Source organism: Adiantum capillus-veneris, chromosome 14 (assembly GCF_014529385.1).
Source record: "Adiantum capillus-veneris isolate H3 chromosome 14, ASM1452938v2, whole genome shotgun sequence".
In the NCBI taxonomy this organism is placed as follows: Eukaryota; Viridiplantae; Streptophyta; class Polypodiopsida; order Polypodiales; family Pteridaceae; genus Adiantum; species Adiantum capillus-veneris.
The window spans coordinates 136,283,639-136,355,727 of NC_140944.1; the positions used below are offsets into that span (position 1 = coordinate 136,283,639).

At 43.0% G+C, this 72,089-nt stretch overlaps 1 protein-coding gene across 2 annotated transcripts; it reads right to left on the reverse strand.

Annotated features, from left to right (window-relative positions):
• Positions 1 to 16,726: 16,726 nt before the first annotated feature.
• Positions 16,727 to 46,053, reverse strand: LOC147443200 (Adenine nucleotide alpha hydrolases-like superfamily protein). 2 transcript variants are annotated; one of them, XM_086529104.1, is made up of 8 exons: positions 45,622 to 46,053; positions 18,567 to 18,939; positions 18,363 to 18,449; positions 17,863 to 17,984; positions 17,690 to 17,783; positions 17,464 to 17,622; positions 17,186 to 17,374; positions 16,727 to 17,066 (listed from the first exon to the last, which is right to left on the reverse strand). In XM_086529104.1, the coding sequence occupies exons 1-7, from the start codon at positions 45,900 to 45,902 to the stop codon at positions 17,300 to 17,302; spliced, it is 1,191 nt and encodes a 396-aa protein (XP_086385230.1). In that variant the 5' UTR covers positions 45,903 to 46,053; the 3' UTR covers positions 16,727 to 17,066; positions 17,186 to 17,299. The 2 variants fall into 2 exon arrangements, with proteins under 2 accessions (XP_086385230.1, XP_086385229.1); XM_086529103.1 differs by having other exon boundaries at positions 17,186 to 17,622; positions 45,622 to 46,050.
• Between the last annotated feature and the right edge of the window lie 26,036 nt (positions 46,054 to 72,089).

The following is a 72,089-nucleotide window of genomic DNA, read 5'->3' on the forward strand; positions in this document are numbered from 1 at the left end:
CATGTATTTGAGGTCTGCATAGGACTATTTGGAGCTACAGCTAAATTTGGAAGCCTTGGTTAGGGGTGCCCATACATTCAAGTCTCCCAATTTGGTCATCACGAGTTCACACGCGCGCGCGCACACACACACACACACACACACGGAAACAGGCTAATGCTATCTCATCTGAGCGCTAGCGCTCATTGAATAGCATGGGGAGCTTGCTGTAACCAGAAAGGCAGTGGATTTCTTCAAGCGTGCTCTCCCAGATGAGGATTCGCTCGCACTGCACTTTGATGCTCTCAAGTCATCAAGGAAATTGCTCGCACTTGGAAGCACTAGAATACCAAGCTCTCCACATGGGCGAGATGAATCTTATGAAGTGGGCGCTTCCTCGGGGGGAAAGAAACTTGTCGTATGCACTTCAAGAGAATGGAGCAGTATTATCATCTGAACAACTCAACAAGGACTAGCGAGCACGGGGCAGGCTAGCCTCGTTAAGGGCCCAAATTTGGGGGTGCGAGGCGGCTTTAATCTCCGCCGTCGGATCACAAAGTAAACTAGGGGTGAACTAGGGGTGGGTGAACTGGGGGTGAACTGAGGGTGAACTAATGGTGAAGTAGGGGTGGGTGAACTGGGGGTGAACTAGGGGCGCCTAAACCAGCGTGTGATCATGTGCCATGCCAACATGGACAGCGACACGCGCTAGTGTGGTGGTAGGGCATTCGTGTGGCAACCGAAACGTCCCACGTTCGACCCACACCCTGCGAGGCAGGTGAACTAGGGGGGTGAACTAGGAGTGAACTTGGGGCACCATTTTTGCCCCGAGTTCACCCCTAGTTCACCCCCAGTTCACTACGTGATCCGACGGCCGAGATTAAAGCCGCCTCGCGCCCCCAAATTTGGGCCCTAGCTCCCCCCTGGCCAGAGCTGTGCCATATAGTGACGAGGGCAGGCTACCTCTCCTAGTGCATTTATTAACATTTTCTTCTCCAGTCTGATCAGTTTCCATCAAATGAGCTTTATTGTGGAGAATGTAGCCTAGTAAATACAGATTTTTGTGTCCTCTGTTGGGTGTGAATTCCAAAGCTGGAGGTTTACTTGCTTGTGAAGGTGTAAAATTCTCTCTGTTTGTGCAGGTAGTCCTAGATGGAATCCACCCAGATCACTACAAAGAAGTGAAAGTGATTCACACTAATATAGTTGTGTCGCACCTTCTCTTATGAAAATGGGTCCTTGCCACGGTGTGGAACCGACAAGTATTGTGGTTAGCAATTCAATTTCGAGAGTTCAACTTGCGAGAGGATGTGTATACGCAAGAGTAGATAGGGTAGAAGTCCCAATCTAGAGACGTTGAGATTGAAATAACCCTGGCGCAGGCTATGTTTTACCGTTTCGAGCAAGAAATGGTGCATTCGAAAGCCTATGCGACAACTTGATTGCAGCAAAAATCTTGTCATCGATGGTGTTGTGTTGTGAGCGCATTGCAAGAGACACTGAATTCCTATGTAAAAAATTACAGGGCGAGTAGCAAGCCAGACGGGGGGTATTTAGAGGCGAAACAACCAGCACGGCTTGAACCCCCGCCACGACCAGTCTGTTCCATGCACGTAATCGTCAAACTACGCACTTTTGGTTGCAAATGGTTCTCTTTTGGTCAGATACTTGTACATTATATTGGGGGCAGACCATCTCACAACTGCTCACAACTGGGGCTCGGCCACTTACTGGCTCCTCTACCCCATATCTTTTATGCCAAAGCGGGATGGATTTTCAAAAAAGGGAAGAGAGGGGCATCGATTTGAACAAGTTTGGGGAGTTGCTTTTGTCGTCGGGCATTGTGATGAATGGGAACACGCATTGGATTACTTTCCACAGTGGCTACGATTTTGGGTATCTCCTCAAGTTGGGGAGAGAGAGAGAGAGAGAGAGAGAGAGAGAGAGAGAGAGAGAGAGAGAGAGAGAGAGAGAGAGATCAAAATGGATGTGGAGGGATAAAGAAAGGGAGAGATGGAGAGATAGAAAAGAAGAGAGAGGAACGAATGGAGAGAGAGAGAGAGAGAGTATTGGAGAGAGGTTAACAGAGAGGGAGAGATTGAGATATCAAAAAGGGGGAGTGATAGACAGAGAAAGAGAAAATAGATAGAGAGGGGGATAGAGATAGAGTGAGATAGAAGAGGAGAAAATAAAGGCATTGATATTGAGAAACATGGAGAGAAAGAACAGAGAGGACATATGGAGAGATATAAAAGAGAAAGATTTAGTATGATGGTGGTATAGGGAATAGAGGAGGAATTGAAATTAGATTAGTGCTAGACCAATAGGGTTTTCTCCAAAAAATACTTGCAACTAGAGTAGCATTGAAAGAGCTTCAACGAATGTATTTGAGTGTGTTGATTTTCTATAAATATAGGCTTGGGTGACAACTTACATATTTTAGACAGACAGTAAGCTTTGAAGAATTCAACGAATGATGGCTTCGTCTTCGTTAAGCAAGGTGAATCTTTTCTTGAATACTATTAGTGGTGAACCTTTCTTGCTTGATTGCCCATCAAGGTTTGCCATGGTGAATTTTAGCAATTATGGGGGTGTTAGTAACAGTGAGGTGTTTGCCATCATTTTCACTACGAATGGTGAGATTCAGACTAAGGTGGAAGATGGTGTGACATTAGGTCATCAATTTCAATTTATGTTGGATATCGTGATTTAATACGGTGTCTTCTTCTCCTTCCCCTATGTTCAAAGAATTGTTTTTTCTGGTGTACATATTACGTTTCCCCAATGTCGGAAAAATAAAAATCATTTCAAAACATATTAAGTGCATAAGTGAAGGGTGAGTTTAGGAATTGAAAAGACAGATGAAGGTAGAAAGTCAAAAGACATTTAAATGAAGATGAAAGTCGAAAGTCCTTTTGTGTCCATATAAATAGGTGTTTCTCTTCTTCTCATTTTACCTTTAGCGTTTTCTTCTAAGTTCTCTTTAGCGTTTTCATTGCTCTCTCTCTCTCTCTCTCTCTCTCTCTCTCTCTCTCTCACACTCAATGTTGTATTCGTCCTTCTCAGCTAATATTGTTGCAAATATATGTGCTTCTTCATTGCCAGTCGTTACATGCTATAGACTAACGCATTGTTTTTCTTGTTGTTGAGGGGAATCTTTGAATTAGGAATACCGTTTAATTTTTTTGAAGCCATTAGGAATACCTTTTAAATATTAGTTTCAAGGTTCAATTGGAATGGAAATAACAAAAAAAAATCCCTCCAAAATCTCTTTCCATACAGGGTGTGGAAAGCTTTATTCATGCAAACACTTGTAAAGTAAAAGGCTTAGAAAAGGCTCCCTTAAAAGCTCCCTCCAAAAGCTCTCTCTTTTCCCATGCCCCTGCCACCTCGGTGGAGATGGCTCCACGAAGATGGTGGGCAAAACACTCTCCATCACCTCCTAAACAGAGAAGACCATCGCACACCTCTCCACACCATAATTAAAAAAGGGATGAAAAAAAACAAGAGGAGAAAAAGGCGAGAAAGAGGTCACCCTCTTCTCCATCTTCCTCATCCTCTTCCTCTTATGAAGAAAGTGACAATGCAGACAAAGAGGAACAAGGCAAGAAAATGGCGAGAAAGAGGACACCCTCTTCTTCATCTTCCTCAAATTCTTCATCTTGTGAAGAAAGTGATTGTGCAACTTTTGAACCATAGGAAATTCTATGCCACGTGGAAGAGGTCGTCCAAAATCAAGAAGTTTAAAGAGGAAGGAAAGAGCATCTCTTTCCTTACCTATGATGGCACCTTTGGTGCTACGGACAAAGTCTTGGCTTTTATCCAACAATTTGATGCGGCGTTTGGAGATGAGGGCTTCACGGAGTCCTCTAAGCTACACCATGTACCTACGCATTTTCAAAATTCTTCCAGGCAATGGTGGTCTAGCCTACGGGCAAACAGTGAAGCTCCACGAACATGGAAAGCTTTAAGAGCTTCCATTATGAAGTAGTTCTTGGCCACCGATGCCAAAGACAAAGTACTCACCGAATGGCAAAGCTTGAAGCTCTCTCCCTATGAATCCATTAACAAATATGTAGACAAGTTTTGGGACTTACATCTCAAAGACACTGCCTTCAAAAAGATGGATTTTCGAGAGAAAAAACAACAATTTTGTGTAGGCTTAATTGAAGAAATGGTGGAGTATGTTAACTCCCAAAGGCCACACACCATATCTGCAGTCATACACCATACCATGGTGGCTCCGCAAATCAATTTCCAAATAGGGGCTAAGAGAAATCATAAGCCCACGGAAAAAAAGGGTTCTAATGAGCCTAAGGGGAAGGACAATGTCCAAAATTCTCCCAAGGGAAATTCCAATAACAACAAAGCTAAGGAGAAGGGAGTTTACAAAGGCAAAAACAAACTCTCTCCTAAAGAGCTTGAGTGTTATTGCAAGGATAACCGTTGTTTCAAATGCGGCGAGCAAGGGCATGCGTACCGTGCTTGCCCCCAAAAGAACACCCACCATGAGCCTCCTAGAGCTACCTTGGTCGAAATCCAAGAGAAGGAAGCTCACCACAAAGGATCTCCTCTATGCCATGCTTGGGAAAAGGTAAGAGAACATGATGCTTTTATTCTCCTTGACCCTGGTTCTACTCACAAGTTCATATCCACATAGTTGGCCACCAAGCTAGGCATCCAAGCCTATGAGATGGGAGATGTCTACCTGCAGATGATGCTTTCAAGGGGCAAGAATCTTCAATCACTCCCTTAATTGGGAAATTGAGGCTCCATGTCCAAAGCTATGTGGACAAAGAGGACTTCTTTATCTCTCCTCTCAAGCACGAGGATGTAATCCTAGGGGCACCATGGTTTGATTGCATGGCTGCCAATATTAAATTCCCTGAAAGGAAAATCTACTTTAGGTTCAGGGAAAAATATATGTACATAGATGCCAAAGAGATGGGTAACACCATACCCATTGTACATACGCAAGCTTTCAATAAGTCAATAACAAGCTCTATATTTTCGTGTACATAATTTTTGCTAAAGATTCTCAAAATGAACCTAATGCTTTAGCAAAAGAAAATATAAACAATCACAAGGAATTAGAGTTATCCAATTTTCTCAAGGGGTTTCAAGATGTCTTTATTGACGACATCCCTTGAGAACTACCTCCTAAATGAGGCAATGATGGCCATGCAATCGAACTTCTTCTGGAAAGTTCACCGCCTAATAAACCTCCTTATAGGTTTCTCAAGCTCAACAAGAGGAGATTATGCAGCAAGTGCATGAGTTAATTGAGAAGGGCATGGTTAGGCCTAGCTCATCTCCATTTCGTTCACCCGTGCTATTAGTTGAAAAGAAAGACGGCACATATGGTATCTGTGTCGACTATAGAGGACAAAACAGGATCACTATCAAAAATAGGTTTCCCATTCCATGGGTAGACCTATTTGATAAGCTGCAAGAGTCGACCTACTTCAATAGGATTGACCTAAAAAGTGGCTGCATCAAGTAAGGATAGTTGATCAAGAAATTGTAAAGACTGCATTTCGCACTACATTTGGTCTTTATGAATACATCGTCATGCCTTTTGATTTTACCAATACACCAGCCACATTCAACTGCTTGATGGAGAAGCTATTCAGGCCTCACTGAACCTTTACTGGAGTGTTCTTTGATGATATCGTCATCTGCTTTAATTCACTAGACGAACACAAGCAACATCTCTAGGTAATATTTCAAGTCTTACGAGGGAATAAACTTTATATTAATCGAAAGAAAAGTGAGCTTTTCTTACAAGAGAATCAATATTTAGGTCACATAATCTCTCAAGATGGCATCTAAATGGATCCATCAAAGCTAGAGATAATATAAGGATAGCCTAATCCAAGGAATCTTCATGAACTAAGAAGCTTTATAGGTATGTGTGCATACTATAGACGCTTCATAGAAAAGCTCTCACAAATAGCGGGACCATTACATGACCTAACAAAGAAAAATGTTAGGTATATATGGTCTGCCAAGGAGAACAATGCTTTCAAAAAGCTTAAAGAAAAGCTTATCTCTCAACATGTGCTTACATTGTCAGATCTCTCCAAGCCATTTGAGGTCCAATGTGACGCTTGTGGTGATTTCCTTGGAGCTGTTTTGCTCCAAGAAGGGCATGCCATAGCCTATGAAAGTCGAAGGCTAGATCGTGTTGAGCAAGCTTTAGGCATATATGAAAAGGAACTCCTCACAATTCTACATGCCTTAGACTCGTGGAAGCACTGTTTATTGAGGACTCCTTTCATTCTGCGGACGAATCACCCAAGCCTTAAGTACTTCATGACGCAGACCAAGCTCTCCGACAAACAAATGAGGTGGGAAAATTTCCTTTTGCAATTTCATTTTCATATTTCTCACATTGCTGGCAAGCATAATCAAGTAGCCGATGCACTCTCAAGACGGCCGAGAGTGAATGCGGTTTCCATAGCAACTCATAATGATCTATCTTCTATGATAGATGAGTATGCTATTGATCCCGATTTTAGAGATGCGATTTCAGCCCTTGGACTAGGGAAGAAAGAGGAACCATTTACTTTACAAGATGGTTATCTTCTCTATGGCAAGAAAGAGGAACTATTTACTTTACAAGATGGTTATCTTCTCTATGGCAATAGACTATGCGTTACCAACTCACTATGTGAGAAAGTAATGTATGAATCTCATGCTCCTCCTTATGCGGGGCAAAGAGGGATTTAGTCTACCCTAAAAGGGATTGAAACATATTTCTATTGGCATGCCATGAAAGCAAACATACAAGAGTTTTTTTTAATGTGTGGTATGGCAAAAGACAAAGTTTGATAGAGGGAAGCGACTTGGATTGCTTCAACCTTTGCCAATCCCTAATTTACAATGGGAGAGCATATCCATGGATTTTTTCTTTGGATTTCCTAAATCTATCCATGGGAATATGGGAATTTGGACGATAGTAGACAAGTTCAATAAACAAGCTCATTTTATACCTTTCAAAAAGACTATCAAAGCCCATCAAATGGCAACCCTCTTCATTTCACAAATCTTCAAGGACCATGGCTTGCCAATGTCCATAGTGTTGGATAGAGATCCTGGAATGACCAATAATTTTTGGAAGGGTCTCTTTGAGAATTTAGGGGCAAGGCTAAACTTCTCTTCGGCCTATCACCCGCAAACGGATGGCGAAAGTGAAATAGCTAACATAACAATTCTTGATCTACTAAAAGCCTACGTAATGGAAGTAGATCAAAGGTCCCAATAGGAGAAGTATTTACCCTTAGTGGAGTATGCTTACAATAATACTATACATACCTCCACGGGAAAAGCACCTTTCAAGGTACTTGAGGGAAGATCTAAACGTCCCCTGCTACTTAAGGTACACGGGAAGATCTTTGTTGAAGGTGAGTATAGCCGAGACCTACAAGAATCTTTCCAAAAGATTAAGGATGCTATCTCTATCTCACAGAAAAGGCAAAAGGCTGCTGCTAATAAGCACAGAAGAGCCCAAGCCTTTAAAGAAAATGATTGGGTCTTACTTAAATTTCCTAAGGCTTGTTTAAGGCATACGACGGGCAAGAATCCTACAGGACACCAAAAGTACTATGATAAGTTAGCAAAAAGGTACTATGGTCCCTTCCAGATTCTTAGACCAATCATTGGATCAACCATTGGCTCATACAAAATGCTTTCCATGTGAGCCTACTAAAGCCTTACAAAGGGAGTCACCTCAAGAACCAACTATTGGAGACCCACCGGAGATCGAGGACCAAGAAGAGGTACTGCAGCTCGAGTCCATTCTCTGACATGAAGACAAGGTATTAAGAGGTGGTCAGATTATCCGGTGGTATCTTATCAAGTTTAAGCATTATCCTTTTGAAGATGCTAGATGGATGGAAGGCATACAATTAAAGGATAACCTAAACCTTGTTAATGCTTACAATGCTTTCCTAGAGTAAGCAAATGTACAAATGCTTAAAATGAACACAGTTTTTGTCTTATAAGACTCTCTTTTTCTTTATTGTGCACAAATGTTAAGTAGTATGCATGCTTAGAATCAAGTTTGTGGGGACGACGTCTCCCAAACACCAAGTAGAGCTTGTCACTATACTATGGAGGATTGATAGGACTAATGTGCAGACATGCTTGCTGGCAGCTTAGGCTCTCAAGCCCCAAATGGACTAGTCATCCATTCTGGAACGATGTCATAGGGTAAGATAGGGATCCTTTACCCGCTAGAAAAAGGACTAATGAATGGGCTTTATGTTCTCTACCCCATAGTCAAAGACGGCTATCATTTCAAGAGAGAGGTAATGTCATAATAACTAATATCTAATTCTCCTAAATGACCTTCTCATGTTAAATTGATCATTTAATATGGGGAAGTGCCAGGGGAGAAAAAGCTAGAATATTGGTTAAGCTGGCAGACTGGCCACAATAGGGATCCAAAGGGGGGCCATCTGCAAAAGAACTATGTGGAACAATGGGCTTCAAAGACCCTGAGGTTCAGCCCATTAAGACTTCCAAAATGCTAAGGTTCCAAAATTCAAAGGTAGGTCCAAATGGTCAAGCTTACTGAAATTGGATGCTTTGTGAGTGTACACAAAAGTCTTCAAGACTCCTACATAGGACGGGGCGAGTCCTGTAAGTACGCGATCAGAGAGAAAAAAAAAAAAACAAACACACACACTCATGCAAGTCTCTTTACACAAAGAGCATAGTGGACACATGTTAGCTCCCTAGCCCAGTTACCCCCAAGGTGTACTCAAATCCTATTGGATGGCCATAGAGGTGGGCCAATGAGAATTAGGCTAGAGTAAATCTAGTTTAATTCATTCAAAAACACTTGATAAAAGAGCCCATAAGAATTAAGCTCTCTAGAATACTATTGGACAGTCTCCCAAGGGGTCCAATAAGCATTCAATAGCCCAATGGCTTTCCTGCTTCCTATTGGCCAGAAGACAAAGGGGTCCAATGAGAGTTTAGTTTCATTATTTAATTACCTAAAGCTCTCACAAAAGGGGAAAGGGGGACACATGTCACAAGGCTATCACCTATGCTTCTTAATTATGATTGGCTAAGATTTGCAAGGTCTAATGGGAAGCCAACAAGAGGATTTAGCAAGAGGGGTTGACCAAGATGATAGGGGGGGCTGATTTGTGAAGGCATTATCATATACAAACACACACACACACACACACACACACACACAGAATCTCATGTGTGAAGCAAGAAGACTCTCTCTCTCTCCTTCACACACAGAATCTCATGTGTGAAGCAAGAAGACTCTCTCTCTCTCCTTCTTAAGCTTTAACGGAAAGCTCATCATCTACTCCAACCTTGGAGAAGGGAGGCCTACACCAACAACTCTTGGCTTTGTGATGCAAATCCAACCAAGAGCCGAGCTTCAATGCATGCTCATCTCCTCTACCATGCTAATTACTAAGCTATGCTAATCTTTTATGAGTGATTATGTGAGGAGATATACTTCCTTCTTGTAAGACTACTCCTTCCTCTCAATCTACTCCCATACCCTGCTAGCTCTCACCATCTTCGAAGGTGTGTGAGGTCTTGGGTCTGAGACCGTGAGGGAATTGATGTTGTGTTCTATAAGTGTTTTCTTAGTGCTTGAAGCTTCCATCTTCATTGCACTAGCTAGTTATTGAAAAAACACAAAGAATTGTATTGTGAAATGTCTCCCTTGATGGGGGAAACCTATAATACAAAGCCTTTTGGAGGGGGGACCGGCTCCATGTAAATCCGGTCCTCAATTTTTGTCAATAGCTTAATAGCTTAATTTCTCTCTCTTTTGAAGTCTTGTTCATGCTTATCTAACTAGGTGTTATGCTTTTTGTTGCTCTCTCCATCCAAGCACTCTTGCTATGCTCATTAAGAATCTATTCTAATGGAAAAATGCTCACTATGTTTATACTATTTTCCACTACACACAAGTTACTAGGCCATTAAATGTTACATTAGACTTTCTAAATGCTTTGGCACATGCAAAAACACCTCATAAACCCTCGCCCATTGGAAGTATTGAATGGATCCAATCCAAGTTGGAAAAGGAGACCTTTGTCATTGCACATAAACCTGTCCAGAAACACCTGTAAACCTCCGAACCTGCTACCTGCAAGCTATAGCTAGCTCAAACTGCATCTGCATAATGCATACATAGCATGAAATTGCACAAGACCATGCCAAAAGCTCTTTGAAATGCTCCACATAGTCGTACATGAGCACTACATGTGCCGCATAAGCTGTACTGCAAAGACTGTACAACCTGTGATCAAAACTGCTAGAAAACTGGGAAACTGTTGAAGTCGAAACGTCATGGAGACTTTGTTGGAGCCAAATCTGTTCTGAAATGAGTGCTAGGGGAGAGCCAATGCTGGTCTCCCTCTAACGGTCTCCTGCTGTATCGAGGTCGGGAAACCGAGGATGTCCGTCACTACCATCTTCCGCCGTCAGGCGGAAGCATCGATGCTATGGCCACCTATGCTCGAAGCCGAGAAAATGCTTGATGTCGCCTTCCACCACTTGACAAAAGTGATCACCAAATGTCGTAGTAGCCGCAAATCGATGTCGAAACCAATGCGCCGAGCCATCAATACGAAGCCATAGAGGAAGACACAAAAACACGGAGAAAAACCACCAAAATCGGTGTCAAAACCGATGTCGGAATGGCTAATTGACGATGCTCAAAGCCGAGGCCGAGCTGATGATGTAGATCGACGCAAATCCCTAAAGTCAGTGTCGAAAACCTGAGATTGATGTCGAGATAATGCGTAACTCCGAGAAAACTGCCAAAAAGTTGGTGTCAAGCTGCCAAAAGCCAAAACCGAAGTCGTAGAAAGTGTGCTCGCCGCGATGCCGGGTCCAAGCCGAGAGCCTACCCGCTCTCTCTCTCTCTCTCTCTCTCTCTCTCTCTCTCTCACTCGCTCGGTATCTCTGTCTCTTACTCTATCACTCTCATCTTGCTCTCATTCTTTTAGCAATGCTTCAATCAAGCTCTCTCCCGGGGTGTGAGTGTTCGAGGAAAAACATGTCGGGGTGTGTGAGAATGGGTTGAGGAGTCGCACTTGGAGGGGGGAGGGGCATCTTATATATAAGACACCTACAACAACTAATCATGAGATTTATCCTTATGAGGTAGTACATACAAAAATGTATTTATATATAAGACGCCTACAACAACTATTCAAGAAATTTCACCTTATGAGAAGCTTTATGGAATCAAGCCACCCAAATGGGTGCTTACATGAATTTTTTTGGATAAGTTATGTTCATGTGGAAGATGAAATAAAGAAGAATATGGAGCCAAAGGTAGTGAAGTGCATTTTTCTTGGCTAGCTAGTTGTCAAGACGGGATACCAATGTTATGATCCTACCACAAGGAATTTTATGTGAGTAGGGATATCAGATTCAGAGAGCAAGAACTATGGTACAAGCCAAAGCTAGTTTATCAGAAACCCAATTCCTATCTAGTTTGTGCTTTGTGCCATTGTGTGTGTGTGTGTGTGTGTGTGTGTGTGTGTGTGTGTGTGTGTGTGTGTGAGAGAGAGAGAGAGAGAGAGAGAGAGAGAGAGAGAGAGAGAGAGAGAGATCGCCGGTGGTCAAGTTTTATGTGGTCTTATCTACACATGGGTGCATCTACACATGGACAGCTACCTCTCATGAGAGAGGGCAACCCATAGAGGCTCCTTTGCATCTACAAAAGGAGGCCTCTTCTACACATGAAGAGTGAAGCAAGTAGAAGTGAGAAGAAGCAATAAGTGCAAGTAGGGAGAGAATCAGATAAGATGACCATTAAGGGTTTCTTAGCCCTTTGTAAACAACTTCAAGTTTGAAGTGTAAACCCATAGAGAGGATAGGTTTCCGTGAACATAGACCCACACTTGGGTGAACCACGTACATCTCTCTCTCTCTCTCTCTCTCTCTCTCTCTCTCTCTCCATTAATGTGTGTGTTTTATATCTCTCCATTAAATACACCACTCTAATTGATACTTAATACTCTTTAATCCTAACATTACCAACTCTTGGATAGTATCATTGATGTATTTGGACCCTTTCAAGATTGAGACTTTATTAGAAATACAAGCAAAACTCTAGCAAAAATTTTCAAAACCATTAAACATGGTTGAAAGTTCCTCGCAGGGGAGAAGTTGACAAGGAAGAACTACGTTGTGTGGTCCTTAAGGATGGTATTTTATTATATGCAAATGATTTTGGGACTATGTTACACGTGACAAATTGTGTCCCAAAGTTGGCAAACAGGGATAAGGGTGAAGCTCACATTATAGGGCTATGGACGCATATAAAAAGTGGATTGAGAATTCCAAAAGAGTCATGCATTTCATTTTTTTATGTGTTGATGACTTTTTCATAGCACACTTGAAGAAGACTCAATCACTAAAAGAAGCATGGGAGATCCTTGTACGCATAAACAATTCAAATATAAACCCACAAAAAGTATTTGATACAAAGACTACATTGTGTTAGCAAGGAAATATATCAATTTCACGTAACGTGATCGAGTTAAGGGAAATTATTGAGGACTTGATAAGGATGAATGTTGAAGGTCCATATGATGACGGTTTCTGCTACTTTGAATGGTTTGGGTCCAGAGTACAAGTCATTGAATAAATTTGGTTTTGCTTGAGGCAATGTGCTAGACTTTGAAGACTTGGTCCATTTGTGTGTACGAGGAGAGGTCAAGTTGGGCAAAAGTTGGGTTCACTACATCACAAAATAATTCTAGAGATCAGGTTCTATACCTTGTGGCCATGGAGACAATCAAGGTGAAAGAGCCAATTATGGTCATGCAAACCGTGGTGGAATTTAAATGGTAGAAATGTGTTCGACCAAGGTAACAATGACTACAACCATAAAGGCACAGGGAGATTCCACACTATGGATGTGGTTTCACGTTTTCATATCCAAATAGAGACAATTATTGCAATGATTGTGACATTTATGGAGATTGTTATACATAGCTAAACCAAAATCGTGGTATTGCAAGAGGCTGAGGAGGTGGCAAATATGGTGGAAATCATGTTGAATATAGTGCACATGACAACTTATATAGTGAGAGATCTAATGGTCATTGATTTCCAATGGAGCATGTGGTTGGTAGTATGGCAGAGCCATATTATACAAATGATTGGTACTTTGACAATGGTGCCACCAATCATATTCTTATGAAGAGTGGTTTAATAGAAAGGAGGAGTTTCATGAAGATGAATTTGTAGCTACGAATGATGATGACACCATCCATAGGATCATCCATGTTAGTGATGTGCCATTGTTAGAGAAAGATGAAACAATACCTTGGGAAATGTGTTATATGTGCCCACTACTAATTTTTGTTTGGCTTGGGTTAGTTAGATGATAGATCAGGATTTAAAAAATATATTTCATCATTATGGTTGCTTCATAGAAGAGTATCATGATGGAAGACCAAGAAAGTTATTAGCACGTAAGAAGAAGAAAGGTCGCCTTTTCTCTTTGGATGTTAGAAATCCACGTTGATAGAGTAGCATGTCTACACACAAGTCAATGACATATGAAGATTGGATAGAGTTATGGCACAAGAGGATTGGTCATGTCAACTTTAGAAAATTGAAGCATATGCAAACAAGGTAGGTAGTTCGTGGACTACCAAAGTCTGGAAGATTACATTTTGATCATGTTTGTGAGGCTTGTCAATTTGATAAACAAATAAGGATATTATTTCTGAAAGGGGGAGAGTTAGCAACACTCCTTTGGAATTTGCTCATTGAGATGTTTGGGGATCTTGTGATCATGTTACACCATATGGCTCATGGTGTTTTATCGCATTTACAGATCATTTAGTAGAATGGCATGGGTTTACTTTTTGAAAGCAAAGTTAGAAGCATTTGAAGTGTTTTTGGAGTTCAAAGCAATGATAGAGAAAGAACATGGATGCCACATAAGATACCTACACACAGATGGAGGAGAGTACAATTTGCATGTGTTTTACGATTACTTGCATGAACAAGGCATAAGGAGCTAGATTCACACCACAACAATGAGATGAAGACACGATTGAAATATTGGGAAGAGGCAGTACATACAACAATTCATTTTTTAAATAAGACAACTATTATGAGAAGCTTTATGGAATAGGTGCTTACATTTTTAATTTTTTTTTATATGTTATGTTCATGTGCAAGATCAAATAAGGAAGAAGACGGAGCCAAAGGCAATGAAGTGCATTTTTCTTGGCTAGCTAGCTGACAAGAAAGGATACCAGTGTTATGATCCTACCACAAGGAATTTTATGTGTGTAGGGACATCAGATTCAGTGAGCAAGAACTATGGTACAAGCCAAAGCTAGTTAATCAAAAACTCAATTCCTAGCTCATTTGTGCTTTGTGCTGTGTGTGTGTGTGTGTGTGTGTGTGTGTGTGTGTGTGTGTGTGTGTGTGTGTGTGTGTGTGTGTGTGTGTGTGTGTGAGAGAGAGAGAGAGAGAGAGAGAGAGAGAGAGAGAGAACGTGTATGTTTTCCTAATACACCTAAATTGTGAAGCATTAGGTATTATAAATAGGTGCATCTCTCAAAAGAAGATAAACGTGTCCTAAAATACACAATTGGTACTTTGAATTATGGCTATACTTACAAGAGAGGTGGTCAAAGCAAGCTGATTGGCTTTCATGACTTAATTTTGGTGGGAGACATAAGTAACAAGAAAATCTAAGACGTTATTTTCTTACATCACATGGTCTAACAAAAAGCAACCAACATTGTCTCCTTGCTAAGAAGTATCAAGCAACATATTTTGGATCATGTGAGAAATTTTGGCTTTTTACACTTTTTAGGAGACCTCGTTATACGAAAAGATGGAGGTTTTAGAGGCGGAGTAACCTGTGGGGCTTGTAGAGTTTTTTTAAAGGTGTGCCTCTTTTTTATGAGCTAATGGGTAAGTTCTTAACCTTTGCACATGATAATCTCGTTATGCATGGTTTGATTAGTGGAAGTTTTGTTATGTAGTAGTGCTCTTTGTAACACTCCTAGTCGAGGGTAGGGTTTGTGCATAGAAATCTTATTTGTTGTGCATGCAAAACATATGTTTCCCCTACGTTTTGACGTGCAACAATATTTCAGTGAGGCGGGGGGGGGGGGGGGGGGGGGGGCACCTTAAAGACATGCTCCCTATAAGTGCAACAATATTGCCTGCCCGCAATATTGGGAGCCCATTCTAGTGTATATGGACTCAAGTGTTTCCTGTAAACTATGGTGATTTGTATTGAGCTTTTAACTATGGTCAAGGAATGGCTGTTATACTTAAGGTGTCTAGTCATATCTAGTAGTGTTAGACAAGTGAGAGTAGATGGGTGTTAGTAGGGGTTTTTGGTTGAAAAATCGAGAGAAACGGGTCTCTTTAGTGAGCACGATTTCCCAAACCTCTTATTATTGTGGTGTTAGGTGGTGTGAAAAACAAAACTCACCTTAGGGATTCTAGTTATCCTTCAAGTGTCCAATAATATGAAGTGGTGAATAGGTGAGAGAGTGGGTATTTGTAGGGGTCTCTTTGCTTGGGCAATTTATGATGTGTCCATGGTTGTCAATTATGATGCAATCGCATGAGGTACATATGTTAAGAGTGGTCTCACCTTACACTTTGGACTCTTCCCATGGCAACAAAGAGCTAGTTAGTAAACATGAAATGAAAACCATGTTTTCATATGTGTCTTCTTTTATGAGATGTCTATTCCTGCACTCATGTTGAGATATAACTTTTGAGAAAAAGGAATGCAAGTAATTGGAAACTTGAAAATTATGATGATATGGCTAGGCATACCTGTTTGTGTATGTATAAAAAGTTGGATGAAAGTGGAATGTCTTATTGTGCCAAAAGAGTAATTGACTGCAAAGTGTTTTTTCAAGGTTGGCATCAAACATGGCAAGCAAATATATCTTGTATTGAGTTAAAATGGGGCATTCATGTAAAATTCATGGTTTACTTAATTGTTGTTTCCACACCGCTAAGCATGGATATTGCGTTAAAAGGTAGATGGTAATAATAGGGATCAATATGGTTAGTGAGAGCATCTACATTGTTCTTAGGTCTCTTGTATACATGGATGTGTATACTAAATGAAAGATAAAAAGGATGCCTAAATGAAGCTACAGTGTATATATGGAAGACATTATGTTTGTTGGGAGGACAATATAGGAGCAATTTTTTTACAGCAATGTGAGTCACCACTGATGTGTTCGGAGGTGCATATATGAAAATATTAGTGTGATATATATATATATATATATATATATATATATATATATATATATATATATATATATATATATATATAGACACACACACACACAAATAATGCTTGTACAATGTGCAGTTGCACAATTGCAGGCTTCTGAAAGAAATAAAAGCATTTCAACCCGCATATACACCTATGAGCAGTCTTAAATGGCCATGCTATATTCTTGAACGTAATCGTCTTTTCTGGCACATCTAGCTAGTGACAAATCACAAGGCCCCTTCTGGGTGGTCTAGGTGAGAGAGTACATTATCCATGTTTTCATCAGCATAACCTGTGACTACTCAAGGAGGGTGGCCATCCTAAAAATGAATTATTCTAGCTTTTGTAAAAGGAAAACAAAAACCTTATAGATAAAATATCTGAACTTCTAGAAAAGGATACAAGCTCACCTTCTATTGAGTTCTGCACACGCACACGCACACGCACACTCTAACAACCATAACAAATAATTAATGCTTTAAATGCCATGTTTCATAATACAGGGATTAGTGAAACGATGCCTCAATGTATCAATGAAGAAGTATGGTATGGGAAAACTGTCTCTCTTGTTTTGTACAAACTATGATTTTTGTTAAGTGTTCATCTTCAACTAATTAGTCTTCATGCCAGAATGACTTGATGAAGCATCTAAGAAAGCATATGCTACAACTTCCCGGTCTTCACCATCAGAATCAAAGAGAGGAAGATAAAATTTCTTGATGAAGCATCCATAAAAGTCTATGTCCCATCCTCTTCATCATCACCATCGGAATCAGACAGCAGACAGTCACCGATTTGTGACCTGATATTTTAACAACGAAACATCTCCATAATCAAAGCCCATAAAGAGATCACATGAGCACATTTCATTGTATTTTGACATGAAGATGCTTCAAATAGAGCTAAGGTAAAAGGGCATACCTCATCCACATCTCTCTAATCTTATGATTGACGAAGTCCAAATCTCTCATTGATTGTGGCAGCAAGTCATGTGTCCTATCATCCCCACCTTCCTCCAAAATTTGGTATTGGCAACTATGGCAACATTTCTCCCAAAAAGTGGAAGCTGGAGCTGCATGCCTCGTAATTGGAGTTTCTTCTTCCTGTTTCCTGGGTTGGAATATTTGAGAGGAAATCAAAGTGCCAGTAGATTCGTGTGGATTCAAGGGTGCACAACACAGCCGACACAGAGGCTCTACCATTGTATCCTCCATGTCCTGGACACCATTTGATGCTGAAATAGTTGTGCCTTTCCTCTTGGAAGTAAACCCTTCAATACTTGTTGCTCGATTGAAAGAAAAAGGCTGAAGTTTTGCTGCAGTGCGCATAATGGTCCGTTCCCTTGAAGGGTTGTCTTCCTGGCAAACAAAATATGAATGGGTCTGAACAATCTAAGCACCATTATGAAACAATTAGCACTTTTACCTGTAAAGTTGACACAAAAGAAGCTGAAAGACTGTTGATCGTTCTTTGTGGCAGAGTTGAGGTTGACAAAGTTGGAATAAAAACCCACTTCAAGCTGCAAAAAACATATTTAAAGTGTCACACACCAGCTACATATGGATGTTTCCTAATTTCCAAATCAGCCACCACCGTACTTTCTGAAGTGGCATAGAAGAACCAGTTCTTTGGCAACACAGTCTCGAAGTGGCAACACCACAGGTACAAGCCAACGGGCATCATAATATTGAATCCCAGCTGGAAAAGAAAATCCACAACCCTGCACTCAAATTTCAATTTCATAAGTGGGTTCTTGCTTGCCCTGGTAAGCTAACCTTAACAAACCATAAAACTTGGAGTGTAGTCAAGAAAGAAGAATGGAAAGCACTAATAAAACGTTACAAAGGTAAGAATAAGAGCAATCATGTCTGTTAAAGTTTCTGCTTCTTGATGAACATAAGTGCACATGCCGTACTAAACAAATCTGGCATGCTGTCTAAGGCTTGACAAGTTTCAATTAAATGTCCTTGTATGAGTCTACCAAGCACTACTTCGAAGAACTATAAGTTTCTCAAACTTTCAAGTAGCAAACAAAGAAAAGCGTGTCAACATGGATCAGAAAAAACAAATCAAGCCAAATGATGCAAGTAGACAATACCTTGGAGGTCTCTGAGATAACTTTCACTGCTATCCTTGATGTAGATAAACCTAACACCAGTCGTGTATAGCCATGCTTTCTTGCAGCCTAAGAGCCAGAGAAGAAAGGTTGCACTGAGAAGGGAAGAAGTAAATGGCTTATCAGCAAAGCCACCAATCTTATTTTCACACGCCAATCATAAAGATATGGTGTCATAGAATATACTTGTTGCAGTGCTTGCATCCTTAGGTGCTCCAATAAATCCTCCTTGCCCGTTGGATCTGTGACACTATTCAGCAAATTCTGCAACCTTTCCTGCCGAACAGCACCATGTGCTCCAGCAACATCAAGCTCGGAGTCTGAATAGACACTATCTATTGGAATATTGAGAAACTCATCAGGCCTTTTATGTCCTCCCATTACTATGCCTCTCAATTCTTGACACAGTACTTTAGGATTGAATGCTGCAAGAGGAATAGCTGCGCTTTCGTTGACAAAAGCTACACCAAAACCAAAAACCCTTGCACTGCCTTCACTAGAATGCATTGCATCTCGTTGAGCCTTCTCCCGAATTTCAAGCAGGTACTCAAGTGCCACTCTGCAAAAATTAACATAGTGTTTGTACAACTATGTTTCAAGATGAAATGCAAAGCATGATATGGCTCATTTAAGATGAATTTTACACAAAAAACTTTCCTAGACGAATAAGGTTTGTGAAAAATACAAATTAAGATCTATAAGCTTGTTCAGTATGCGAACTCCGAGTATATGGGCCAAAAAGTGTTCATCCTTGTCAATTAGTATAGAGGGTCCATGCCCCGTCGATTGACAAGCATATAACACAAAAATCATTTTGAACACAAGTTTGTATTGATTACATCCTATACAAGGCACTAACCCATAATGAATACTTATACACTTAAAATGAAGTAATAACCTTGAACATCTTGAATCTTTTGGGGCAAAAGTACTACTTAGTAGAAAATATCTGTGTGCCTAGACTTTGAAAGAGTAGGACTGCATCTCTTCACCCATAAAGTAAGCCCCAAAGATTTTCAATTAACGTCTTTGATTTTAGGACATGGCTTGTGGAAGAAAAGCCAATGTGCAAGTGCCATCTATACATCACAGTGGCATGTGTTTGGAATGTAAAAAAACTAGGAGGTGAAATGTGCCCCTACTCAAGAAGTGCAAGCCCACTGCCTGAGAAAAATTCTTCGACCCTCTCTTGCCACCCTAGAAGAGTGGGCTGAGATATCCCACTGACTACGCAAAATATCGAGTAACTTTGACCGTATCTTAACCAATGTATCAGACCCTGAGGAAGGAGATGAACTGAAAATATGAGTGCAGCTAGCCTTCCAAATAATCTACAAAGCAATACTCCATATCACGACAAAGACAATGCTGCTTAGGTGGGGGACACCTATACCTTCCACTCTTAGCCCCTAGTCATAGAGCTTCATCCCCTCTACATTACATTACATTACCATGTCCCAAATATTGTATGCTCCAATCGGATACCCCTTCCAGTTCTAGCCTTCAGCTTTAGTTCCAATTTAATCATTTTGTCATTATGTTTGTTCCCTTTTTTGTTTAGGATGACAGAGGAGATACCACAACTGTACATTGATCTGTCTCTTAGGCCGGTTCGGCCTGCAGAGAAAGTTAATAAAAACTCTCTCTCTCTCTCTCTCTCTCTCTCTCTCTCTCTCTCTCTCTCTCTCTCTCTCTCTCTCTCTCTCTCTCTCTCTCAGCGCATGGAACAGGCCCAGCAGCGTGACGGGGTGCTAATCTCTCTCTCTCAGCGCGTGGAACAGGCCCAGCAGCGTGTGGATTGTGTCCAGCAGCGCGTGGATTCTCTCAGCCTCTCTCTCGTGGCGGAACACTGCACCCCCCCTGCGCGTGGCTGAGCACTGCTGCGCGCGCTACTGCCTGCCTGGGGATTGCTGCCTGCCCCACAGCAGAACACACCCCCTGGGAAGGAGAAACAGGATGTGGTAAAGACGTCTTCGTGGTTGGATGTGATCACGAAAACACAGAAGAAGGCGGATGAGGCCGAGAAATGGATAGAAGTCGCTAAGAAAGGGAAAGGGAAAGAAACCACATCTGTCCCCACTCCTACAATCATCAACATGACTCTAGAAGAAGAGCAGCGAAGGAAAACTAGAGCATTGCATATACGAGTAACCGGTCTAAAAGACGGAGATGATGTGGCGAGGGAAGTCGAAGAACTTCTCCGCATGATGGGGAGTGAGGCTACTCATACAAAGGCATGGAGGGTAGGGAAGAAGACGCAAGGAAATAGGGAGACTTCCAAGGAGAGAGCTTTAATCATGCGTTTCCCATCCTTGGAGGCAAAGGACTTCTTGAAGAGGCGTCCTACACTTAAGAAAACGGGCATATTCCTTGGAGATGACCTCACTCTCACACAACTTGCGCATATGAGAGAGGTAATGCCAGAGATTCAAGCGGCGAGAGAGAAGGGAAAGACGGCCTTCTACAGAGATGGTCGGGTGGTGATTGTAGAGCGGCGCTCCACATAACGGTGCGAGACTTATGGGACCACACTCAAAGTTGCCACTTGGAATTGTAATGGATCTATGCGCCTTGATGTGGGTGCTTTTGAAGATAGTTTTATGGGAAGAGACATCGTCTTCTACTCTGAGACACATCAGGCCCATGAGCAGTCTATGCCTCACATTAGTGGATATAGATGGGAGACAGCCTGTAGACAGGTGACACGCTCAGAGCACAAAGGGCGGGGCTCAGGAGGAGTGGCAATGCTATTCAGGGAAGAGTTGCAACCATTGATACATATAGCTAGCAGGGATGAGCAAGCTAGGTACATGTGGGTGAGATTGAGAGCAGAGACAGGCAGATATCTTTACATTGCTATTTGCTACTTTCCCCCGAGCACGTCAGTTTATGCACCACCCAGAGGACAGTCCCCCTTCTCTATTTTGGATGATGACATTTGGGAGTTCTCTAGAGATGGTGACATCATCATTCTAGGGGACTTCAATGCTAGGACTGCCGATCATTAGACAGTATTTTATGATACTTCAGAGGAGATGCTGAGAGAGTTGGATGTGGCAGAGACAAGCCTATCCAGACTATCACAGGATGGGGAACACACTGAGTATGGACGACACTTGATAGACATGGGGACTGTACACGGATTGGCCATCTTGAATGGCCTACAGAGATTTCCCGCTGCGGGGGGTTTTACATGCTTTCCACACAGACATGGAGCAAGCACAGTGGATTATATCATGGCACGGTTGTACGCATCTATTCTTGAGCAGCAGTTAAGTAGATGGGCACAGAGGGAGGAGATACGCGCAGCCGGGCAAGCAGGGTTCAGGAGGGGTTTTTCTACTCTTGACCATATCTTGACACTCAAAGCCATCATTGAGGAGGGCAGATCACATGGGAGACGGATCTATTGTAGCTTTGTGGATTTCCGCAAAGCATTTGACACAATACCCAAAGCTAGATTGATGCGCAGATTACAGCAGATGGGAGTACCCACAGAGCTCATTTGGGGGGTCATGGCATTATGCAGGTCAGTAGTGGGGCATGTACGCACCTCAGAGGGTCTATCCACACCGGTTCACTCCACTATGGGGTGAAGCAGGGTTGCCCGCTCTCTCCTACTCTATTTGGTATGTACGTGGATGAGGTTTCTAACTACATTGAGAGAGATGGTGATAGAGGTGCACAACCGGCAGGGACATGGATTCCACTATTGTTATATGCTGATGATATTGTGTTGATCTCCGACTCTCCGGAGGGGATGCAACGTCACTTGGATGCTTTGCATAGGTTTGCCCAGGAAAGTGGTTTGTCCGTCAACCTTGGTAAAACCAAGGTCATGGTATTTAATACCACCCCACAGTGGATCAGGAGGTCAGCGCCTGCATTCACATACGGCCAGGAGACAATGGAGTATACAGATGCTTATACTTACCTTGGAGTGGTTTTTAGTGGGCCAACATTTTCACTGAGGAGGGCAGCAGAGACTAGATTGACCAGAGCCCAAGCAGCATTGGGTAGATTGGAAAGGATCTGTTGACAGGTTCAGTTTCAGGAGCCTCGGACAAAGTTCTAGCTCTTTGACACTTTGGTGGCTTCTGCATTGCTTTATGGAGCTGAGATTTGGGGACCTTCATTGGATCATCACGCGAGAACAGGCCGCACTAATGGATGGGGGGACATGGAGAAGCCTCTGGTCTCTATGATCTCGCGGCTCATTAGAGCCAAGGCTTCAGTACCACGTGCCATTGTCCGAGCAGAGCTAGCTGCCCCCCCACTAGTGGTTGAGGCGCTCACCAGATCTGTCTCCTTCATACATCGCATGAGGGAACTTCCCAGAGACAGATATGTCCACCTTGCACTTGAGTCCTCTCGACAGTTAGCCATGCAGGGAGATACAGCATGCTGGTATGGGGAGATGACATCATGGTTTCAGGCACATGGGTTCAGCATAGACAGATTGCCTCCTTTCCAGTACTCACTGGATGCACCCTCTCTGACTCTTACACAGTCCGAGATCACCACGCTCATCCGCCAGGACATGACTCAGCTAGACACCAAGAGGACATGGATACAGCCAGCACATGAGCGGGGCACGAAGATGGCTTTCTACAAAGAGCATCTTCTCCAGCTTACGGAGGACGGTTTTGTGACGAGGCCCAGGTACATGGACACCCACTTGTCTCATGGGGTACGATGTGCTATTGGCCAGATACGCACATCTTCACACCAGTTGTTTGCGGATCGAGACTAGAAGATACAACGGAGTACCAGCAGAGGCCAGGACATGCCCCCTATGTGACATAGAGCCTGAGACAGAGTTTCACTACACATGCCATTGCCCCGTCTACTACGAGATACGAGGCCGCTTCCACTGCTTGTTCAGAGAGGGCTTTGGACCACTCTCCAGAGTCATGCGGCACGAGGATCAGAGATGCTTGGGTTTGTTTTTGCTCAAGCTGCGCAGACACAGAGAGAGCCTGATGAGAGGAGAGGCTAGCCAGTCTCAGAGGCAGATCACAGACTTCTTTAGAGCAGACACTAGACACCCGGAGGAGTTACTACCACAGCAGAGCTCGTCGCCTCACGCCAGAGGCACACTGATCGACCGGGCAACCGAGCTGGGGAGATCCAAACACCCGCGACTACGACGGACTACACAGCACCGACGGAGGCTGCATCAGAGGATTCAGGTCACTTTGGCCCAACATGCACGACGCCCGGTCAGACTACTGAACCATGGAGGAGATTGATGAGATCCGCCGGCGACCGATGCTGGATCTCTTGTCACAAGGTGGGCACCACGTGCCAATAGAAAAGAACAGATTGAATAGACTTTTAGCAATTCAATAACAATTGAACTGAAAGAGAGACAACACGCGACACGGAGTGGCGGAATTCCACCCCAAAGAGTATTGGCCCCAAACCTTGGCACCCCTTTCGGTATTTCTTTATATTGCATCAACACAATACAAGCCGGTACTCCAAACTCTGCACCTTCGCTAGGAAGCATGCCAGAGAATAAGCCCTAACCTCATATTTAAAGGCCTTTGGCCTAAGAAGCAGTTTACAGTAAAAAGCCTTTAAACTTAAAAGCTTCTGGTCCAAAAGCAAAGCCAAAAAGCTGCCAACGTAAATCACGGAAATCCGTACAGCTTGCCACGTCATCAACCAACGCAAATTTCGAAAATCAGCCTGTTGCCCTTAGGGTTAGGGTTAAGGGTTTTACAGTTTTAGGGTTAGGGTTTCCAAAATTAGGGTTTGCAGGTTTTAGGGTTAGGGTTTCCAAAATTAGGGTTTTTGCAATTAGGATTTCTAGCAGAAATTAGGGTTAGGGTTTTCTGCACTCGGGCAACCACGTCATCACTTTGTGACACTTCTTCTATTGCTTGTTCTTCTTAGGGTTTAGGCCCCTCAGCCGGTAGCTCCGTTCTTCAGTAGGTCGACATGTCAGTAGTTTGTTACATCTCCCCTTCTTGAAAGAGAGTAATCGTCCGCGATTACGGCATATCTGCAAAACAACTCAAGTTAGTTCAAAAATTTCCGAGGGTCATTCCGAGGGACAATCAATTTGCTCTTTTTATTAAGGAGTTAGCTTCTCCTTTCTGCTCTTTTGATCAAGGAGTTAGCTTCTCCTTTCGGCTGTTTTGATCAAGGAGTTAGCTTCTCCTTTCGTCCAGATCGGAACTCTTGATATTCCGGCGTAGTAAAATTAGCCATCACACCCAAACCGTTCTGATCTTCCACGGGTGTCTTGATGCACTAAAATTACATACCCAGGCAATCTCATCCAATTAGGAATATTCAGTAGTTGGCACATCACAATGCAACACAAATGCTTACATATGCATGTTACAAGACATAGAAACATAAAGCCGCCGATGAACACTCCTCCCGCATAACCTAACAAGGTCCGGGCCGGGAGATATTCAATGACTCCCTCATCACTCCTCCTGCATAACCTAAAAAGGTCTGGGCCGGGAGATATAGAGGCCTTTTACAACCAAACACCCCCCAGACCGCATGCGTCGTTTGGAGGTGCTGAGAGTAACCACTGCTCAGACTTCTTAATACTCCTCCCGCATAACCATCCAGGTCCGGGCCGGGAGTCACAACAACAATTATTTTACAAGCATACAACCAAACGCTCCCCAGGCATCGGCCTGCATCGTTCAGAGGTTTTCAAACATACAACGAAACGCTCCCCAAGCATCGGCCTGCGTCGTTCTGAGGTTCAAACAATACCAAAACAGTATTTCTCACTTCTCCACCCGGGAGTAAAATCACCAATCATTGAAACCAGTATCAAACCAGAGTCGAACAATTCAAATCGGCACCAAAACAGGTTCAAAACAGATACCATCCATTTCAAACAAATTCCAAACAGGCTCACCAAACAAGATCAAACAGAACTCAAACTTAAAAAGCAATCTCGACATCAGTCGAGCTCGAAAAGTCGACTGACTTTCCATCTTGAAACCTGCACCAAAAATTAGGGTTAGGTTCCTTTCATGAGGTCGTAGCCGAGCACAGCATGGTCGGTCAGCTCTTGGACAAACAGTGTTGCTTTGGCGGCGATGGTAGTCCCAAGACAGCAATCGCACTAAACCTCCAAGGTCATCTGCTCGTGAAGAGACATCTACTGAGAGATGTCAAGAAATTTCAAGATATAATCTGCTAGGGTTTCCATGGCAAGCATTTCAGGATACCCCACTCTGCCAAAAGTTACACTCCAAAGGAAGATGTCAAAAACCATATAACTTCGGGCAATTTTATTTTTTTCTTGAAAGCTTGCCAAGTACTTGGAGTGTGCGGCTTGGTAGCTATAGACATCAACATCTGCATGGCACTGCTTTTGAGAAAAATAGTGACTCGAAACAAATATCGGATCCTTCTTTGCAAGTGATCTTAATGGCTTATGCCCTGTAAGACATGAGCGGTGAAAACGGGAGCGTGCCCGATGCGCGATGAAGTAAGGGTGGCAGTGGCTATCAAGTCCGGCTTGGAGGGCGAAGATGCCTCCAATAGAATTCCAATAGCTTTGTCTGCTCTTTTGCAGGACTGGTATGCTTTCAGAAAAGCACACACCTGATGCTCTGATACCACTGTCACAAGGTGGTCACCACGTGCCAATAGAAAAGAAAAGAACAGATTGAATAGATTTTTAGCACTTCAATAACAATTGAACTGAAAGAGAGACAACACGCGACACGGAGTGGCGGAATTCCACCCGAGAGAGTATTGGCCCCAAACCTTGGCACCCCTTTCGGTATTTCTTTATATTGCATCAACACAATACAAGCCGGTACTCCAGACTCTACACCTTCGCTAGGAAGCATGCCAGAGAATGAGCCCTAACCTCATATTTAAAGGCCCTTGGCCTAAAAAGCAGTTTACAGTAAAAAGCCTTTAAACTTAAAAGCTTCTGGTCCAAAAGCAAAGCCAAAAAGTTGCCAACGTAAATCGCGGAAATCCGTACAGCTTGCCACGTCATCAACCAGCGCAAATTTCGAAAATCAGCCTGCTGCCCTTAGGGTTAGGGTTAGGTTTCTGCAGTTTTAGGGTTAGGGTTTCCAGATTAGGGTTTCTACAATTAGGGTTTTTGGCAAAAATTAGGGTTAGGGTTTTCTGCACTCGGGCAACCACGTCATCACTTTGTGACACTTCTTATGTTGCTTGTTCTTCTTAGAGTTTAGGCCCCTCGATCGGTAGCTCCGTTCTTCATTAGGTCGACATGTCAGCAGTCTGTTACATCTCTTGTGATTTCAGCTATCCCAGCTAGCTGATTAGTTCACACATTGGAGTTTAGGATTCCATAGTAGTCATTTTGTCATATTGTCATTTTCATTTCATTTTGTTACTTTTGTTACTCGGACTTTGTATCACATCCACCACATTGTAACTTTTAGGTCTCATAGGTCACTTTGGCCTTTTGAAGACGTTAAGATAACATTTCATTTCTCTCTCTCTCTCTCTCTCTCTCTCTCTCTCTCTCTCTCTCTCTCTCTCTCTCTCTCAGGGCTTTGGACCACTCTCCAAAGTCATGAGATACGAGGATCAAAGATGCCTGGGTTTGTTTATGCTCGAGCTGCGCAGACACAGAGAGAGCTTGATGAGAGGAGAGGCCAGCCAATCTCAGAGACACATCACAGACTTCTTTAGAGCGGACACTGGACACCCGGAGGAGCTAGATCTTGTTGCCTCACACCAGAGGCACACCCGAGCGACTGAGTTGGGGAGATCCAGACCAGTGTGACATGAAACGTTTCGGGGTTTCGTGCGTTTAGAGGTTTCGAGGTTTCTGAAACGTTTCTTTTCGGAGCTCAAAGAAAGCGAAACACAGGTTTCGTTTTATATGTATATTCGTATAATATACGTTGAATATACATACAAATTTATCTGTAAAGACATGAAATACCGAAATCTAGATGTGAGACTTGAGTCACAAGTGAACAAGGTAAGTCGGCAACCAGCTGCAACAACGTGGAGGTAAAGACGAGGGGGCCATGCTGACGTGTAAGGTTCAAAGAGAGAGAGAGAGAGAGAGAGAGAGAGAGAGAGAGAGATTATTTGATGTGCGTGAGGGTCAAAAAATCTATCGATTTTTTGAGGCGGCCTTTGTGTATAGCTTTAAAAATCCCCGAACGGGTGGTTTGAGGTTAACTGGTCAAAAGGGGGCAAAAAAGAAAAAATCAACTCGTTTCGCACGTTTTGCCGAAACGTTTCGGCCATTTCGCAGTTTCGGGGTTTCAAAGGGCTGAAACGGGTTTTTATGTCACCCACGACTGCAGAGGACTACACAGTATCGACAGAGGCTACACATCAAAGGATTCGGATCACTTTGGCCCGACATGCACGACGCCCGATCAGACTGCTACCATGGAGGAGATTGATGAGATCCGCCAACAACCAATGCTGGATCTCTTGTGACTTGTAATTTAGCTAATTTGGCTAGCTGCTTAGTTCATACCTACCAGCTTAGGATTTCATAGTATTTATATTTTATCATTTTGTCATTTCAATTTGTTACTCTGACTTTGTATCAGACCCACCACATTGTAACGCTCTGGTCTCATAGGTCATTTTGGCCTTTCGAAGATGTTAATATAACATTTTATTTCATTTCTCTCTCTCTAGGCTCGGCTCGGCTCGGCTCGGCTCAGTACCCTTCTGTATTACGTACTGACGTGTCAAGCCACTAAAGACTTGAGCCAACCAACCTGCAAATCCCAGCCGAGGGGCCTAAACCCTAAAAGAATTAGAAGAAGCAGAAGTCCTCACCAACTTACAGATCCTCGGCGAGTGGAGTAAATCATTTAAGTTTTACCAACTTATGGGACCCTATTCGATGGGGGCCCAAGTCACTAGAAGTAAAGCTAGAGCACACACACTCAAAGTCTACGTAAAAACGTGATGACATGGCAGCTATACGGATGCCCGTGATTTGCGTTGATGGCATGGCGGGCAATACAGACTTCCGCAAATTGCGCTAGCAGCTGATGACATGGCAGAATGTGCGGACAGCCCCACTCGTGCTAGCTTTTGAGGATCAAATGCTTTTAGGCTTGTAAGCTTTTCATGTACTGCTTTTCCAAGGCCAAAAGCCTTTAAATATGTGCCTAGGGCCCACTCTCTAGGAGTCTTCCGCGCGGAAGTGCAGAGTGCACGGTTCCGGCGTTGTACTGAGTTGAAGCGATATAAAGAAATACCGAAAGGGGCGCTAGGTTTTGGGGCTATGCTCTCGTAGGGTGGAACTCCGCCACTCCCCGTCCCATCTCTTTCAATTCAGTGTTATTTGAAGTGCTAAAAGTTGTTCGGTCTATTCTTTTCTATTGGCACATGGTGCCCTCCCATTACAGTGTACCTCTTTGCAGGTATAGCTGCTACAATATCGACACATGTTCTGTGCCCCTCAAGGCTCGCAATTGTGTGTCTTGACTCTCCTCAGAAAGTGCTGTAAACTGCAGTCAATCCCCAAAGGTACGTGTTGGATCCTCTGTCCACTCTGGCACCTGAGTCTGGAACTTCAAAATTCTCTGGTAAATCATCAATAGATTCCCTTGCTTCATCCGAACCCTCGGATGCACTATCAACTAATTCCCTTACTTCTCCGGGATTCTCTGATGAACTTTCATCCGACGACTTCACCCACTTCTCTGGATTCTTTGATGAACTTTCATTCGACTCCTTTAATTCTTTCTTTTTCCTAGAAGACTCTTGCCCCGTTGAGGTGGACAATGGCTTGTCTGTAGCATAGATCAATGAGCCAGCATGCATACCAAACCCTTGCTTAGCATGTCCCATAAGTCTCTGCATGGAGTCAGACTTCTGTTGCAGACAATACTATCGAATCTCTTTTGGCAAATCACAACAAAACCGCTAGATTTGGCCCTTCAAAGTGATCCTTCAAAACAAGGACACTAGCAAATAGGTATCCCAAAACCTCTAGCAGTAGTCATCCAAAGTGTCTTTCTTACTCATTCTCAGATGATGCCAAGCCGAGATGATATCCTCTTCATATTCTTCTGTTATACCCACTTCTTTGGTGCTTCTATGCGCAACAACAGAGTAGACCACCATGTATGCATTTCCTTTCAAGTAAGTTGCCACCCTTCGCACCTTGGACCATTCTGAAAAACGACCTCACGTGCGTATTGCACTTGCACCACGTGAACAAGCTACTGCTACAGTCTTGTGTCAGTCTCAGTCTAGCTTAGGACCTAGGACTTGCACTTTGTGACCCTCTAGCAGGACATGCATGCATAGTTGCATACCCTCACTTGCACAGTTAAGTCACTTAAGCATATAGGCATATGAATAGTCACTAAAGTCATTTATTAATAATTGACTTTAACATGACACTTATTAAAAGTAGGTATGGCAAATGGCCTATAAAAGAAGACCTTTGGGCGCCAATAGAAGGCAGAGGAACATTAGCAGAGCCTCTCAAGAAGCACCAACTGGACCAGCGTTTTTGCATCAACAAAAGCCAGCATTTTCCTTCAGCCCTCCCATCAGCATTTTCAGCCACCAAAACGCCAACAGCCCATCAGTGTTTTTGGTCAGTTTTTAGCCCTTTCGTAGTCGTCGTTGTAGCAGTACCCTCAGCGTTTTCAGCATTCAGCCATAGCCTTGCAGTTCATCGTCGTCGTCATCATCATCGACACAGTACCCCAACATCTAGCACCCCTTGCATTTTGGCTTGGCTTCTGCCTAGCTCAACGTAGGGATCTTCAGGACCTCCGTGTCCTTAGCACCCAAGTACCTTCAATACCCATAGTACCCACAGTACCCAACACTTAGCCTCTCAAGTACCAAGCATCCACCGCAATACCCCTCAGCTTCTCAACAGTACCTAGTATCAGTAGCATCATTACCCATTAGCATTTCAGCATCTCATCATTTAGCATCATTGTATTAGCATTTTGTGCAAGTAATAACGCAAGTACTTGCTCTGGCAACAGAGCAAGGGGGCTTGGGAACCAACATTTGGTGTCGTCTCTTTTCTCTCTCTGCATCTCTCTATTTCATTGTGTTCAGTTCAATTTCTCTTTTCAAGTGAAGTAAAGTAACCCTGTGTTTGTGCAGAGTACTAGATCCGAGCTAAATCATTAAACACTTTCTCTTGCACCTAACATTGATATCAAAGCTTTGTGCGTGCTTCGGCTTCACAAACTCAAGGGAAGAACCAAGAAACCCAAGCAGAACCAAGAGCGCAAGCAAAACCAAGAACCCAAAGAACCTCTCTCAGTTTTTTTTTCTCAAAGAACCTTCGTGCTCCAACCTCAAACTTATTAGCCACCCCACCCTTAGTCCATCGCGCATTGGGTGTGATCCCGTCTTCATTGCTATGTCTTTGAATGAAGATCGACATTGGATCCACGAAAACCCAGATCTTGTGTACCAACTTGCCTCCTATGTGGATATAAAAGGAGATGGAAAAAGGACCCTCTTCTGCATTTGCATTCGCATGTAGCGTCCATCCACTTCCGTCAACAAGCAACCCTTGGAAATACCTCTGAGCACCCTTACCTTTCATCTTCACCCGTAGTGTTTTCACGACAAGACTATTCGAGTGGTCGTACTTACTCGCAAGGCAGAGTCAGAACCAAGGCTAGTACTCTGCAACATTAGTAAGGCTACCTAGCAACTCGTATGGACGGTGCTTACATCACAACAGTACCTATCCGCAATATCCACAAGTTTGGAAGAGCTTTCATCGGCTTATGCATCCACAAGCATCAGAGCAGTCAGCATCAGAAGTCTAGAAAGCATCCACAGGTAGAAGTTCGACAGTTGTGCCTCACCTTTAACGGGGGGGGATGTCACATACGCACTACACTTGCGCTACGTAGACAAGCTATTGCTATAGTAGAGTGTCAGTCTCAATCTAGCTTGGGACCTAGCCTAGCATTTTGTGAGCCTCTAGAAGGACGTGCATGTCCAGGCCAGTCATAGTTGCATATCCTCACTTGCACAGTTAAGTCACTTAAGCATATAGGCATATGAACAGTCACTAAAGTCATTTATTAATAATTGACTTTGACATGACACTTATTAAAAGTAGGTAGGGCAAATGGCTAAAAGACCTATAAAAGAAGACCTTTGGGCGCCAGTAGAAGGCAGAGGAACATTAGCAGAGCCTCTCAAGAAGCACCAACAGGACTACCATTTTTGCACCAACAAGAGCCAGCGTTTTTCTTCAACCCTCCCATCAGCGTTTTCAGCTACCTAAACGCCAGCAGCACATCAACGTTTTTGGTCAGTTTTTCATAGTTATATGGGACAGTGGGTCGGGGTCAGGAACGAGGACGGGGACGGCAAAAGTCAAAAAACGGGGACGGGGTCGGAACGGCAAAAAAAAACAAGAGAGTTTTTTTGGCATTTTTTGCCCTACACACATGCCACACACATAGCATCACTTTGACCACAAATTTACACTAAATAGACCAAAGAGCATGAGTCATATAGACGCAAATGTGCTAATAAAACATCGATGGATACAAAATGAAAAGTGCATGCCACAAGCCTCAAGGGCTCAAAAAGGACAAGCCTCAAGGATAAGAAAAAGTACAGAGGGCTAGGTAGGCTCTAGAGGAGTAGACTCTAGACTCTAGAGTGATCAATGATCATCAAACTCCAGAAGTGCTCGCTTGCTGAATCTCCATATCGTCGTCGTAGTCGAGGTCGTCAATGACATACGAGGCCTCGCGAGGCTCGTATTGAGGCTCGAAGTCCTCCTCTAGCTCCTCCAAAAGTGTCTCGGCCATAGATGGATTCTCTTGTGCCATCTCCCACTCAGAGAAGGGATCTGTCTTGTGTGTGACGCTCTTGGCAAGCATGCGCAAGTTAGCGCTCACAAACACAAAATCATTGGTCCTCTGGACCCTAAGGCGATTCCTCTTCTTAGACGCAATGTGGCTGTACACACTTCACAGTTGCTTGGAGCAACTAGTGGTACATGCTTTGTTTTGTTTTCGGAATCGAGTAGGGCATGGTACATGTTTAGCTAAGGACACGAACAGCCAAGCGCTACAAATGTGGGCCATCTCCTCCATAGTCCTCCCACCACAAAACCGAGCCAATCTTGCTACGATCAACTTATGCATCTACACATCCATAGGAGCCCTTCTTTTGCCTGTAGTTGAGTAGCTCGTCTCTAATCTTGCGCCTAATGTCACTGCTAGGCTCAAGGTGCTCCAATGCAAGCCGCCATCCTTTGCTCACCTCCTTGTCGGTCTCTTGACGCCTTCCCTGAAACTCGCGGTCAAAGCACATAAGCTGCCGCATGAAGTGGAGAGTAGTATCCATTCCACCTCGACTCACACAAGCCATGAATCTCCGCATACTGAATAAGGTCATGCACAAGCTTCTCAAGTGTCTCTATCATCCGATCCATGGCTTCGTAGACTTTGCCGATGCATGGCTGCAAGCCATCCACAACTCGAAGTAGGTGTAGAATAGGCTTGACCATGGCGTCAAGAGTCTTCACCTCCTCCCACCAAGCGGCGTCATCGGCCCATTCTCGGCATTTCAATCCTGTTGCTAATGTAGACTATGGCATGGCCTAGAACTCATCATTGAGAAAGAGGCCTCTTAAGGCTCCGCCACATGTAGACAAGCAGCCTAGCATAAGCCAATTGAATGCAAATCTTGTCTCTGAATATTTTAAGCAAGGACAAGTGGCTTTGAGAACTCATGGCACACTTTTTGATGGTTGAGCACAAAGGAGACAATTTGAGAGGCGTCACCAATAGTGGGTGAAATCCGTGACAAGTTCCCTATGTCCTTGAGGAGGTTGTTGAGGCAATGCGCCATGCAAAATGTAACATGGATGCTGGGATACATGCCCTCAATGATATCCCTCGCTGCCCTATTTGACACCTCTCCATCTGCAACCATACAAAGGACATCTCCGGGCCGATGATCTCTATGGTGCTTGAGCCTTGTCCACTCCGCAGCAAGCATCTCCGCGGCCTTGCCACTGTCGGATGCATCATGTGACTCCACAAAGTACATCTCCCATCAAGAGTAGTCCACCACTCCGTGGATGGACCGCTTGCGGGTGTCGCTCCATCCATCTACAAGGAGAGAGACGCCATTGGTCTCCCGCAAATCCTTTGTTGCTTGGGCCGCTTGCTCCTCCTCCTCTTTGTCAAGGAGTGTGGTGCGAAGCCTCTCTGATGAAGGTGGCACATAAGAGGGGCCATATTCCCCTATTTTCGTAACCATGGTTCGAAAGTATGGAGATCTATCCACGCAAAATAGAGCATGTTATGTTAGTATGGAGAGTCGAGAGTCGAGACCCCATAATGAAATACAAAATGGGAGATTGCAATGTGCATAATACATATGCCATAGTCACAAGGGAAACTCACCGCGAAGCATGGAAGGCAATGTGGTCATGAAAGAAGAATCGGGCAACCGACCTATCCACCTCTTCCTTCAATTTAGGATTCCTGGCGATGCGCAATGGAAGCCCCCGGTGTAGATGCATTTGTCTTGAACGCTTGAGAGGTGGAGTCAAGGTTGGCTTGCCTTTGCTCTCGCGGTGTCGTCGTCGTCGTGGCGGAGGGATCAACGGAAACAAAACAGCCCCTCTTAGCCGCTTCCGCAACCTCATACACCGCCAGCTTCTCAAGAAGCTCCTACCTCTTCTCAAGAGATACTCGAGGGCAAAACTTCACCTCGTGACCGGGTTCATGAAGAAGATGGGCTCGCACTTTGTTTGCACCACCCGTTCTCCTGTACGGGCATAGCTTGCATGTCCATGGTCTTGCACCGCCACCTTTACCAAGCGCGGTAGAGTCGACTTCATCCCACCACGACCATGTTTGCACGGCGGGCCTCCTTCGAGAAGAGCCGGCTTGAGAAGGGAGTTAGCTTGAAACGACATGATGGTGGAGAGTCGAGGAGAGCTTCAAAGTTGAAAGGGTAGAAGAGGGAGAGAGTGGGTAGAGAGACTCAAGGGTAGAGCTTGAGCGTAGCGAGACTCAAGGGTAGAGCTTGCCAAGGCCCGAAGGTAGACCATAGAGTCTAGACGGTAGAGAGGAGAGGCTTGTTACTTGAGCCTTGATTGAAGTTGAGAGACCCAAAGGCCCAAGGGTGCTTTTATAGCCTCCCGAGTCCCCCCCCAAAAACAGACGTTGGCTGCCTTTCTATCCATTTAGAACGGTCAAAAATTTTAATTTTAAAAAATCTGACTGTTCCTTGTTTTCTGGTCCGCGTCCCCTGCTGTTCTGTCTCGGTCCGCGGCTGCCTGCGTTCCCACCGGTCAGATGCTCAGCCAGTCGTTCCCTTCCGTCCCCGACTCGGTTACGGCAGTTCCACGTTCCTAAGCCCCGTCCCCTCCGTCCCCTGTAACTATGCAGTTTTCAGCCCCTTCATCGTCGTCATCGTGGTCGTCGTCGTCGCAGTACCCTCAGCGTTTTCAGCATTCAACCGTAGCCTCGCAGTTCATCGTCGTCGTCGTCGACGCAGTACACCAACATCTAGCACCCCTTGCGTTTTGGCTTGGCTCCTGCCTAGCTCAGCGTAGGGATCATCAGGACCTCCGTGTCCTTAGCACCAAGTACCTTCACTACCTCAGTACCAAGTACCAAATACCCAGAGTACCAAGTACCCAAAGTACCCGCAGTACCAAGTACTCAAAGTACCAAGAACCCACAGTACCCAGCACTTAGCCTCTCAAGTACCAAGCATCCACCGCAATACCTCTCAGCATCCACCGCAGTACCCCTCAGCTTCTCAGCAGTACCCAGTATCAATAGCATCAGTACCCATTAGCATTTCAGCATCTCATCATTTAGCATCATTGTACCAACATTTTGTGCAAGTAATAAAGCAAGTACTTGCTCTAGCAGCAGAGCAAGGGGGCCCTTGAGGGTGGTTGGGACTCGACATGCGGTGCCATCTCTCTCTCTCCTCTTGAATAACAAGTCTTGAGTTCAACTCTCCTCGTCGAATAGATATTTGAGGTCTCTTGGGATAGTTTCCTACGACATTAAAATACTCTTCTTCTTTTTCTCTCTCTCTCTCTCTCTCTCTCTCTCTCTCTCTCTCTCTCTCTCTCTCTCTCTCTCTCTCTCTCTCTCTCTCTCTCTCTCTCTCAGTTTAGTTCAGTTCTTTCAAGTGAAGTAAAGACACCTTGTGTTCGTGCAGAGTACTAGATCCGAGCTAAACCACTTCCATTGCACCTGACAACTAGATACATGGCAGCAGTCAGAACTTTACTATTATATTGGTTTTCTTGTTAGTCGCAAAGTAAGCATTAAATTGATGCAACCAAGAATGAATCACAGAAGCATCCATCTTACCATCATACTTATGAACGTCAACTTCTCAGTGATTGGATTGTTGGAATAGTCGGCTCTACCTGTGCTACGTGATGATTCGTCGGTCTCCTTGAGTGGCTCGCTCTTCGAGGATAGCACTTGGACCAACTCTTGCATGTGTTGGTCTCGTTGCGCCTCACGCTTTCGCTCCATAGCTACCCTCTTTTCTTCAGCCGCTATGCGTTGAGCTTCGCGTGCTTGCTCATGCTCTAGCTCCCTAGCTACCCTCCTTTCTTCTTGTTGTAGCAGCATCTCCATCATGGACTTCATTAAAATCTCCATAGAGTTTAATGCAATCCGTGGCCTAGATGGGTACAGAGGAGGATCTAGAAACAATCCCCTGGTCTAGAGACTTCTTCTTCTCCAATTCTACTCTCATCACCTTCACGCAAAGTATCCATTCCGCTTCGGAGAAGGCTTTTCTCTTACCCAAGCTCAACTCCTTCCTGCGGGTGCACCCCTTGGTAGCCTTGCGCTCACACCAAGGTTGCTTTTTCCCACCTGACGCCGATTGGCCTACCACAATGTGCAAGGTTTGCTCTCAATGAGTGGAAAAGAGGAACGAGAGGAGGTCAGACAAGCCCTTCTTTTTGGGGTTACCTGTCACTCTCAAAAACACAGATTAGAGAGATTGACACACCCAAGTGATTTTAGGTTACGTGCAATCTCAAACAAGCAAGGATTTTTTTTTTATGTGGTTCTTTTATGGCTTTAATTTCCCTTCAGATAGAGCGATGAAGACGGGAGCACGCTCGATGCGCTATGGACTAAGGGGTCCGGACACGGAGATTCTTTGAGAAAAAATTCTGAGAGAGATTCTTTTAGTGTTGGATCAAGGGGGATTAAGTAGAGTAGCAATCATGCTAACACACACTAATTAACTTGCTAAGTACACAAGATGAGAGAGAGAGAGAGAGAGAGAGAGAGAGAGAGAGTATGTAGACTCAAATGATGAATTAACTAGCTTGAAAGAGTGATTACAAAAGGTGCTTTTATAGCACAAAAGAGGCATCTCCACTTGCCACATGCATCTACTAAAAAAAGAGCTTGGATTTTCGGATCCACCTGTGCAGGGCACTTTTAGGTGAGTCAAACTACTCCAAAATGGGTTTACTATGCCTAGAAAACTCCCCGATGGGTAGTACCATGACTTGGGCCACTTTTAGGCAATGCTCCACATGCTCCAAGCCACCTAGGATGCCATCAAGGTGGAACTAAACGTAAAATTCTGTACGTATTCGGTACGTAAGGTACGCAGTCCTGTATGGATTGAGGTTTAAGGTACGTAAAAATACGCACTATTGGTAAAAATCCCTTAAAAATTAGAAAGAAAATAGGAATTTCATGAGAGAAGCCTACAAATATATCACTCTATATGTCTATATGGCATTAAACATCAATGAAGTGACCTACCATGGTCCATGATACGAACTTGAGACACAATACCACATGTCAATAATAGCAATGGAACTTAAGAGGAGGGAGAAACCACCACCACCACCCCAAAAAAAACAAAAAACCATCCACCACCCAAAAAAAAAAACTTTTCAATCCGTACGGTACGGACATACCGTACGGATCCAATCCGTACGTACGTACGGTACAACATTGGATACCATGTAGACACGGGGTATTCTCACACATTCATTTCCGGGCTAGTCCGAAGCCCACGATCCCAACAACCCTCCCCTTGGGCTTTGGGCTACAACTCGATGAAGAGAGACAACACTCCAATCGAGGAGCACAGACAACATACATCCCCAATCCAAGAGACAAACAGCATAACACTCCAATCCAGGAGCAAAAACAACGCTCTAATCCAAGAGTAAAATCCTGAGAAATGTCTGCTTCGCTCTGCTCCAAGAGCATCTTCGTCTTCTTCAATGCTGTCTTCAATTGCTTCGTGGTCTTTGTCTTCGTACCCTCCCCTCAAACAAGTGCTTCTTTCCTCTTTTATTGTGCTAACTTTTTTCATGCGTCATAATGACATGCAACAACATGCTAAAAGATACTATGAAAAAACTTATGCAAAGAACTAATGCCTCCTCTTCCATCTTGGTCGTACTTCGAGAGCCCAAGCGTGTGGTGTCTCTCATACACATTGTCACAAAATTCTCACACATGGAGAGGTCTTAGCAATTTGGAGACTCTCCAATGCCAGTGTCTATCCCCTTACAATTATGCGTTTTGCAACAATTTTGTGCTCAGGATGCAATATGAAGTGGGAGAGAATTTTTCTTTATGTGAAGCACCTCTTCACTGGCGACAGTGAAGTCACTCTTCACAATAGTTGCCTTTGATGATAAAATGTTCCTCCTTTTTGAAAACTTGGCTTTTGTCGATATTTCTACTGCTTTCCAATTGTGAGTACTTTCTCTTGACAAGGGTCGACACTTGCAGGTTGTGGGAAAATGCCCTTAGAATAGAATAACACTTGGTACTACTTGTGAATGTGCGAATAGCCTTTATGGCTTGTGCCTTTGGGTTTGACTCAAGGCTTGAACTTGAGGGGCTCGCGTGAAATGGGGGCCATTCTATGTCCGAACAGGTAGCTGTGCCGCGAGAATGGGGCCCAACAAAGACCGCTCCGGGTAGACAGCGATGTCGTGGAACACAACCCAGAAGAGGCAGACCCGAAGGAACTTTTAAAAACCAGCTTACCATCTGGGCGAGGTCTGCCAGTCGGACGGGAGTAGGAGTGTCACAAACTGCTGACGTGTCAAAGCCCTAAAGAATGGAGCCAACTTGCAGATGCTGGCCGAGGGGCCTAAACCCTAAGAAGAACAAGTAACAGAAGAAGAAGTCCTACCAACTTATGGGGACCCCGTCCGATGGGGCCCCAGTGACATAAAGGGATTAAAATAAAGCAGGACTCACACACATACATACACACACACACAAAAATTGATGACGTGGCAACTGTACAAACGCTATGCGTTTTGCACTGATTGATGACGTGGCAGTTGTACGGAATTCCGCAAATCGCGCTGGCAGCTTTTTGGCATTGCTTTTGAATCAGAAGTTTTTGAGTTTTGAAGGCTTTTCATGCAAACTGCTTTTGGGGCCTAGGATCTTTAAATATGTGTTAAGGGCTCATTCTCTGACATGGGAGAAGGTGCAGAGTCTGGAGTACCGGCTTGTACTGAGTTGATGCAATATAAAGAAATACCGAAAGGGACGTCAAGGTTTGGGGCCAATACTCTCTAGGGTGAATTCCGCCACTCTGTGTCGCGTGTCATCTCTCTTTCAGTTCAGTTGTTATTGAAGTGCTAGAAGTTTGTTCTTTTCTATCGGCACGCGGTGCCCGTCTTGTGACAGTGGTATCAGAGCATCAGGCGTGTGCTTTTCTGAAAGCATGTCGGTCCTACCAAAGAGCAGACAGAGCAAGATCGCACTTCCAAAGTTCATTGGAAATTTTGGCTTCATGCTCCGAACCTGAAAGCATACCGGTCCTACCAAAGAGCAGACAGAGCAAGATCGCACTTCCAAAGTTCATTGGAAATTTTGGCTTCGTGCTCGGACCTCGGACTTACTAGCCAATCCACCCTTACTACATCGCGCATCGGGCACGCTCCCGTCTTCACCGCTCATGTCTTACAAGGCATAAGCCATTAAGATCACTTGCAAGAGAAGGATCCAAGATTTGTTCAAGTCACTGTTTTTCTCAAAAGCACTGCCATGCAGATGTTGATGTCTACAGCTACCAAGCCACACACTCCAAGGACTTGGCAAGCTTTCAAGAAAATTTTTGCCCGAAGTTATATGGTTTCTGACATCTTCCTTTAATGTGCAACTTCTGGCAGAGTGGGGTATCCTGAAATGCTTGCCATAGAAACCCTAGCAGATTATAACTTGAAATTTCCCGACATCTCCAGTAGATGTCTCTTCACAAGCAGATGACCTTAGAGGTCGAGTGCGATTGCTATCATCGCCGCCAAAGAAACACTATTTGTCCAAGAGCTGATGAACCATGCTGAGCTCGGCTACAACCCTATGGAATGAACCTAACCCTAATTTTTTGGTGCAGGTTTCAGGATGGAAAGTCAGTCGACTTTTCGAGCTCGACTGATGTCGAGATTGCTTTTTTTTTTAAGTTTAGAATATGTTTGAGAACTTGTTTGGTGATCCTGTTTGCAATTTGGTTGAAATGGATGGTATCTGTCTTGAACGTATCTTGGTGCCGATTTGAATTGTTTGACTCTGATTGTAATACTGGTTTCAATGATTGGTGATTTTATTCTCAAGTGGAGTAGTGAGAAATAATGTTTGAGAATGCTTGTTCATACTCATGGCCCAGATCCTTGTGGTTATTTGCGGGGGGAGTATTGAATGATTGAAAAGTGTTGTTTTTACTCATGGCCCGGACCCTTGTGGTTATTTACAGGGGGAGTATTGTTGTTGTGACTCCCAGCCCTGACCTGGATGGTTATGCGGGAGGAGTATTAAGAAGTCTGAGCAGTGGTTACTCTCAACAGCTCCAAACGATGCAGGCTGCAGTCTGGGGGGCGTTTGGTTGTAAAAGCCTCTATATCTCCCAGCCCGCACCTTTTTAGGTTATGCGGGAGGAGTGATGAGGGAGTCGTTGAATATCTCCCGGCCCGGACCTTGTTAGGTTATGCGGGAGGAGTGTTCATCGACGGCTTTATGTTTCTATGTCTTGTAACATGCATATGTGAGCATTTGTGTTGCATTGTGATGTGCCAACCACTGAATATTCCTAATTGGATGAGATTGCCTGGATATGTAATTTTAGTGCATCAAGATACCCGTGGAAGATCAGTGCGGTATGGGTGTGATGGCTAATTTTACTACGCTGGAATATCAAGAGTTCCGATCTGGACGAAAGGAGAAGCCAACTCCTTGATCAAAAGAGCCGAAAGGAGAAGCTAACCCCTTAACAAAAAGAGCAAACTGATTGTCCCTCGGAATGACCCTCGAAAATTTTTTGAGCTATCTTGAGTTGTTTTGCAAACATGCTGTAATCGCGGACGATTATTATCTTTCAAGAAGGGGAGATGTCACAAACTGCTGACGTGTCAAAGCCCTGAAGAATAGAGCCAACTTGCAGATGCCAGCCGAGGGGCCTAAACCCTAAGAACAACAAGTAACAGAAGAAGAAGTCCTACCAACTTATGGGGACCCCGTTCGATGGGGCCCCAGTGACATAAAGGGATTAAAATAAAGCAAGACTCTCTCTCTCTCACACACACACACACACAATTGATGACGTGGCAGTTGTACGGACGCTCCGCGTTTTGCGTTGATTGATGACGTGGCAGTTGTACGAAATTCCGCAAATCGCGCTAGCAACTTTTTGGCATTGCTTTTGGATCAGAAGCTTTTGAGTTTTGAAGGCTTTTCATGTAAACTGCTTTTGGGGCCTAGGGGCTTTAAATATGTGTTGAAGACTCATTCTCTGGCATGCTTCCTGGAGAAGGTGCAGAGTCTAGAGTACCGACTTGTACTGAGTTGATGCAATATAAAGAAATACCGAAAGGGGCGCCAAAGTTTGGGGCCAAACTCTCTGGAGTGGAATTCCGCCACTCCATGTCGCGTGTCATCTCTCTCTTTCAGTTCAGTTGTTATTGAAGTGCTAAAAGTCTGTTCTTTTCTATCGGCACATGGTGCCCGTCTTGTGACAAGCAGCAGGTGCATCGATCGTGTTCACGGACACTACAAAAAACCACCGAACGGGATTGTTGTAGCAAAGGCGGCCGTCCTTTGTTTGTTCGGACCCGAAATTGCAATGAATTACGCTTTGGTGCCTGGTTGAAGTTCGCCTTGCCGAAAACAGGTAGATAGGCTTTGACCCCACAACAATCGGAACCAACACCCTATCTTGGGCAAGCTAACCACATGGGCTCTCACAACTTCTTGTGTATGGGCTTCACAAAATGTATTCTTCAATTCAATTGTGCTGAGTATACACACACAGAGAACCCGAGAGCAGAAAGTGAGGTGAAACACTCTAATGAGCTCCAAGTTTAGAGCTTGAGGATTGAAATGGAAGCTCTTGACAGAGGCTCTTAACACACATAATGGATGCTAGAAAAACTCAAGGAAATTCTTAATGCTAAGGGCACAAAAGAGGAAGTAAAAATTGCACTAATTGCAATGCAATGAAAACCTAGCAAAGAGCCTAATGCTCCACTAATCACTGATCCCTTAAATCAACGAGGGTAGTGGCTCATTGGTATCGCCAAGAGCGTGCCCAAGTTTAATTAAGATCACGAGTGATTAGGGAACTTAAGCTAGAAAGAGAGTTAAGGATCTAATTGGTGAGATTACGAAATACTAATCCCTTTATGGCTCTGATACCAATTGTTGGATCAAGGGGGATTAAGTAGAGTAGCATTCATGCTGACACACACTAATTAACTTGCTAATTACACAAGATGAGAGAGAGAGAGTTTAGACTCAAATGATGAATTGACTAGCTTGAAATAGTGATTACAAAAGGTGCTTTTATAGCACAAAAGAGGCATCTTCACTTGCCACATGCATCTACTAAAAAAACAGCTTGGATTTTCGGATCCACCTGTGTAAGGCACTTTTAGGTGAGTCAAAACTACTCCAAAAATGGGTTTACTATGTCTAGAAAACTCCCCCATGGGTAGTACCATGACTTGGGCCACTTTTAGGCCATGCTCCATATGCTCCAGGCCACCTAGGATGCCATGTAGACGGGGTATTCTCACACATTCATTTCCGGGCTAGACCAAAGCCGACGATCCCAACATTTAGGTTCTTTTCTTGAGTAATGATACCGAAGACAGCCAAAGAACTCTGATACCAATGTAATGTGCAACGGAAGTGATTGATGGTGAATGCTCATCAGGATGAGTGCTCAATGCGCACTCAAGGTTCCTTTTACTGAAAGGGAGAGAGAGTCCCCCCTTTTTACTTCATGAAATTTGTGCAATAGACTAGTGCAAGAAAGAGAATGAAAACTGAGTGAAAGTGCTGTGAGTGATAGAGAGAGAGAGAGAGAGAGAGAAGACCGACACTAGATGGGCTGGAAACGCTAGAGTGAAGGGCTGAAAAACGTTGGCCGAGGATGAGAAAAACGTTGGTGTTGAGGAGCTTCTAATCCTTGTGCAACATATGACTTGTTCTCCAGCTTCCTGCTCTTCAAGGCCCTCCATAGGCTTGCTTATATAAACCATAAGCCGGGTCGAGCAACCTTATGCTGAGTCCCCACGATTTGGCAAATTAAGGCTTATTAATAAGTCACCTAATAAGAGGTAGTTCACATGCGATAAGATGAGGTTCACATGCGGTGAAATGCTTATGCTTGATGCTAATGGCTGTGCAATCGGAGGGTATGCAACTGCTTTGAAGTGCCTGGACATGCACGTCCTGCATACAGGCTCACAAGGGTGCCAGAACACTTCCTAGGCTGACCTAAACCCTAGAAGTAGGAGTTACAGCTTGTCCACATGCACATTAGGTTAGATGTGCACGTGACACTGAAGTCGTCTACTTTCATAAGCTATCGCGTGGCCTTCGTGATTAAGTACTAAACCAATGCAATCGCTTGAAGCATCACATTGTATTCCAAATGGTTTTTGTAGATCACGTACAATAAGAAGTGGTGCATGTATGCTTAGCTTTTCAAAAGCTTCCTTTTGTTTACTACCCCATATTAAGGATATCTTTTTCCTTGAGAGGTCATGGAGAGGTGCAGCTTGCAATTGCTTGAAGCATCACATTATATTCCAAATGGTTTTCGTAGATCAGGTACAATAAGAAGTGGTCCATGGGTGCTTAGCTTTTCAAAAGCTTCCTTCTGTTTAATACCCCATATAAAGGATATCTTTTTCTTTAAGAGGTCATGGAGAGGTGCAGCTACATGAGCAAAATGGCAAATAAAATGTATGTAGTAGTAACAGAGTCCAAGGAAACTTTGAACATTGAACGGAAACACGCTGCGGCCATTCTGAAATAGCCTGAATCTTTGCAGGGTCCATCTTTATTTGATTATGAGAGGCTATATGTCCCAAATAGTGAATTTCTGTTAAGAAAAAATTTATAGCATTAACTTGAAGTTTATGCTTTTGCAATTCTTTGAAGACAATCTGCAATGTCATTTTATATTCTTCCTCTGTGTAAGAGAAGACAGAGATATCGTCAAAAAAGATTCCTGTGCACTGTCGATGAGGACGAAAGATAAAGTCCATCATTCAATTGAAAGTTGTTGGAGTTTTAATAAGTCCAAAAGGAATACTAAAAACTCGTACCATCCGAAAGTTGTACCGAATGCAGTTTTATGTATATCTTTGGGAGCAGTATAAATCTAATGATAGCTGCTCTTGAGGTCTATGCATTTGAAAATTCGTGCCCCCTGTAGCTTTCTAAAATACCATCAATTCTAAGAATTGGAAATCTATTCTTGATCATAATCTTGTTTAGAGAACGATAATCAATGCACATTCGAAAAGTGTCGTCTTTCTTCTGAACAAGCAAAATAGGTGAAAGTACTAGGTCAAACAAGACCCTTTTCCAAAAGCTCATTTACACTCCGTAATGTGGTTGATTTGGAAGTGAGCTGCCCGCAATTAGATCTATACAATTATTTTTCAATCTTTCGAGAGATAATGCATCGAGGAAAGTGTCAGTAAAGTAATCTTGGTGCTAATTTAAAAAAGTTAAGCGATGCTTATCTAAATTTGACAAGACATTTTCACCACTCATCTCTCTCTTTGACAAAAATCAAGTAAGCAAAAAGATACTTCTTCAGTGAAGTGACTAACCACGGATACTTACAAAATACTTGCACTAGCACCTACATTATATTGTTGCTCGTTAAAGCGAATGAATTTTGTAATGCCATAGCATTCCTAAAATAACATCACATCCTTGGATTCGAGCAACTAGGAAAGCCTCTCGGTCAGAGTACTTGTCGATTTTCAGATTTAAAAGTCCTTAGTAGAGTTCGTGGTCAACCCCTCAAAGGCTGAACCGAAGCTGAACGCGGTTTTTAGCCTTTCTCAAGTAAAACCAAGAGACTCTGAGGTGTCTAATCAAATAAAATTGTTTATCGAACTTGAATCAAATAGGATAAGGACTCTCCGCCCATTAAGGCTCCCCCATCCCTTTAAAAGTTGTCGTTATGTCACAAAGTGATGACGTGGTATGACCTAAAGGACGGGCTCCGGACAAAGAGGGATCAGAACCCTACTGAAAGATGTAGAAGAAGTTTTACCAACTTGAAGAACCTATCCGACAGGCCTGAAATTAAAGGTCATCACAACGAGACAGGTATCAGTAAAAATAAAATGGATCATCAAGCGCCATCACTGTCCATAGACCCATAACGAGGAACCACACAAGATAAGGCATGGTACAGAAATTGCTTCCAAGGCTTAGCCCCAAGAAACAAACCTCCGAATATAAGCTTGGCAAGCAATGCGCCACTCTGCATCTCTTGATCAATAATGCCAAAACCTCCCTTCTCTCCAAGCATAATAACACTGCGCCAATGAGCTCTAGGTCACGTGTCTTTGGAAGCCATTCGAGCAACCCCACAAAACATTGTGCATTAAGAACCGCAGTCGAGACAAAACTCTAGTGTGTAGGCAAAGTCAAGCAAAGAGGTAGTGAACCGGGCTGTCACAAGAAGAACCTGATTTACAATCAAAGCTTTGTCATCGAAAAATAATTGCAAAGAGGACCACTGGCAAAGCTTCCTCCTTATAGATTGCAAGGCCAGCTCAAATTGCTCTCAGGGGGAACATCAACGCAACATAATATCGACCTCACACCCAAAACTCTCTCTCTCTCTCTCTCTCTCTCTCTCTCTCTCTCTCACACACACACACACACACATTTTCTCATTTTTATTGTTACTCTTATTTTTTTAATTTCTGGATTTGGGAACCGCAGCTGAAGTATCTTTTGATGCTTACCTGGAAGATGGACCACCAGAAAACGCTAGGAGCACCTTGTGGGAGGGACGGATGAGGTCGTGCATGTTGATGGCAGTTTTGAACTTGGAAAAGAGGGAGGTGTTGAGGCAGGATGCACACAGAACTTCAGTCTGGTTGGCAGCAACCTGGGCGGGAGCCTCTTTGCATTTGCAGCAGACTTTGGTGTGCCACCAAGAAGACGATGTGGCCCTCCTGCTCGATGAGGAGCATGAACAAGCGCTGCCTACACACACTTCACAGCCTTGCCCTCCACACTCCATTGCTTAGATATAGATAGAGAGAGAGAGAGAGAGAGAGAGAGAGAGAGAGAGAGACCCTCCCGGGGGGGTCGGGGGGGACTCTGACTGCAGCCGAAAGGAGCTAAAATCGAAAAAACTCATACTAAAACACCCCTGGCCCTGACCTATAGACCCTTGCCAATTTTACAAACGTCTCTCAAAGCATCACAAGTTTTCATAAGGAAATTGGCCTCTCCCTAGATGAGAGAGAAGAAGAACACTAAAGAAAAGGATGGGGTGGGACCCAGGGGGGGCTTTGCCTCAGGACTAAGTGGCACGGGCATGGGAGGGTGGGATCTATGGCCGGGGCATTGTGGGCCATAGATCCTAATGGCGGTGTCGAAAGTATAAAAAGTAATATAGGATATCTTAATTTACTTTCGGCGTTCGCTTCTAATTTACATATAATAAGTAAATTAGGGCCCCCACGTTTCACAACGCACGCATGGCGTAGCGGTTAGGGTAAGTGCCTCTCATGCGTGAGGTCTCAGGTTCAAACCCGACGCCCCAAAAAGGGGGTACCCTAGATTACTTTCGAAATACGGGTACCTAAGATTACTTTTTACCCTAGATTACAAAAGTAATCTAGGGTACCTGCATTTGGGATCTACGACCCACAATGCCCCGGCCGTAGATCCCACCCTCCCATGTCCGTGCCACTTAGTCTTGAGGGGGGCCCTCGTGTGTTTTATGAGTGTTCAACTTTTTTATGGATGAGTGATTGTTACCTCATGACGTTATTCTTATTATGTTTAGTATTTTAATCATTACGAGTGAGACTCCCTCCGCCTTCGGCAGACTGGCCGCTTGCAACAACAAAAAAGCTATCAAAGCTCATTGTTGTGTCTACAATACTGGTGGTATGATATTAGGGAAAGTTAACATTTGGGCCACCCCCAAATTCTCTCTCTCTCTCTCTCTCTCTCTCTCTCTCTCTCTCTCTCTCTCTCGCGTGCCTCTTTGCCTCCCGTCAAGTGGGTGATCAAGATGCTTGCTCACCTCCTCTGGCTTGTATACCTCTCTCTTCTTCAGCCACGTGGCTTTGCTTAAATATGGCTCTCCACAATAGATTAGACAAATAGATTGTGATAGGTTGTGAGTATGGCCAAAAAAACCAAAATCTTGATATTTACATGGACTACTTAATCAATGGGGCAACTTTGTCTAAAAGTTGATTGATTGGCGAGATTCTCACCGAATCTTAAAATTGGAAGGCAAACAGCTCCAACCTCTCGCCATTGCCCACTCTCGCATGTGCTTTGTTGTCGCTCCCTAGCCTTGCACTCCACTTCTCTAAGCAGCCCTCCCCCTCACTGTTGCTCCATAGCCTTGTGCTCCAGTTCTCTACCTCTCTGTCCTTCTTCCTTAGACGCATGGGACGTGACAGACCTACAACAGAAGTTCTTTCCTGAGGCAATGAAGAGAAAATCTCTCTCTCTATCTCTAGCTTTGTCTGCACCCATGCCCTCGCGCACACCATCTCTTGTTTTTGGAGTCTTTGGGGAGAGAGAGAGAGAGAGAGAGAGAGAGAGAGAGAGAGAGAGAGAGAGAGAGAGAGAGAGAGAGAGAGAGAGAGAGAGTCTTGCAGCATATGTAGAGAGGCAAAAATAATAGTTATTGCAGCCTGCTGCCTTAATGAATGTGTGGATGACCTTCCTTCCTCTCCATCGCTTAGCAATTCCAGGGCACACATAAAGCACTCCTTATCCTAATAGTCAAGGGCATCCAGTTTGCACTAACAGCAACTGCACTCACCCTGAATGTCTGGCAATGGACGACTCTCTCTCTCTCTCTCTCTCTCTCTCTCTCTCTCTCTCTATGTGTGTGTGTGTGTGTGTGTGTGTGTGTGTGTGTGTGTGTGTGTGTGTGTGCAGCAGGCAAGAAAGCTTTTTCCTCGACCCAAAAATGGTTGTTAAGATAGAAATTAACAATGAAAAAATATGTTAAAAAACACAATAAATCAAGAAATTTTGTTTGATATGTGAATATTGAGATCAAATATGTGGATTGGATAGATAAAAATTAGAAGTATAAAATAATGGTTTTAGATCTAAAGTGAAAAAAAGAACACAACAACTATAGAATGAGAGTGAAAACAAGAAGGTCAAAGTAAAACGAAAAGCATGATTTGAGATCCAGAGTGAAAAAAGAACACGGACTTATCTTATATCTTTATACTAAATAAAAAGGATAGGGATGGAGCTCCAGGTGGCAGAAAATGCTTTCACCCAGGAGCTTCACTCCGTGTTATGCCAACATGGATCTCTCTCTCTCTCTCTCTCTCTCTCTCTCTCTCTCTCTCTCTCTCTCTCTCTCTCTCTCTCTCTCTCTCTCTCTCTCTCTCTCTCTCTCATACACACACACACTAACAGAGAGAAGAACCTGGACCAATGCGTGGACCCGACCAGGGTGCTTCACACACACACTAAGAGAGATAGAAGAACCTGGACCAACGCGTGGACCCGACCAGGGTGCTGAAGAGAGAGAGAGAGAGAGAGAGAGAGAGAGAGAGAGAGCTTCGATAGATGCTAACCAATAGTAGTAAGAACCTCTTAACGAACAATTTTATAGGGGTTCTCCGGTGAGGTGAAGCGACGCTAGTAATGGTAAGCTCGACCTATTAGCGCCTGAGGGAATGTTGGCCAATGAGGTGAGTCCGGACCGGTTAGCTCCTGAGGGGAAATGCGCACAATTGGAAAGGTAGCATGCATCATGTTGGAGTTGAAGCTTGGGCTTAAATAGACCATCGAGAGCCCACAGCCTATGATTCTCCACTACCCCAGGTGCATGCCCACAATCCAAGAAAGGGCAATCATTGGTTGGTGGGCGCAGAGAGAGAGAGAGAGAGAGAGAGAGAGAGAGAGAGAGAGAGAGAGAGAAAGAGAGACCCTATAGCAAGAGCTTGCATTTGTTGACGTGGACCAGGCCCCGCAGCTTGAGGGGAGAGAGAAAGAGAGAGAGCCATTGGAGTTGCACACAAATTCAAATGCAGTGGAGAGAGTGTTGCAACTTAGCACGTTTTCAGAGGCGGTAGAGGAAGCATTGGAGAGAGAGAGAGAGAGAGAGAGAGAGAGAGAGAGAGAGAGAGAGGTGAGTTGATAGGAGTCAGAAAGCCTAGAGAGAGAGGTTTACTTGCTCGAAGAGAGAGAACCTTTAAAAACAACTTTAGAAAATGCATGTTGAGTATCTATGCACAATCTTGGCAGCGACGGGTTGGTTACCTAGAGAGAGAGAGAGAGAGAGAGAGAGAGAGAGAGAGATTTTATTATCGTCCTCGGAGGTCAAATATGACCTATGGGACCAAAGTTACATGTGATGTAGTATGTGTATGGCTGATGAGTGACTCTCGATGCTCCAAAATTGTGGTGATGAGAGTCGCAATGGAGAGCCCACACTGTGGCTGGGAGAGGAAAGTGTGTAGGACTAAGTCATGGCTGAAAATGTGAGAGAAGAAAGTTCGGATGTGACCAAAAGCTGAGCACTCTAGTAGTGTGTGGTACTCAGACTCTCGAACTTGCAGTGAGCATAATGTGCACAGTCGATTTGACTCTTCTCCATTGGCCCAACGCCCTGTCTCGCATCGAAGGAAATGGGAGCTAAGCCGAATGGCTGCGATAGTGCGTATCGCCGACAAGGGGATATGCTCGAGCATGTAAGTGTGAGTACGGTTTCCTCTTTCAGCGAAGAACATGGTTTTGTAGCTGGGGGCAATATGGGTGGTGTAATGTATGAAGCGTGACCCACCGGATTTCTCCCAAACATTTAAGAAGTTGAGTACAGACGAGTTTGTTTTGAGGATGTAGCCTCCAAACCAACTCAGTTCAATAGTGTTGCACTGTATCCTCAAGTGCAAGATACTACTATTGCTTTGGAGAGGGCAGAGTCCTATAGTCAGACACTAAGACACTCTGTAAGAGTATTATGTGCGCCCAAGCGGTTTGAGCCTGGTATACACCACACTTTGGTCACTGACAGTGGAGAGCCAACCTGCTACAAAGAAGTTATACAAATGGACGATAATGTTAAGTGGGAGCAAGCTATGCAATCAGAATACAATTCGATTGTGGCTAATGAGACATGGGATTTGGTTGAATTACCAAAAGGAAAAAATGCTTTACCTTGCAAGTTGATATACAAGAAGAAGTATACGGCGGAAGATCCCAAGCCTACGTACAAGGATCGTCTAGTTACCAAGGGTTTCAAGCAGCAAAAAGGTGTGGATTTCGATAATATTTTCTCTCCAGTAGTCAAGATGTATACACTTCGCATTGTGCTTGGCTTGGTTGCTATCCAGGACATGGAACTTTTCCAAATGGACGTGAACACAACATTTATTCACAAGGATCTAGATGAAGATGTCAACATGAAACAACCAGAGGGTTTTGTATGTGAAACCCAAAAGCCAACAAGGGAAAAATTGGTTTGTAGACTTAAAAAGGCACTCTATGGCCTCAAGCAAGGTTCAAGGCAATGGTATCAAAATTCAACAAATTCATGGAGTCTCAGGGTTACATAAGAAGTCAAGAGGATCACTCCTTATACACAAAGAGGTTGAACAATGGTTCTTTAATCATCTTGATCTTGTATGTAGATGATATGCTTATTGCAGGCAAATCAATTGATGAGATCAATCAGTTGAAAAAGATGCTAAGCACTCAGTTTTCCATGAAAGATTTGGGAAATGCCAATCACTTTCTTGGTATGCAAATCAAGAGAGACATGCAACGTGGAATTCTTGAATTATCTAAAGAAAAGTACATCCACAAAGTCTTGCAACGCTTTAGTATGCAGGGGGGGGAAGTCACTGAGTACCCCAATGCAAGCATACTCCAAACTTAGCAAGAAAGATTCTCCTAAGACAGTTGTTGAGAAAGAGGAAATGACAAAAGTGCCATATTCTTCAGCAGTTGGCAATTTGACGTACGCTATGGTAGCCACAAGACCAGACATTGCACATGCAGTGGGAGTGGTTAGTAGGTACATGGCAAACCCTGGCAAGAAGCATTGGGAAGCAGTGAAGAAAATCCTCAGATACTTAAAGGGTACAACTAGCAAGTGTTTACGCTTCGGAAACAGCGATGCATCTATTGTAGGCTACACGGATGCAGATTATGCGGGTTGCGTGGATCGTAGAAGATCCACATCTAGCTATGTGTTCATGTTTGTTGGAGAAACTATCTCTTGGAGATCGTGTCTCCAAGACTGCATGTCTTCATCTACCATTGAGGCAGAATATGTTTTTGCGTCTGACGCAAGCAAGGAAGCCATACGGTTAGCTTGTCTAGTAGGAGATTTGGGCAATCACGAGGTTCCAGGTATGCATTGTGATAGTCAGAGTACCATTGCTTTGGCAAAGAATCCGATGTTTCACTCAAAGTCAAAACACATAGAGGTCAGATACCATGTCATACGAGATGCATTGGCTGGCAAGCCCATCGAGCGTGTCAAGGTTCACACTAACGACAACCCCGCAGATGCTCTCACGAAGAGTTTAGCCTCGGAGTGATTTACACATTGCATAGAACTTATGGGTGTAGGATGAAGCCTAGAGATGCTTCATCAACTTTGTATAGACTAACTATAATGATGCCACTATTGGCCACCATGACCTTCAAGTGGGAGGTTGTTGGGATGTAGGCCAGGTGGCCGTGGGAAACCACCCTTACACTTTCTTTTTCCTAATCAATATAGGGAGAGAAAGTAAGAGAGTTGACTTACTCTCCCACTTTCCACTCCACTAACCCAACTCCTTGTCTCTGTGTATCATCCCCTTCCCCAATTCTCTTCTCCCCTCTCTTGCATGCTTCCCTCTCTTGCACACTCCACATTAGTGCCCCACACTTACATATCAATGAATGCACATTGTAATCCTCTAGTCCGTTAATCCTTTGTGCATCATGCTCCCAAGTTTCAACAGAGAAGTATAACATCGTATTTTCTTGTTAGTTCATCAATGCCAACCCCCGCATTCCATGGGTATCCATTACAATTCCAAAATCATACTTTCAATTGTAACTCGGCCTCATAGGTTGCGCATTCCTATTTGCTCGAGGGACTTACCTCCTCCTTGGACACACACTCTTCATGAGAGATCTCCTTGTTTTTCTTATTCCTCTCCTCATATGCCTTGCGACACATATTTTGTTGCTTAATAGTACGATCTTCACTTACAAAAAAATTTGTATCACTCAAATAGATCCAACGATTATCAAAGATAATCTTTCATTTGCTCTCATCCGGCATGGTGCATACAATTGGCCATTCTCCCAAGTGAGGAGCTCCTTGCTTACCCACTCTATGTGCTCCTTAAACCATAACTCTTGACATGATTTGAAGAAATCTTCGATAACAATGGCAACAGAAGGAGGTGTCTCTAGCTTCTCTTTGGAAATTCCACGATTAACAATGTTCTTCAATAACATTGTTATTGAACAAATCTTCAATAACAATGGCAACAAAAGGAGGTGTCTCTAATTTCTCTTTGGGAATTCCACGAATAACAATGTTCTTGGAACGTCGCTCCCATTCCTTCAACTCCTGTACATCCACATTCTCAACATTCTTTGTTAGCTTGCATGAGGGAGGAATTAGGAACCACATTGTTACCACATACATCAGCCCAAGACTTGTTTTTGCATACATTTATCATGTTGCATACATCTCAGCTCATGGTATCAAATTTCTCTGCTTCAATACATGGTCATGTTCTACCTTGCTCATGTGTACCTTCAAAGCATTCAAGTCCACAAGAGAGCGTTTACATTCCTTGAATTCCTCTTCAAGTTGCATCAAACATGTTGTTTGCATCTCAAGTGTCCTCTTGAGATTCTCACTCTTAACCACAAGAACCCTTAGCGTGTTATTCTCCATTTCAAGTGTCCGTAAGTCTTCACCTTGTTTGTTTATGGTCTCTTGCAATGATACCAAGTATGCCATGATCATGGTTTCCGACGTCGTTGGTTGAGTGGTTGTGTTGCTATCTCCACACTTAGGAGATTTTGGATCATTCTCTACAATGGGTGTCGACCTTGTTGAAGAAGAAGAACCCTTGCGAGTGCATGAAGACATTGTATGTAAAATAAGAGATTAGAGTCAACTTCCTCGAACCTATTCACTTCAGAAATGCTCCTGCAAAAATGCCTTCCATAATTTTGGAGAGAGAGAGAGAGAGAGAGAGAGAGAGAGAGAGAGGTTACGCTACTTGCACCTGCAAAACAATTTCTTGTTGAAACTTGGGAGCATGATACACAAAAGATTAACGGCTTGGAGGATTACAATGTACATTCATTGATGTGGTCAAAGAATCTCAAGCAACGAAGAGGGCAAGGAGGGGTAGCATGTATGGTTAAGAAAGGATTGGAAGATTTTGTACCAATTGTGAAAGATGACAAGTACAAATGTTATGTATGGCTGAAAATTATGACACCAAAAAGAGCACCCATTTTTGTAGCAAGTTGCTACATTCCTCATTATGATTCCCCCTTTTATGCTTGCATGGATAGAGATCGGCCATTTTTTGATTTAGAAGAGGACATTGCTTATTTCAAAGGCGAAGGTGATGTTATTGATTTGGAGATATGAATGCTTGCACAAAAACATTGCACAATGATACTCAACAATTTGATATGCCATACATTTCAAGGGAGTTGGAGGAAGTTCACTTGTATGATCGTACTTCAATGGATGAGAAAGAGCCAGATCACTATGGAAAGTTACTTTTACACATATGTAATAGCACGGATGTGCCGATTGCCAATGTTGTATCTTTGTGGAGTGGAACCAATGGATTTACATGTAGGAAACATAAAGGGGATAGTGTGATTGACTATATGCTACTCTCCGAAGCCATCATGTATCGCATAAAGAGTTTTATGTTTAGCCAATGGACCTCGGAATCCAACCATCGAACCTTATGTATTGACCTTTCATGTGGAGAAGCAACTAAGCATGATAATCTCAGCCAAAGGGAAGAGAAATCATCACTATGTATGGATTTCAAACGGGTACCAATGTACATTGAAATGGTTCAACAAAAGTTATGGATGGCAAAACTTCAATATGACACACCATTGGAAATTAAATGGAAAGCTTTCAAGAAAGTTATTTGTTCTTGTGCCGAAGAATGCTTTGCCATAAAGCATCTCCATGGTATCAACAAAGATAGATCACGCAAAAGGTGGTTTGATAAAGAATGTCAAGATGCTCGAAAGTCCTTGATAAAGCTTGCTGCAACTATGGAAAAAGACAACTATCAAAGTCATTTGCATACATACAAGGCATTGATTCAAAATAAGAGAAGAAGATGGGAAGTAAAGCAACAACTTTTTCAAGTTCAAGAAAAGGCCCATGCATGTGGAAGATTTTGGAGAAACTTGAGGCGCAAGCGGGTTGAGAATTTTGGTAACTTGAGTCTTGTGGATATATACACACATTGTAGGCAATTATACAAGCAAGCAAATGCTGAAAAAATACCATTTTATGGTTCACTCTCATGTATGCCCTCTTTTTTTACTATTGAGGATGTATGCACTGGGCTTGAAAAGTTGGCCACTCGCAAAGCAGGAGATCTTCAAGGTATCAAGCCGAAGATGATCAAATGGACATGAGATTTTACCCATGAGTGGATGTTGTGATATGTTCAACCTTGCACTTCAACATGGTATGCCTTATGATTGGAGTACTAATTGGGTCAAGCCTTTGCATAAAGGAGGGGATGTAAATAATGTAAACAACTACCACACTATAATGATTGGGTCTCTTATGGAAAAGTTGTTTGGGTGCATAATGGAGATGAAATTAAGTGATTGGGCTGAAGAGAATGACAAGCGTGCAAAAGGACAAGCGGGTTTTTGTCGATGCCATAGCACCATTGATCATCTTGTCACTCTTCGTGTTCTCATGGAGGAAAGTCAATTAAAAGGCAAGCAATTGTATTGTTGTTTTGTGGACTTTAAGAAAGCCTTTGATATGATTCCACGTAACAATTTGTGGAGAAGGATAGAAGAACTCCAAGTGCTTGTGGTTCTCGAATCTATGAGAAGGTGATTTGTCAATTGTGCATGGAAAGAGAAATTTCAAAAAAACTTGTAAGCACTATTGGGGTTAAACAAGGATGTCCGTTGTCACCAACTCTCTTTGGTCTCTGCATCGATCAATTGGAACAAATGGTACTTGACTTTATGCAAGAAGAAGGCATTGAAGAGGTCACTATTTGCAATGTGGTAATCATGCTTTTGTTATATGCGAATGATGTAGTGCTTCTAGCACACACTTTAGAAGATGCACAAAAGCTTATGGTTGTCCTTGAGAACTTTTGCTTGCATAGTGGGCTAATTGTGAATGAATCCAAAACAAAGGTTATGCTTGTGAAAACCAACCATAAGGAGAAGCATGCATTGTGCACACAATGAGACACTTGAATTTGTTGAGAGCTTTAAGTACCTTGGCCTTGAGGTTCTGTCCAATCACAAGTGGCATGAATGTGCTATGCATCGTTTGGAAGCGGAAAACAGATCATATTATGCATTTGAGAACATGAGTAATGCGGGAAACATCAAGTGTTGGGTTCTCAAGAAGTACCTTTTTGATGCATTGGTGACACCGGTTCTTCTTTATGGAGTTGAAGTGTGGGGCAAGAGCATCTCAAAGTCTACTTGGAAAGAGTTTGAGAATGTCCAATAGCGTTTTCTTACAAACTTTCTCCAAGTTAAGACACAAACACCATATATGCTCCTACTTTTTGAGTTGGAATCTCTTCCAATTGAGTGTATGGGCATGGAAAGGGTTGTGGAGTACATGATAAAGATGTGTCAAAACCCCTCACATCAAATTCCTACAATTGCATGGGAAGCAAGCAAAAAAGTTCAAAAGACGCATAAAAGCAAGATCTTGAGCACGAGATGGATGCAAGACATAAAGAAGTGGTTTGGGAGATGGGATGAATTACACTTGCTACATATTGACTTCCAAGTGAATGAAGCTTTTCTACAACGCCAATGTATACGGATACCATCTTCAGAGATAATATGACCTAAGTATTGATTCTCTTGAAGGAAAAATTTACTTTTCTTTTGGTTGAGAAAAAGCTTGTTCTCCCTCAATGCTTGAAAAATCACTTGGAGATGTTGCTTACGTTCCTCCATGGACTTGGAGTAGATGATGATATCATCAAAGAACACTCCAATGAATTTGCGGTAGGGTCTAAATATTTTCTCCATTAGACAATTGAACGTGGCTGGTGCATTAGTCAAGCCAAAAGGCATGACTAGATATTCATAAAGACCAAACGTTGTACAAAACATGGTCTTTAGGATATCTTCATCCACTATCCTTATTTGATGATAGCCACTTTTAAGATCAATCCTGCTGAAGTAGGTAGAGCCTTGTAGCTTATCAAACAGACCTTCTACCCGAGGCACAGAAAATCTGTTTTTGATAGTGATATGGTTTAGTGCTCGATAGTCCACACATATATGTATGTACCATCCTTCTTTTGTACTAAGAGGACTGGAGAACAAAAGGTAGAGGAGCTAGGCCTCACCATCCCTTTGTCTACCAATTCATGTACTTGCCTCATGATCTTCTCTTGTTGAGCTTGGGGAACTCGATAAGGGGGCTTGTTAGGGGGTGAGCTTCCTAGTAGGAGCTCAATTTGATGGTCATCATCCCCTCGTTTTGGAGGTAAGTCCATAGGGATATCATCGATGAACACATCTTGGAATTCTTTTAGAAAATTAGACAAGCCTAACTCTTCTTGATTCCTATCGTTTACGTTTGATGAGACATTAGGATCTTTTAGGGATTCTTTGACAAGAATCAGAAACTGAGCTCTTCATTAATTTATCAAAATCAAGAGGATTTATAAGTGGTATGGTACGGCCAGACTCACTAGCATCTATATACATGTTCTTTCCCCTATAAGTGAAGTAGATTCTCCTTTCAGGGAACTTCATGTTGGCAGCCATGCGATTGAACCATGGTGCCCCTAGGATAGCAGCTTCATGTTGGAGAGGAGAGATGAAAAAGTCTTCTTTGTGGACATAGCTTTGGACATGAAGCCTCAACTTCCCAATCAAGGGAGTAATGGAGGCTCGCTATCCCTTGAAAGCAGTGTCGGCCGTTTTGGCATCTCCCATCTTGAAAGCTTGAATTGCCAACTTGGTGACCAACACCGTTGATATGAATTTGTGAGTAGAGCCGGGTCAAAAAAGATGAAGGCATCATGCTCCCTTAACTTTCCCCAAGCATAGGAGAGAGGTGAACCTTTGCAATGAGCATCCTCTTTTGGAGCTTCGATGGTGGAAGCTCTAGGAGTCTCTTTGCGAGTATTTCTCTCGAGGCAAGAACGATAGCCATGTCCTTGCTCCCCACACTTAAAACACTTATGGTCCTTGCAAAAAGCTTCAAGCTCTTCAAGGGAGAGTTTGTTTTTACCTTTGTAAACTCCCTTCTCCTTGGACCGATTGTTGTTGGAATTGCCTTGGGAAGAATTTTGGGCATTAATTTTCCCCTTTGCATCATTTTTGTCTTTGTTTTCCATGGGCTTGACATTTTTTCTAGCCCCTTTTCTTGTTGGAAATTGATGCGCGAAGCAATCGTGTGTGGTGGATTACTTCGGTGTGATAGAACTAGGCCGTTGAGAGTTGACATACTCGGCCATCTCTTCAGGTTATCCTGCACAAAACTGTTGCTTTTGCTCAGCAAAATCTATCTTTTGGAAGAGTAGCCTTGAGATGTAAGTCCCAAAACTTGTCTACATATTTGCGGATAGACTCATGAGAGAGAAGCTTCAAACTACTCCATTTGGTAAGCACTTTGTCCTTTGCATTGCTTGCAAGGAATTGCTTCATGATGGAAACTCATAGAGTTTTCCATGTCTTTGGGGCTTTGCTGTTGCCACAAAGGCTAGCCTACCATTGACGAGCCGATTTCTGGAAGTGCATAGCTACATGGCGTAGCTTGGAGGACTCCGTGAAGCCCTCGTCTCCAAAGGCCGCATCAAATTTTCTTAATTCTTCACGAAAGTCAAAACCGTATTTTTCTAGGGCTATAGCGGGAATTGGGCTTATTTTAGCTTTCGTTGAAGTAAATTTTTTTTACAACAGTTGTTCCAAATAGTATCAGCGTCTCAATGGTCGAATCTCACTGTCAGATTCTTTAGAGGGTCATGGATTGCGATCCATGTTCCACTACATCTGGACATGAAATTTTGTCAGTTATATATCCAAACCATGTATAAGTCGTATTTTCACTTCTTTTTTAATGTGGAATACTTTGTCGATGGCACCAAAGGTGCCATCATATGTGAGAAAAGAAATACTCTTTCCTTTGTCTTTGAACTTCTTGAGCTTTTGTGACCTTCGCCATGTAGAGTATGATTTACAATGTTTTTCCCCTCTTGTATTCTCTAGGAGAATAGCAATACCTTTCGTCGGAAGAGGAGGAAGGTGAAGAAGAAGGAGAAGAGGGTGACCTCTTTCTTGCCTTTTTCTCCCTTTGTTTCCTCTCTTCCCTTTTAGAGTGATGAGGAGAAGGAATGTGGGTTGAACGTTTCCTCTTGGGAGGAGTTGCCGATCGTCTAGACTGCCGTCTTCGTGGAGCCACATCCTCAGAGGAACTTAAAGTTTCATTGCTTTCTAGCTCTTTGGATTCCTCCTCTCGTATGGGAGAGAGTCTTCTTTTGGGAGTCTCTTCAAGAGGCCTCCTAAGCTCTCTCTCCTCTTGGAGAGGAAGGGAAATCCCATAAGCGCGAAGTTGCAGAGATCCCCAATTGCTTTGCTATTGATTGCCCTGCACTTGTTGAGGGACGTCCCTGCTCACCCTTCTGCTTTATATTGTAGCACCCCAATTCCTCTCAAGATTACATCTCCTCAAGAGGGATTGCACATGCCGGGATGCACCGAGCTATGAGATCCACCAAATCTCATCTTGATGCAACTTCTTCTTGCCAAATCGCGAGCCAGAGCTCGATCCTCAAGCTCCGATAGCTACCATCAAGAGCTCATCAGAGAGGGGAGCATTTTCCGTTGATGTGATCATCGACATGGCTCTAATACCAATTTGAAAGAGAGTATGTGTGTGTGTGTGGGGATGCATGTGTGCATGGTGTAGTGCATGAGAGAGAAGAGGGGGAGACGAGTGTGCTGTGTGTGGGTGGAGCAACACCCAAATTGAGGAGCTCCTTATTCACTATATATGTACATGAATAAGGTAGGGCGTCCGGTCCTGGGCAAAGGCACAACGCCTTTACCCCAACATCAATAATGGTCACTGGCTACGATGATGAAATTCTTGGGCCATGGTGTTGATGGACCCTCTAGAGTCTCCTTGTAGCTTGAGGCTACTAGACAACATGTCACTTGAACTCCCATAGATCAAGGTTGTTGCATTGCTATTTGTGTCCGCTACTCGAGGTAAGAACCCCACCTCCACCCATTGCACTATTTCTCAAGGCAGGACACGGGGGACTACAATGTACATAGTGCACCCATTTCTCAAGCAAGGAGTCCATCACCCTCTTGATATGTGGGAGTGGATGTTAAATCCCATGCACTACATGTTGTGTTGGCATTGGACGACACTTGCTCTAGCTTTGCTATTGTGCATGCTGGCAAGGGTTGGGAGCTCATGCTTACAACAACAGTGGACAAAGAAGTTGTCCCACACTACTCATGTCTTTTTTATATAGTATATAGATACCTATTAAAATTACCAAAATACCCTTGAAAATTGTGGAAACTTCTAGAATACCCTTTAAACCTCAAAATTTTCCAAAATAGTCTATGGTGAAAATGTGAGATCCCCAACCCGCCGACACCAAAAGGTGGGATGCGATCCTTGACAGGTCTGTAGGCCTAATAAAAATCAGAGTCTCTAAACAAGAGAAATCCAGGGATATATTTTTACCATTGACAATGGCTTGGGTTTATAGCCCTAGAAGAAAACCTAGTCCTATCTCTCAACGAGAACGGGACAACATATTAAAAGTCTAAAAACTATTTTGGCCCTATAACTTCCACAAATTTGGGCTAAGGTATCCTCAACCAACACTTTTTTCCCCCTAACAGATGTGAGGGCACAGCCGCTGGTGAACTCCTCTTCCAATTGGAGAGGTTTACTAAATACTTTTTAGTGCGCGAGAATGGATAGTTACCTAACTAATCAGGTCCATCCGTCCATGATAGACAACCTTAGTTAATCCCCACTTACCACACCCACACTCACACATGATACTTTGTTATTAATTACTACCACGTTCTTAACACGATTAAAATAATGATTCCTTTTATCCTTCACAATAGTAATTCATGAAAACAACCCTTGAAAGCAGTATTGAAAACATTCTTTTACAAACAAACATCTTTAGACTTAAGACAAGGTACTGTCAATGTAAAGTATCTCTGACCAGTATTGGCTTGTCTCAAGATCACCTATATAGGGGTGAAAAAAATGGCACCCATTCCTTATTCATAAAAACCGGGGTGGAAAAAGACATCACCCAAAATCCGGGCGCCCATACGCCAACCAGTTGCCCATACAACCTGATGGTTCCTCTAGGATAAAAACGATGTCCTAAGTAGTATCCACAAACATACATGCATGGGGTAAACTAGACTCCACGTACACGCAAGTAACCGACTCATCCATGGCTAACTTGCGATCGTTACTCATCACCTAGTAAAAATATTCCAAGGAATTAGAGATGTCTTGAGACTAGTTGTCTTAAGGATGATCGATCATTCTTTCCTAGATCAACCAGTCTTAGCCCAAACAATTCTTTCTTAATTACAAACAATGCTCGTTGGTTTCTTGGAAGTTACCTTCCGTTTTCGGCCAATTATTCCTTTTTTGATTCCTACTCACTCCTTACATATGCAATGTTAACTTATAAAAGAACTTAAACTATTTAAAAACTTAGTTGATTTAATGGAAAGCCCACTTGGGACCGATCAACCATCTGTTGTTGCGCTGGCGCCTGAAGACTCTCCTCCGTAGGCCTACTACTAGGCCCAGCCTCAATGTCATGGGACTCCCTAGTCCTCTTGTGAGTTGTATCTTCCTCATTGGACTAAGGATTTCACCGGGTCCTCTTCAGAGCCATAGTGATAGCTTTATAAAAGGATACTTAATCGATTAGAGAATTAATTGAATAATCTCTCTTATTTCTTTTTCCCGAAAATAGGGATTTTTGGACTTAGTAAATATCTTCGATAAATATCTGGGTGAGATATTTTGACCTTAACTTTCTGGTAGTATTATTGTGCTACCATAATTATCCTATAGTTGTTGAACATATTTTACTAATTTCCCTATTTAATTTCTCTTAAAAAATACACTAATTTAACTTTAGTAATTTATGAATTATTGATCTGATTGTGGGATATTTATCCTAGGTGTATTTTGATGTATTATAACCTTGTTAATTATTTTGCTAACTTATAAATTTATTTATTAATTTTTCTTCTCAATTTATAATCAAAATCAGACAATATTAGCTTAGATAATTAGCTAAAATGATTATTTGTGCTTAAGTTAATTATCTTGAGTTTCTAATGCTGTTTTCTATCTTTGATAATCACTATGTAATTACATAAATTCATCTACTAATTTCTCTTTCCAATTGATAGTCAAAAAACATACAATTTTGGCCTGATTAATTAGATAAACTAATTTTCTATGCATGGCCTAAATATTCCAGCTTTCTAACACTTATTTTTAGCTTTGAAGATTATTGTATAATTATCGAAGTGATTTAAATAATTTCACCCTTTAATTTATGTTAAAAATAGACAATTTTGACCTAATTAATTAGATAAACTAATTTTTTGTGCATGACCTAGTTATCCCAGCTTTTTAATATTGATTTCTTGCTCTGATAATTATTGTATAATTATGTAAGTGATTTAGCTAATTTCCCCCTTTAATTTATGCTAAAAAATAGATAATTTTTGCCTAATTAATTAGATAAACTAATTTTTTGTGCATGGACTAACTATCTTGGTTTTTTGACATAGATTTCTAGCTCTGATAATTACTGTATAAGTATCTAAATGATTTAGCTAGTTTCCCCCTTTATTTTATGCTAAAAAACAGACAATTATGGCCTAATGAATTAGATAGAATAATTTTTTGTGCATGAACTAATTATCCCGGCTTTTTGACATTTATTTCTAGCTCTTTTAATTACTGTATAATTATCTAAGTGATTTAGCTAATTTTCCCCTTTTATATATGCTCAAAAATAGATCATTTTGGCCTAATTAATCAGATAAACTAATTTTCTTTGCATGGCATAATTTTTTGACTTTCTAACATTGATTCTAGCTTTGATAATTAGTGTATAATTATCTAAGTGATTTAGCTAATTTTCCCCTTTAGTTTATGCTAAAAAACAGACAATTTTGGCTTAATCAATTAGATAAACTAATTTTTTGTGCATGGCCTAATAATCCCGGCTTTCTAACATTGATTTCTAGCTTTAATAATTATGGTGTAATAATCTAAGTGTGTTAACTAATTTCTCCTTCATTTTATAATTAAAAATAGTCAATTTTTGCTTAATTAACTTGGTAGATTACTCAAAAAATTATACTGTAATTATTTAGGCTTAAAAATTATTTTTCTTCATAAATCAACCTAAAGTTAATCATTTTCAGCTTAATATGTAGTAATTAATTAATTAGATTATTGATCAAGCTTAAGAAATTAGTGATCAACAGTCTAATGATAATTTAGAGAGTAAGTAATAATAAGGAATGCTTTATCTTTTTAATTAATAGCTTAATTAGTCAAAACTTAAGCTATTTTCTTAATTAACCAAAATTAAACTAATTACCTCGATTAATTACAAAGAGTTTTGGCTCTCTAAGTAATTTTTGAGAGGTGTTCTCTTATACGCAAGAGAAAACTGCCAGGACTCCGAGTCTGAGTTCAATTGTGAAGAGGGGGGCCTTTTATAGCTTTTTAGAGCTCATAGGTTGTTTCTGGCAGTTCCTTGCACTTCAAGGCAGCCCCAGCTTCCCCCTAGCACCACCCGCTGCTAAATCAGGCATGGACAGGTTCATTACTGCTCCACATAACCCCCAGATACACCAAATTGATTTCTGCTATTTTTCAGACTATTACAGCTTAATTTGTAAAATATCTGTAAATATCTAGAGAGTACCGTGATAAAAGTATTTTGCAGCAATGATTACCAAGACTTTACAATTTACTTTGTTAATTTAGTTAACAGTATAAACTTCTAGTGACCATAACTGTATCAGTTTTTATCGAAATGTAGTTCTGAAAATTTCTAACCATAGTAAAGTCATGATTACGGTTCCAAAAATACCAAATTTGCCATGGTCAGACAATTCTACATTTATTTTTCAATAATCATATCAATTTGATTAAGCTTTATACAATCTTTAACGTTCTAGAAACTGGAAACCTTACAATCACCCCAACTTAAGGAATTGAGATGTCCTCATCTCAACCGAAATTGGGAAAATCTTTGAGAAGTGATACTTCGTCCTCCCATGTGGCATCTTCAGTGGGGTAGTCCTTTCATTTTACTAGATGCTCTCTCATTACTATGTTTTGCAGGCTTCTTTCCCTAGTATCAAGAATACAATCTGGTTGGAGTTCAAGAATTCCTTGTTTTTGCATCACAATCTGTTCGTCGTCTAAAATGTGATTGGGGTTTGGGATATAGGGTTTTAGGAGACTGATATGAAATACATTATGAACCTTGAGGTGTTCAGTTAGCTTTAGTTTGTAAGCTTGATCACTGATTACCTTTATCACTTCATAAGGTCCACAATATCTGGAGCTAAGTTTTTAAAATTTTCCCAAAGATAGATTGCTTCTCTTTGGCCGGACTCAAAGGAATACTTTATCCCCTTGTTTGAAAGATCGGTCAGACTATTTTTGATCAGCATAATGTTTTTGGCGGTCCTTAGCAGCTTGAATGTCCTGTCGTATGGCCCTAGTTTGGGCGTGCATCTCTTCCAACATTTGTTTTGAAGCTCCTACTCTTGTAGTGAGGTCAGAAAAGTTTAGGGGTGATACATTCATGCCCATAGAGTGCATTAAAAGGTGACATCACAATGCTTTTATGGAATGAAGAATTATAGGCGCATTCCACCAAAGGAAGAAATTGTATCCATTTCTGGGGTTCTCTACTACAGTAAGCTCTAAGGATGTCTTCAATAACCCGATTCGCTCTTTTTATCTGACCGTCAGTTTGTGGGTGATAGGCTGAACTAAAACATAGTTGGGTACCTTAGGCTTCAAATAGAGCTCTCCAAAATTTTGAAGTAAACTTTTACATCTCTGTCACTGATTATTCTTTTTGGATTTCCGTGTAATCCAAAGATTTCTTTGACAAAAAGACGGCTTATGTCTGATGTAGTGTAAGTTGTTTTCACAGGCATCAAATGAGATACCTTGGTCAGCATGTCCACTACTACCATAATGGAATCGTAACCTCCTTGAACGGTAGGATGGTCTGTTATACGAAGTCCATGCTAATGAGTTCCCACTTCATTTGAGGAATGTCAAGGGGTTGAAGTTTTCCTGGCATCATTATCCGTTCAGCCTTAATCCTTTGACAGGAAAGGCATTGTTTGATGTAGCGAAGTATATTTCCTTTCATACCTGACCAAAAATAGCTTTTCCTCATGGAATTAAGGGTCTTTGCATAGCCAAGATGTCTAGCTGCTGGAGTGTTGTGTCCTTCAAAAAGGATTAACTCCTTCAAGGTTGAACTCTTAGGAATGTAAAGTCGATGCTTGTAATATAAAAACCCATCTTCAAGTGAATAGTCCTTGATTTTGTCCTTCTCTTTCTCCTTTAAGTGATTTTGATTGATAACATGTAGGAATTGTAAATAAACCTCATCTTCTAGGGAGGCTTCCTTAACCTTGTCTAGAATTGGGTTATTGACTGTGGAAATGGCCCCAAGTAAAACCTTGCGGCTAAGGGCGTCAGTAGCCACAATCCTTAACTGGTTTATACTTTATTTCAAAATCATACTCTTGTAAGATTTCAATCCATCTTCGTTGCCTCATGTTGCGTGTTTCTTGAGCACTTCAAACTTTGATGATCAGTGATTAACTGAAACTTACCCCCTAAAAGATAGTGCCTCCAGAGCTTGAGAGCATGGATGACGGCTAGGAGTTCCAGATCATGAGTTGGATAATTCAGCTCGTGGATTCTCAATTTCCGAGAAGTGAATGCGACTAGTCGGCCTTCTTGCTTTAAGACTCCTCCTATAGCAAGGCCGCTTGCATCGGTTACTACTTCAAACTCTTGAGTGAAATCAGGGAGTTTGAGTACAGGGGCTGATGTGAGATATTGTTTTAATGTGAGGAAGCAGTCCTCCTGCTCTTTTTGCCATGTAAGTTTGGTTGTCTTCTTAAGTAGCCGAGTCAAGGGAGCGGTGATGACTGCATGATCCTTGACAAAGATTTCAATGACCAGGAATCCTCGAATGTCAATGACAGACTTGGGTTGTGGCCAATCTATTATGTCCTTAATCTTTGTGGGGTCTACAGAGATTCCTTCTTGGTTTATGATAAATCCGAGGCAGCTAACTTCGGGAGTAAAGAACACACATTTGCTCATCTTAGCTTACAACTGATGTTGGCGTAGAAGATGAAGTACTTTACGTACATGGCCTTCATGCTCTTTTTCATCTTTGGAGTATACCAATATATCATCAAAAAATACCAATACGAAATCATCCAGATATTCTCTGAATATATCTTGCATGAGTCGATTAAAAGTAGCCAGAGACCAAAAGGAATCACTATGAATTCATAATGCCCATATCGGGTGTTGAATGCGGTCTTATAAATATCTGCTTCTTTAATCCGGATTTGATGGTAGCCTGACCTGAGATCAATTTTTGTGAAGACATTGGCCCCGTGTAATCTATCAAGTAATTTGTCGATGCGAGGAATAGGGTACTTATTCTTTACAGATACCTGGTTAAGTCCCCTATAATCGATGCAGAGACGTAGAGATCCATCCTTCTTCTTTCGGAATAGAACAAGCGCGCCCTAGGGTGAAATGCTTGGTCATATGAATCCTTGTTCAGTAAGTTGACGAAGCTGTTCTTTCAATTCAATAGCTTCAGGGAGTGACATTTTGTAGGGTCTCTTGGAAATTGGTTCACTACCTGGAAAGGTTTCTATTTCATGATCTATGTCCCTTGGGGGAGGTAAATTTGAGAGATCTTTCGGAAATATATCCGAAAATTCCTTAAGCCATTCTAGAGTTGGGTTGTCCTTTGAATCATCAGCCTTGTTGTGTTTTACTACAAAGATCTATTGCCCCTTGCGTAGCCCTTTCAGAAGTCGACTAGCCTTAACTAAATGAGCCTTACGCTTCCCATTGGATCCTTGTACTAATGTTTCTTCACCTAAGTGATTTTTGAAGGTTAGGTTCCCTTGAGCACAATGAATGTGGGCTTGATTTTTGATTAGCCAATCCATTCCTAGAATACCATCATAGATTCCTACTGGTAGAGTCCGAAAATATGATGAAGTAAGGATTCCTCCTAGTTCGAATTCTACTTCCTCAGTTGTAAATTGAGATAGAACCTCTTTCCCATTTGCTAGTTATACTACTAATTTCTTGGTCGGGTATTGGTTTAATCTGAGCTTCTTTAAGCATTTAGGGGAGAGAAAAGAGTGTGTACTACAACAATCTATAAGTAATTTAAATTGTTCACCTTGTTTATTTGCAGTAGTTTGGGTGATTGCGTACTGTTGCCGAGCTCCAAAGTTATCAATGGAGGCAAAATGAGTAGCTCTTCATTAAGGTTGGCTCTCCCACTGCAGCATAGGATCTAGCTCCTCTACCTCTTCCTTTGACTCATCCTCTATTTCTTCCTCCTCTTTGATTGTTTCCTTGGCCTGTCTGAGACTGAGGAATGGTCCCAGGAGCCATTTTGGGGTTTTGTTCCTAAGGACATTTGCTCCTATAGTGCCCCATTTGATTGCATCCATAACATCTGACATTTGGAAAAGTCTGTTCTGCAACTGTTACTACACTTCGTTGATTTCCTTGGTTGAAATTTCCCCTCGCCCTTCCTCTAAAGTTGTTGTAGTTATGATAGTCCCTTGCAGGGGGATTTCCTTAATCCGCAAGGGGTTTAGCTTTGAGAAGGGTATTTTGAATTGATGTGGGCCTCATAGCTTTTAAGCGTGTACTTAAAGGTTTGTTAAGGCCCTGGCAGAAGCGAGCAATCTGTTGTTTCGTTGTCATCGGTGGTGCATAGCGCCGTAAGGACACATATTTGGTGTAGTATTCCTCTAAAGTAAGCCCTAACTGCCTGAGGGCAAAAAATCCATTCATTCTTATAGCTTGATGTGCCGGAGGAAGATATCTCTCTTTTATTGCCTGTTTCATTTTCTCCCAGGACGGACTAATGGAAGGATTATTCCTACAATGCTATTTTCACCAGAGTTTAGCATCTCCAGTGAGTTGAAACATTCCCAACATTGCCTGATTTTCTGAAACAGTTTTTGCCGCCGCCATGAAATAGTCGTCCATGGCATCAAGCCATGCTTCGGCATCACGTTGGTACAGCCAAAGTGTGTCGAACATAGAAGATGGCATGGACAGATATGTGCAGGCTAGCAGAAGCATAGCAAAGGACTGGAACAGCTAGGAAGATCATAGGCTGATAGGTAGCAGTGGAGATGTACGAATAATGCGGCTTATAGGCCAAGAAAGGCTCTAGAAGGGGCTAATTTGGGTGACAGGTGAAGGGTATGCAAGGTGCGGCTTTTGGCTCCAAGAATGTAGAGCTTGAAGTGTTGAAGGAGCAGGTCTAGATGGCTCATCAAACAGAGCTATGGAGCCCAAGTTATTGGAGTTTGAAGGTTCAGTGTGTTGCAGATTCTTGCTGGACAGGGCACCTGGGGATAGGTGGCCCAAGTGGAAGTCAAGGTACAGGTGTGTAGTGCTCAATTTATGGAGCCTACCCGTCTTTTCAGGTTGTAGATCAGAGTTACGGATAGCAAGTTATGGCCATTTGAAGTTTTGCCTGGGGCTAGGTTGGTGCCCACTTGACCACATGGGGAATCCTACAATCTGGCGTCTTTTGAGCCTCGATAAAGTTCTAGAGTAGGGTATGCATCATACGGAGCAAGCAGGAGTTAACTGCATGTCAAACAGAGCCCAGAGCGAAAAAATATAAAAGTCTGAAGATTGGAGGCATTTGTCTGAAGTTGATTACATATGAAATTTGGCATTTTTACGGCCTCGGTTCAAGGGTTCGGGGAGTATCGAGTTGCGGTTAGAGTTGGGGATTTTTCAAGTCGACATCATGGAGTTACGACCGGGCTTTGCGGTTGGGAACCGGAGTTTCGAGCCACAAATGGCAGGATGTTGAAGTTGAAGGGGTTTTTTTTACATCAAATGGATTTGTTGTTAAAATAAAAGAGTTTGGAGGGTGACCCACAAGGGATTGCCACGTGGCGGGTAAACAAACCCATATGCAGAGGAGGGTGGCCGGGTATCGGGGTATTTAACCCAGGCTGTGAGGACTTTGTAAACATGTAGTGGCGTATGAGATTGTGAGCTCCATGGCAATGGCGGCTCAGCGTAGGCTCTGCGCGGGTGGTGCTCTGAGCGGCGGTGGTTTTGAAGGAGGGGGTGCTGGTGGTGCGCGGTGGCGTAGCCGGTGGTGGTTGGTGAAGTAGTGATGATGTGGTAGCCTTAAGGCCTTGTGCCTACACCCAAAGGGGCCAACGATTTTTTGAGGGCAAGTGCTCCCCCCAATAGCGATGTCGCTATTGCTCGAAAGGGGAGGGCTCCTGCCAGTCGACAGCAAGAGAGTTAGATGGAAAATTTGACGGCTTCAAGGGGCCAATCCCGCAGTGAATGGAGAGAGAGGGAGAATATGAGCCCGAGGACAGTCAAGGAGCGATACAAGGGGCATATCCCGCCCACCACAAATGTCAAGCAAGGAATGGAGAGAGAGAGAACCAATCCAAGAGGTGTGCACCATGAAGATACCAAAAAAATAAAAAAAGTGCCAAGTGGTGGCAATGCAAAAAAGAAGCTTCAGTGGATTCTACAAGCGAGATAGCTGGGCGTCATTCCCCCTTCCCCCTTCTCTTCTCTGCTTGTGTGCGTGTGGTTCCGGGTGTGTGTCGGCGTGTGTGCCCCCCGAAGTTGGTCATGCAAAGAGAGGCCGTGTGTGTGTGGAAGGCTGTGAATTGAGCCGAGTGGAGAGACTGAGTCTGTTTGGTGCATTGCAAAGTGTGTGTGCGTATGGTTGTGTGCAAGCGGTGGTTTGCTTGCTGGTAGTGCCGAGTTTTGAAGGTGAACTCTAGTGGATTGGGGCGCTGTGTAGACCCTGGGCTATAGTGAGGCATTGTGTTGATGTGTTCCCCTTTCCCCCTCTCCATCTTCTGGTGCCCCCATTGCGGAGCTGTCTGATGCTCTGATTTTCGGTTGGAAGTAGTGATTTAGTCGACAAAGCGGTTGATTGATGGTCGAGATGTTCGATGGTCAAGTTTGAAGTTGACAGAGATGGGGGAGCCAGGTTTTTGGCCCCATATTTACGGGCGTCGAAGATCCCAAAGATTGGTTAGTAGATTTTGAGTTATGGCTACTGTCGATGCATATGTTGACGGATGCAAAAAAGTTGGATACGGTGCCGCTATTGATGCGAGGACGAGGCAAGGTGTGGTTTGATGGTTTGGAGAGCAGTGATCGAGGATCATGGCAAAGACTACAAAGTCAGTTTTTGGAGCGGTTTCGAGAAGTGATTACGGCAGAAAAAGATGGTACAAGGATGAAGGTGGCACACCAAGATGTAAGTAAGGATTTCTCCATTTTCATTTAGCAGTTTGAAGCTTGTTGGAAACAATTAGAGGTTGCTACTGGGGTCAAAAGCAATCAATATTTGAAGCTGTCAAAGCTGCTAGAGTACTTGCATCCGAGGATCAAAGAAAAGGTCGAAGACGGTGCGGATATCTATGAAGACATGGTATATCTGGCCAAGATAAAGAGGAGGAAGGTGAAGTAGAAGCTGGAGTTGGGCGTGTTGAGACCAGCAGATTATATGCCTATTGCGGAGTTAGCAAAGTGCTCTTTGGTTCGACCAAAGGGGATTCCAAGTGTTCGAAGGGCAGAACCTGTTGAGGTAAGGCCTGCTGTTGGTTATGTTCCTTGGAGGTTTCCAGTTTGTGAAGTGCATATGCCGAGGGTGGACGAGTTTGTCAACGAAGAGAAGCTCCATGTCGAGGAGAACAAAGGTGCAAAAGTGGTAGCAAATGTGGAGGTTACGGTGAGGATTAAAGAGGTAAAGCCTATTCTTGTGGAAAGTTTGCATGAAAAGGTAGCAGAATGCAATGGGGTTGTAGATACCAAGGGTTCAGAAGCTGATGAAGAAAGTGTGCAAAGTCATGAAGATGGTCAAGCTTTTGTGGAGCAGCAAGCAGATGAAGATGTAGATACGGAGTCGGTATATGATGCTGATGATACAAGCTCGATTAGCTGGGAGACAAGCAACGAGAATAGTGCAGCTGAGTCCACATCCTATGACGAGGAGACATAGTCTGATGAACTTGAGCTCGTAAAGGTAAAGTTGCCCTCTTATGTGTTTGACGATATGGTAGTAGCCCATGTGCAAGAAGAGCAGGGAACATAACAAGCCGACATGCGGGATGAATATCAAGTGGTGCGGTCTAGGCCTACAGGTGATGGTATGCAAGTAAAGGTGATATGTGGTGCCATGATAATGGTTGTGCTAATGAAAGTAGCGATGGAATGTACCATGGTGGTGCAACAGGTGCAGCATTTGGCCAGGAGAGATAGAGCAACCGTGCCTATGGAGGAAGTCGAGGTGGATGCAGTAGAGAATGAGTTTCTCTCTTCCCAGGTGGAGCATGATGCAGCGGTAGAAGAGGTGAGTTGCGGATCGACCTTGAAGGGCCGGTAGACGAGGAAGGGCTTGATGATGCTGGAATTGAGTGTGTGGCCAAAGAGGAGGTTGTGTTGCCAAAGACAGTGGATTTTTTGATGCAGCAGACATGTCAAGAGGCGGAGAAAGAAGAATCCCACGCAGTGGCTTTGCTTCTAGTGAAGGTATGTAAGCTATGGTTGATGCAGCTATGCGGTGGTTGGCTCACCAGATGCAAGGTTCTATGGTTGAGGTCTCCATTCTCTTTGGTTGGGAGGGAGGGTCAAACATGTGCTAGAGCTTGGTGTCAGGTACATATTTTTTTGATGATATGCATGATGATGCTTGGTGTGGAGTAGACAGTTTGTAGAGGGATGCAAGGAATGCTGAAGTGTGCGCGTCTGTCGCACGTGTCAATGCAAGGGACTTGCCGATACACTATGTGCAAGCCACAAATGGCTCCAAGCACACAACTAGACTAATCTAGCAAGCTCAAGAGAGCAAGGGTGTGTAACTCACCGCCCTACGCTTGCCTTCATGTAGGATTCCTCGCCGTGAAGAAGAAGGAGCTACTGCCGTGCCGTGCTCAACTGCTTCGCCGCCGTTGTGTCGTCGTCGCAATGCTCGATCACACACACACACACACACACACACACACACACACACACACACACACACACACACACACACACTCTCTCTCTCTCTCACGCATACACACACACACACAAGAAGATGAAGAAGAAGAAGATGGAGATGGAGCAAGAGCACTCTTCAATCACACAAATGAAAGAATGAATGACTTTTAGGTTTAGGTGACTTTTATATGAGCTCGCCCCATTCACACTTGCGTGCTCGGAATATAACAGTGCAGCATCGGGATCTACGATAGAAGTACATGTGTCAGAAGAAAAACAACATTGTGAAAGCTCAAAGGCAGCATGTACATGTGTGCAATAAGTGAGATGCATACATGATATTCTAGGAAATGCAGAAACAAATTTATCAATTGTAACATTGCCAACTAGAACAAGCGTAGTACCTGAATAAAATGCAATTGAGTTAGGATCTATTAGGTCGACTCTAAGAGAAGTACACAAGAGCTAGGGCTAAAGTAAGTACTAGATTGACCAACATTAATTAAAAAATGTCAACTAAAGAGTAGTTAACCCTAAGAATGCTTGTCGGGGTCTAAGGACTAGTCTTGTCACTTATACCACTTAAGTGTGATCCACATAAACTACAAGGAAGTTTGTGCTATTTGC

Bases quoted from the DNA above. Each gene is read 5' to 3' on its own strand.
- LOC147443200 (XM_086529103.1), bottom strand. From the start codon at position 45,902: ATGGAGTGTGGAGGGCAAGGCTGTGAAGTGTGTGTAGGCAGCGCTTGT. The intron at 17,784-17,862 runs GTACGGTGGTGG...TGTTTTTTGCAG, and splicing joins CTTCTATGCCACTTCAGAAA to CTTGAAGTGGGTTTTTATTC. The intron at 17,067-17,185 runs GTATGCCCTTTT...TTAAAATATCAG, and splicing joins ATTAGAGAGATGTGGATGAG to GTCACAAATCGGTGACTGTC.